The sequence below is a fragment of the Martes martes genome (assembly GCF_963455335.1).
Source record: "Martes martes genome assembly, chromosome: 2".
Taxonomy (NCBI): Eukaryota; Metazoa; Chordata; class Mammalia; order Carnivora; family Mustelidae; genus Martes; species Martes martes.
The window spans coordinates 89365068-89437156 of record NC_137889.1 but is presented as its reverse complement, the minus strand read 5'-3'; the positions used below and the strand labels follow the sequence as shown (position 1 = coordinate 89437156).

Below are 72089 nucleotides of genomic sequence, written 5' to 3'. Positions count from 1 at the left end.
TTGTAACAATGAGAGACTTAATGGCCTGAATATGAGAACAAGAACAGGCCTGGACTGAAGACAGAGCTCATAGGACTTGAGCACTCAATTAGGTGCAGAAGGCAAAAAAGAGGGAGAAGAGGGAGAAAAAATGTGATTCTAGTATTTCATCATGGGGAGTTGAGGTTAACAGTGATGGCATATATTGAAAAGGGTAATTCTTGAGAGGAAGATACATAAGACAAAACAAGAAGCCATGGGGCCCAGCAGTGAAGAAAGCCTATTTTCTGCTGTTTGCTCCTTCCTATTAAAGAAAAAAGTGAGTGAAAGTGAGTACATAGTAATAACAATAGTCATTGACAACCTATTTAGTATTTTTTTAATTTCTAGGATAAGAGTTTTATTATTATTTTATTTTTTTATTATGTTACATTAGTCACCATACAGTACTTCATTAGTTTTTGATGTAGTGTTCCATGATTCATTGTTTGCCTATAACCACCAGCGCTCCATTCAATCCATGCCCTCCTTAATACCTGTCACTGAGCTAGCCCATCCCCCCACCTCCCTCCCCTCCGACACCCTGAGTTTGTTTCCTGGAGTCCATAGTCTCTCATGGTTCATCCCCCATCTGATACCACCTCCCCTTCATTTTTCCCTTCCATCTCCTAATGAACTCCATGCTATTCCTTATGTTACACATATAAGTGAAACTGTATGATAATTGTCTTTCCCTACTTGACTTATTTCCCTTAGCATAATCCCCTCCAGTTCCATCCATGTCAATGCAAATGGTGGGATTCATCCTTTCTGGCAACTTGTTTAATATTAAGTAGGTGTTTCCACACAATCTCTTTAGTTTTCTGATAGCTTTTGCCAGAGACTGCAGTCACTTTCCCCATTTTCCTCAATAATTGAGCTCCCACAATGCTTTCAATGTAAAGGTAGAAGTAAGCCTTCTATGAGCTTAAGCATAGAACTATTGATTTTTTTCACTAATTTAGAAAATTATGATATTATAATGGTAGATATATGTTATTATACATTTTGTCAAAACTCATAGAATATATAGCACAAAGAATGAACCCAAATGTAAACTATGGACTTTGGTTGATAATGATGTGTGGATTTTGGTTCATTGACTCTAACAAATTTACCACAATGGTGCAGGGTGTTGATGATGGGGGAGGCTGCCTGTGTGCTAGGAGGAGGTATGTGAGCACTCTCTGTATTTTGTGCTCAATTTTGCTGTGAACCTAAAACTGCTCTAAAAAAATCAAGTATTAATTTTTAAAAATATATTTGTACTTTTTGTTGACAAATAGTAAACTACATTTACCTTCCTTTCTTCCTATTCTTGTTTAAGAAAATCAATTCACTTTCCTTTTAGAAAAAAATCTAATGCAAGACTTCCAGTTTCTCCATTCTTGGATATGTGGGGGTATAATAAAGATGATTTTGGAACCATTACATGCATCCACCAGGCTTTTCAGAGGTAGTGAGCTCATACAGGTTGCTGCATTTTCCATAATGGAAAACAATTTTCACTGGAAGAACAGCTTTAGTTATACAGGCAGTTTGTTTAGGAATAGAACAATCAAGCTAGCATGGTTTTTAAGTTTGCTCTGGAGTTAAAATTCTGGGTTTATTCTCTGGCTCAACCAATCATCAGACACAGATTCTTGAGCAAGTCTTTGTTACACTCTAAATTTTATTTTCTTCCTTTCTAAAATGGAGTTAATAAGAATACCCATACCTAATTGACATATTTGCAAAATTAAGTAAGAAAATGTATATAAAGCATGTAGTCGAAGTCCTGGCATAAGAAACTGCTCAATAAATATATATTTTTGTGATGGAAGATATTTTCCAGTCACCAAATAACTGTCTTGGAGAACATTCAGTCATTTGTTGAGCAAGAAATTGAACTGAGTTTTGAAGATCCCAACTTCTGTCTCTACCTAGTTGATGCAGGAAAATGGAGCCTGAACAAATAGTCATATGAAATAGCTGTCCATATGAAACAGAGTATGAAGTTTGGGACTACTAAAGCAGCTGGAATTTGCATATCGAGGTATCAGAAATAAGAGAACTTAGCAGAAAGGAAGTCCCAGAAATCTACATAGGTGTCCTCTTGAATCTTTGATATAGTACCTGTGCATGCATAGGTCAAACTCAGAGAAGCCTAGTAAGGAGCAACTACTTCAGGAATGTGAGCTGAGTGTAAGTACCAGAAATTACATAGTGCTGGGAGACAGTCCACTTCTCCAACAACCAGAAAAGTCAAGATTTAGGAGGAGGATTACTCCAGGCCTAGCTTAAAGGATACTCTGGACCCACTCTAACAAAGTTTAAAACCAAGCCTCAGGAAATACATGTGGAGCTATCAGTAAATCAATTCTCTGTCAGAATAAAGCCCAACATTCTTTATAGGAAGACAAATTCAGAATCTAAACAATAGCACTCCATTGTCCATCATAAAAATTTTAAAATTACTAGTTGGGGCGCCTGGGTGGCTCAGTGGGTTAAAGCCTCTGCCTTCAGCTCAGGTCATGATCCCAGGGTTCTGGGATCAAGCCCCACATTGGGCTCTCTGCTCTGCGGGGAGCCTGCTTCCTCCTCTCTCTCTTTGCCTGCCTCTCTGCCTGCTTGTGATCTCTGTCTGTCAAATAAATAAATAAAATCCTATAAATAAATAAATAAATAAATAAATAAATATTACTAGTCATTTGAAAAATCAGAAAAATATAACCAAAATAGGAGGGGGGAAACAACAGAAAAAGACTCAGGAGATGACAGATGTGTTGGAATTTGTAGGCAAAGACTTTAGGCAGCTATTATAAATATAGTCAAAAAAAATTTTTTTTAAAAAAAGAAAAGAAAAACCCTTTCACACTCAGAACTCCTCTTTTCCTATACATAATTTTAAAGTAATATGATTTGACAGTGTTTTAAAGTATAGGAGTAAGCTCTAACATCTGTTCCTGGTAAATTAACTCTTGAGCCAACCAACTTAATTTATCACTGCATATCCTGGTAAATTTTAAGACATTGTTATAATTCTAACTCAACCTCACAACTATGTTCGAGGGCCACATGAGCCAAAGTGCAGCAGAGCTGATCTTAAGGGCCCAGGGGACACAATGCTTAAATATGTTTTTGAGACTTAACCTATGCCTGGCATACCCTCCCCAACTACTCAGATGGCATCAAAGTGACAGGAGCAGAGGAAGGCCCACCTGGGAATGGGGGACAGTGATGACAAACACAGGAAGGATCAAATCCCCTTTTTAGCTCTAATATCTCCATGAGCCTTACTGTTGATACAGTACATCATTACCAACAGGGTAGAGAGTAATAAATTTTGGAGTCTAGACTGTGCAAGGAGAGAGTCCAATTAAGCCTATCTGTCAACAGTAAACTCACCCCATTAATCCTTTGGATGCATAAAATAAAGACCAAGAAATGTTTATCTGGCACTTCTAGCTGTGAGGTTTTACTTCTTTCTAGTGGTCTGAGGTGGGACCTGTCATGTTGTTGTCACCAGGAATCGTTTAGGAACCATTCCAGTTACTTAAACTTGAGCTATTTTCCTTTCTTTGGCTCCTTCTTATCCAAAAGTGCCCACTTTGCTTGAGTGGCTTTGAGGGTCCAATAAGCCTTCCAATTTTTCAGGAGATTTTCTGGAATTTAAGAAGTCTTTTTTCTTTGCTCTTGCTCCATCTTTCCAAAGCTGCAGATACTGCTCAAGTGCAGCCCCACCACCTGGGGCAAAGAGAACCACTTTATGTTTAGTTGACAACAGAGACATCTACTCTAACTCACGGCTGGCAACCCAGACAGCCAGTGCCCATCTAGCTATTGTGAATAGCTGAGGTCTTGCTAACGCTGATTGCTGCCAAGAGTTGCACAAAATTTCCTTTGCACTGTTTCCCTGCACTTTAGAACCATGTCATCTTCAAAACCCCACCCTCTTCATTTACAGTATGTTCATTTAATACTGGAGCCTGGGCTATAAACAAAGAAACACTTCCCACAATACACCTATATGGTGTAGAATGGCAGTTTTAAAATGCTAAGAAATAAACTGAATTTAGAATTAAAATCAAGCAAAATTTTTCTTCAAAACTTAAACCCAATAAAAATATATTCAGATGACAGAAGTGATGACTTTCACTACAAGAAATGTTAAAAAAAAAAAAACTTATTCAGGTTAAAGGGAAAAACACAAATATAAGTGAATAAAGAACACTACATATTTTTCTACTTACTTAATTTCTTTAAAAAGCAGTTGCCTGAAGGAAAAGTGACAATGTGGCTTGGAATTTATAATACGTAGAAGATATAAGACAAATAGCACAGAGAAGGTAAATGGAAGTATATTTATATATGGTTTTTATATTATATGTGAAATGTTATACTATCAATTGAAGGTATACTATGATAGGTTAAAGATATATATTATGACCACCAAAGGAATCACTAAAGAAACAGAACAATGAAATAACAAGCCAAGAGAAGAGATAACATATAATACTGAGAAATACTTAATATAAAAGGAAACACAAAAAGATGGATAAAGAAAAAGGATCGATGGGAGAAATGGAAAACCAATAGAATGATATAATAGTAGTTTTAAACTTAACCATATCAGTAATTATGTTAAATGTAAAAGTACAAGACAACCAATTAAAAGGCAGAGAAGATCCACTTACATGTTGTTTTCAAGGTACATAGACATAGCTAAGTTAAAAATGAAGGCTAGAAAAACAATATACCATGATACACTGATTATAAGAAGGCTGGAATAACTGTATTGATATTAGACAAAGTATATCATTTCCAATAGCATCAAAAAGAATAAAATACTTGAGAATAAATTTAATCAAGGAGATGAAAGATCTAAACACCAAAAACTATAAGAAACTGATGAAAACATTAAAGAAAATACAAATGGAAAGATATTCTGTCCTTACAGATTAGAATTAAGTGTCAAAAAAATATTAAGTGTCAATACTACTCAAAGAAACATGTAGACTCAATGCAATTCCTATCAAATTCAAATGGAATTTTCACAGAAATAGAACAAATAATTCTAAAATTTGTATTGAACCACAAAAGAGCCCAATTAGCCAAAGCAATCTTTGTCACAAAGAATAAAGCTGAAGGCATCATGCTTCCTGAGTTCAAACTATATTACAAAGATATAGTGATTAAAAACAGCATGGTAGGGGCGCCTGGGTGGCTCAGTGGGTTAAAGCCTCTACCTTCCGCTCAGGTCATGATCCCAGGGTCCTGGGATTGAGCCCCGCATCATCGCATCCAGCTCTCTGCTCAGTGGGGAGCCTGCTTCCTCCTCTCTCTCTGCCTGCCTCTCTGCCTACTTGTGATCTCTGTCTGTCAAATAAATAAATAAAACCTTTAAAAAAAAAACAACAAAAAACAGACAAAAAAACTAGCATGGTTTTTGGCATAAAAACAGACACACAAATGAATGAAATAGAGCAGAGAGCCCCCCACACACATATACAGTCAACTAATTTTCAAGAAAGTCACCAAGAACACACAATGGAAAAAAGATAGTCTCTTTAATAAATGGTGTTGAGAAAACTATATATCCACATAAAAAAAAAAAAGAAACTCTACCTCTATCTCACACCACTCACAAAAATGAATTTGGAATAGATTAAAAGATTTAAAGGTAAGACCTGAACATTTACGTCTCTAATCCATTCCTTTGGATCTTGTATTTTCTTTATAAATTCTCTGTGGGAACATATATATTTTCAATATATAATATATATATTCAACATCTATAATATACTGTATATATTCAAGTCATCTTCATTCATTATTCTTTTATTTATTCAATGAGTGAATATTTTCTATTATCTTAGCTTTCAGATAATATATTGAGAACAGTAGAATGAAGAAGTAATTTTATACATGGTTGATTAGCAAGTCCACATGCTGTTACTGAAATGACTAATTAAAAGAAGACTAAAGAAAAATAATCTTTATATTTTCACTTTGTTTATTATAAAAAATAGTAGTTATAAAGATAGTGCTTAAAACTTTATAAAAAATAAAACTTTTTGGCTAAAAGATATGAAACTTTGTTAAAGAAATTAAAATTCTTAAAAATCAGGGAGATATTCTGTGTTTATAGATTACAAAATACAGATGTCAAGCAGATGCACAATGTTAGTGTCAAATCTCCCCAAATGAACCTGTAGACTTAATGCACTCCCAAAGTCCCAGCTGATTCTAAACTATATAGGAAAATACAAATGATATAGAATAGTTTAAAAAATTTTCTAATAGAAGAACAAAAAATTTTTTAGAAAAACAAAATTAAGGACTTTTATTGCTTGATTTCAAGATTCATCCATCAAAAGATAATGTTAGATGAGAGAAGAAAGCAAGAAAGGAACAGAGAACTACAAAAACAACCAAAAAACAGGTAACAGAAAGGCAATATATACATATCTATCAGTAATTACTTTGAATGTAAATGGACTATACACTCACAATCAAAAGACAAAGTGTGATGGATAAAAAAATAACAAGATCCTTGGAGCACCTGGTTGGCTTAGTACGTTAAGCATCCAGCTCTTGATCTCAGCTCCGGTCTTGATCTCAGGGTTGTTTAAAAAAAAAAAAAAAACACGACCCATCTATATGCTGCCTACAAAAGACTCTTATCAAATCTAAAGATACATACACATTGAAAGTGAAGGAATGGAAAAGTATTTATCATACAAATCGAAATGAAAAGAAAGCTGGAGTAGCAATACTTACATTGAACAGAACAGACTTTAAAACGAAGATTGTAACAAGAGACAAAGAAGGAGACTAATAAAGGGAACAATCCAATAAGAAGATATAACAACTATAAATATTAATGTATCTAACATGGGAACTCCCAAATACATAAAACAGCTAATAACAAACATAAAGAAAGTAATCAATAGTAATACGATAGCAGTAGGGGACTTTCACACCCACTTACATCACTGGTTAGATCATCTAAACAGAAAACTAACAAAGGAACAGTGGCTTTGAATGACACGTTGGACCAGATGTATCTAACAGATATATTCAGAACATTCCATCCTAAAACAGTGGAATACACATTCTTTTCAAGCATATATAGAACATTCTCCAAAATAAATCACATATTAGGCCTCAAAACAAATTTAAAAAGATGTAAGTCATACCATGCATCTTTTCCAATCACAAAGCCATGAAACTAGAAATCAGTCCCAAGGAAAAAATCTGGAAAGAACACAAATACATGGAGGTTAAATAACATGCTACTAAGCAATGAATGGGTCAACCAAGAATTCAAAGAGGAAATTAAAAAAAAAAAAACGTGGAGACGAATGAAAACAAAAACACAATAGTCCAAAATTTGGGTGATACAACAAAGCTGTTCTAAGAAAGAAGTTTATAGCAATACAGGACTACCTCAAGAAGCAAGAAAAATCTCAAATAACCTAAACTTACACCGAAGGGAGCTAGAAAAAGAACAACAAACAAAACCCAAAACCAGTAGAGGGAAGGAAATCATAAAGATTAGACCAGAAATAAATGAAATAGAAACTTTAAAAAAAAGAACATATTAATGAAATCAGGAGCTGATTCTTTGGAAGGATCAACAAAATTGATAGACTTTTAGTCACACTCATCAGAAAAATAAATTAAAAAGGGAGGACTCAAATAAACAAAATCAGAAACAAAAGAGGAGAAATAACAACCAACACCACAGAAAGACAAAGGATTATAAGAGAATATTAAGAAAAAGTATGCCAACAAATTGGACAACCTAGAAGAAATGGATAAACTCCTAGAAATACACAACCTTCCAAAAGTGACGCAAGAACTAAACAATTTGAACAGACAAATTACCAGCAAAGAAATCGATTCAGTGATTAAAAGATCCCAACAAGCAAAAGTCCCAGACCAGAAAGTTTCACAGGTGAATTCTACCAAACATTTAAAGAATTAATACCTATTTTTCTCAAACTATTGCAAAAAATAGAAGAGGAAGGAAAGCTTCCAAATTCATTCTATGAGACCTGCATCATCCTGATACCAAAACCAGATAAGCATACTATAGAAAAAGAGAACTACAGGTGAGTATCTCTGTTGAACATGAAAAACCCTCAACAAAATGTGAGCAAACCAAATCCAATAATACTTCAAAAAAATTATTCATCACAATAAAGTGGGATTTATTTCTAGGATGTCAGAGTGGTTTAATCTTTGCAAATCAATGTGATACATCACATCTATAAGAGAATGAATAAAAACCATTACAGTAGATGATGAAAAAGCATTTGACAACGTTCAAATATATTCATGATAAAAATCCGCACCCACACTGGTAAGGAACAAGTAAAATTACCACTATTTGCAGGTCACATGATACTCTATATAGAAAACCTGAAATATTCCACCAAAAAACTACTACAATGTCACAAAATACAAAATCAACATACAGAATTCCGTTTCATTTCTGTACACTAATAATGAAGCAGCAGAAAGAGAAATTAAGAAGACAATCACATTCACAACTGCACCAAAGAGAATAAAATGCCTAGGAATAAACTTAACCAAGGAGGTGAAAGACGAATACTTTGAACACTATAAAACATTAGTGAAAGAAATTGAAGATGACACAAACAAATGGAAAAGTATTTCATGCTCATGGATTGGAGAACTAAGAGTGTTAAAACGTCCATGCTATCCAAAGCCATCTACAGATTTAATGCAATCCTTATCAAAATACCAGCAGCACTTTTCACAGAACAAGAACAAATAATCCTAAAATTTGTATGGAACTACAAAAAATACTAAAATGCCAAAACAATCTTAAAAGAAGAACAATGGAGGCATTACAATTCCAGATTTCAAGATATACTACAAACCTGTAGTAATCAAAACAGTGTGGTACAGGCATAAAAGCAGCCGCATAGATCAATAAAACAGAATAGAGAGCGGAGAAATAAACCCACAAATAATATGGTCAATTAATCTTCAACAAAGGAAGAAAGAATATACAATGGGAATAAGATAGTCTCTTCAACAAATGGTGTTGTGAAAACTGGTCAACTACATGCAAAAGAATGAATCTGAACCACTTTCTTACACCACACCGTACACAAAAATAAACTCCAAATGGATTAAGAACCTAACTGTGAGACTCAAAATGAAAAACATCCTACAAGAGAGCCTAGGCTGCAATATCTCTGGCTTCAGAAACATTTTTTTTTTTTTAGAAATGCCTCCTGAGGCAAGGGAAACAAAAGCAAAAATAAATAATCTGGACCAAATCAAAATAAAAGCCTTCTGTACAACAAAGGAAAAAATCAACAAAACTAAAAGGCAGCCTACTAAATGGGAGAAGATACTTGCAAATGACATATCTGATAAAGGATTAGCATCTTAAATATATAAAGAACTTACAGAACTCAACACCAAAGAACACAAACATGCAAATTTAAAAATGGGCAGGGGCACTTGGGTGACTTAGTCGGTGAAGTGTCTCACTCTTGATTTCAGTTCATGTCATGATCACAAGGCTGTGTGATAAAGTCCTGCATCAGGCTCCCTGCACAGTGATTCTGAATCCCTGCTTGTGTTTCTCTCTCTCCTTCTCCTGCCCGTCGCCACATATGCTCACTCTCTCTCTTTTTCTCTCTCACTCAAATAAATATATCTTTTAAAAAATAAAAAAGGCAAAAGACATGAACATTCTCTAAAGAAGACATACAGATGGCCAACAGACACATGAAAAGATGCTCGACATCACTCACCATCAGGGAAATGCATACCGAAGCTACAATGTAAGATCACTTTACACCTGTCAGAATGGCTAAAATCAAAAACTGAAAAAACAAGTTTTGGTAAAGATGTGCAGAAAAAGGGACTCTCATGCACTGTTGGTAAGAATGCAAACTGGTGCAGCCACTTTGGAAAAAATATTAATCAAGAAAATATTTTTTCTCAAAAACATTAATAAATTTCTCAGAAAATATTAATAAATTAAAAATATTAAAAATATTTTCCAGTTTCCATATTATCTAGGAATTCTGGTACTGGGCATTTACCCAAAGAATATGAAAACACTAATTTGAAAAAATGTATGCATTCCTATGTTCAGTGCAGCATTATTTATAATAGCCAAACTATGTAAGCAGCCCATGTGTCCAACAACAGGTGAATGGATAAAGCTGTGGGTGTGTTGTGTGTGTGTGTGTGTGTGTGTGTATAAAATGGAATAGCACTTGGTCATAAAAAAGAATGAAATCTTGCCATTTGCAACAACATGGATGGATCTAGAGAGTATAGTGCTAAGTGAAATAAGTCAGTCAAAGAAAGACAAATACCATATGATTTCATTCATCTGTGGAATTTAGAAACAAACTAACAAAGAAAAAAAGACAAACTAAAAAAAAACAGACTCTTAACTATAGAGAACAAACTGTTGATTAGGAGAGGAGGTAGGTTGGGAGATGGGGGAAATAGGTGATGGGATTAACAAGTACATTTATCATGATGAACACTGTGTAACGTATAAAATTGTTGTATCACTATATTGTATACCCAAAACTAATGTAACACTATATGTTAACTATACTGGAATTAAAATTTTTTAAAAGAATTAAATGAAAAAAAGGTAGTTTTAGAATATAAAAAAATAAGTATTCACAAAACATATACCTGATGATGATTTGTATCCAGAATATATATATCTTATAACTCAATGATACAAAACATCCAATAAAATTAATCAGTAAAGGACTTAAACAGAGAGTTGCCAAAAGGTATATGCTGGCCAATATGCACAAAAAAGTGCTCAACATAATAATAGTCATTGATAAAATGCAAATAAAACCACAGTGAGATCCCACTAAGCACCTGCTAGAATGACACTAACAAATGTTGACAATGACGTGGAACAATTATAACTCTCATACATTGTTGGAGAAAGCGCAAAATGGTATGACCACTTTAAAAAAACTATCAGCTTATACACTGGAACATAAGACTCAGTAATTCCACTCCTAGGTATCTACCCCCGGCCGGGGCGGGGTGGGGGTATATTTATAAAAATACTAGTGAATGTTTAGCCATCAGCTCTGAAAGAAATTAATTAATAAAAATTAAAAATAGGGAACCTGGGTGGCTCAGTGGGTTAAAGCCTCTGCTTTCGGCTCAGGTCATGATCCCAGGGTCCTGGAATCGAGTCCCGCGTCGGGCTCTCTGCTCAGCAGGGAGCCTGCTTCCTCCTCTCTATCTGCCTGCCTGCCTACTTGTGATCTCTGTCTGTCAAATAAATAAATAAAATCTTTTAAAAAAATTAAAAATATATAAAGCTCCATTTTATACCATATGCACTATGTACTACTTATGTATGTAAGAATACAGGTGAGTTTCAAAAACATTATACTGAGAAAAAAAGACATAAAGGAGTTTACTGTAGGATTCCACTAATTTGAAGTTCTAAATTTGGTGAAACTATTTTATGATGATAGAAATCAGAACAACAGTTACCTCTTGTGGTGGGGTCAGTGGTTGACAATTGGCTGGCAAGGAGCACAAAAGAGATTTGTGGGGTAACAAATGTTTTCTGTCTTAATAGAAGTATGGGTTATACGTGTGTATATATTTGTCAAATTTCATCAAATTGTACACTTAAGATATGTGCATTTACTGTATGTAAAGTGCACTTTAATAAAAATCATCTTAAACTTTAGTTTTGCTTTTGTTACTCTTTTTCAACCAAGATTATGCTGAGTGAAAGAAGTCAAGCAGAGAGAGTCAGTTATCATACGGTTTCACTTACTTGTGGAGCATAAGGTATAACATGGAGGGCATTAGGAGAAGGAAAAGAAAAGTGAGTTGGGGGGAAATTGGAGGGGGAGACGAACCATGAGAGACGGTGGACTCTGAAACAATCTGAGGGTTTTGGAGGAGAGGGGGATGGGGGATTAGTTGAGCCTGGTGGTGGGTATTAAGGAGGAGCACTGGGTGTGGTGCATAAACAACAAATCTTGGAACACTGAAAAAAGTAAAATAAAATTTTTTTTAAAAAAGTAAAATATGGGGGCGCCTGGGTGGCTCAGTGGGTTAAGCCTCTGCCTTCGGCTCAGGTCATGATCTCAGGGTCCTGGGATCGAGTCCCGCATCGGGCTCTCTGCTCAGTGGAGAGCCTGCTTCCTCCTCTCTCTCTCTCTGCCTGCCTCTCTGCCTACTTGTGGTCTCTCTCTGTCAAATAAATAAATGAAATCTTAAAAAAAAAAAAAAAGTAAAATATGTTGGTAAGATAATATGTGAAAATGTAAATATACTGAAAACATAAAGGACTGGCTTTGGATATGATGTTAGAAGTGGTAACTAGGCAGTTGGAATATGTGAAAATGTTAAATTGATTTGGAAATTTTAGAGTTTAGTTACTCTAAAGAAGGGGAAAAAGTGAGAATAGATTTGCCAGTTTCTAATACTACACATTTTTTAATGCTCAGTGTTTTTATTTTATGACTGGTAAGTAATTTTAAGTAATGTCACAAGTATTAAGATATTGAATGATAAAACAAAATGTAATTTATGGGTTTCCCAATTAATCTGTGCCTTTAATACACTTGATCTTAGCCAAAAGGCTGAGAAGCGATGATCTATCCCTAAAATAGACATTACTTTGTTAACAGGTAAAATTTTTATATTTATGAAGTGGAAGTACAAAGTGGAAATACACTTTCCTCATCTATCTGAAATTCTTGGCTACCCCAGATATACATTTTCTCTTTAATCTTTTCCAAATCAGTCTTTCTCTCTACCTCATCAAAATGTATCTGTCAGTCAAGGTTAAGGAAAACAGCACAAGTCTATATTTAGATGAGAGACTTAAAAGAGGTACTTGCAATGAACTATTATAATTACTATTGTTACAAGTGGTTTTGTTGGATTATAGAGGGTGAGCTTCTTGAAGTGTTTTTCAAACATGAATCAAATTCAAAACATGTTTTCTCCCAACTGATATATCTTAACTCCCTTAAACATATGAGCATTTTAAGTGCAATATGAAAGTCTTTCAAGTTGTTTTATGTTCATTTATGCTTGTCAAATGTTATTTTCAAGTAATTACTTATATGCAAATATTCTCCTAAACTTTTCCCCTTAAGGAAGTAAAAGTAAAAAGATCAAAGTTGTAGTCAGATTGTTTAATTCAGAGTTGTAATTTGATCAAATCTCATTTTAAAATAGATTTTTTCCTGGAGCTTTAGAGTATGTATTTCCTTTCCCCTACCTCTCTCTATATATTGTTCTTCAAGATTATATTAATCTATAAATATTGCAAATTTTTAATTAAAGAATTGTAATAGACTTTGATGAAAATATATCAGGTCTTGTAATTTGAGAATGTACCTAAAATGTGTTCCACATATATACTGGAAGTTTTTGCCTTAGGAAAATATTTCAAGTGGCCATATTCTCTATTTCCTCTTATCTGGAAATGGAAAAGAGATGAGTTGCCAATAATTGATAGTCTCTGCATCATCCTTGCTCAATTATCGTCTGGTTTTCACCAATGGGAAGCAGCATATCAGGGATCAGATGGTGAGAGAAGAGAGAGGTCAGGGTATTAATCTGCTTACTCAGCCTTCTTGTCTTGCTGAGGTTACCAAAACCTACCAGGCAACCCCTATCAGAGAGCCCCAGACAGTTCAATCTCTTCCCAAGCTTAGCAACCCTATTTCCTCCTCTTGACCCCTCAGGTTCATGAGTGGTAACAACTTCTCACTGTTGAAAAACCTGACTGCCTTACCATCCCTTGTGTTTTACCCATGCCCACACCTCTGTAAAAAAATCTTTTCATTAAGTTCTTTTAAAACAGTTGCATCTTTTTAAGGTTGCTGTTTCCTCCTTCACCACCAGCTGACACAGTGATTAGTACTAGGCATGACCCCAGGAAACAGACCCTCAAAGTACAATCAAGTTTTGAGGGGAGAATCAGAATGCCCCATGATGTCTTTTTTTTTTTTTTTAAATCCTTGTCTCTTGTAGCTGTAAGAAAAACATGGCTAAGGATCTACCCAAGGTCTAATTGTATAGGCTGTGGAGATGTAAAATCAGTTATATAAGCAATTTTATCAAGTTATACAAGGTAACGGCCTTGGGTGGGAAGAAATGGATCTCTGGAATAAAATGGGAACATTTAGGCAGAAACAGAGCATGCTGAGAACTCAAAAAATCCCAGATCTCTCTGAATCTTCCTTGCCAACTGAAGCAGCCTTTCACTTTCTGTGAGGGAACAGAATTCCCCATGCATAAAATAATTCAATGCATTTACATCTGGCATTTTCTTTCAAGAAGAGGTACTAATTTTCTTCAGGATCCCCCCTCTATCCCACCTGCTTCCAGATCCATAGTAGAAATCAGCATTGTCCAAAGAGAGAAGATCTGCTCCAGGAGGAGATAGCACAGACACTGAAAACATTGTAGGGTCTTCTGTAAGAAGTTTTTAGGGTCTACTAATTTATGGTGGCGGTTCTATAGACCTTGCATGGAAGTGGATTCCTAGGATGTTAGAAAAGGAGAATGAAATATACATTGGATTGGGCCAAATTTGTCAGTAGGGGCACACATCTCTTGGGATTTGGAATTTAATGTATTGCTTCAAGCATTTGGTAATGATGTCAGCAGTTTTCTGTTGTTAAGTGAAACTTTGTCTCAATGGGTATAGCTAATACGGCTGAGATGCCAGAATTTCCCTGCATACTTTAGAGAAAGGATTGCAGAGTTTAAAGAAGTGATAATATTGGAATGTACCTATTACATTCAATCTGCTCACCACTCTCTAATGATACTTTCCAGAAGGACTGGTATACCCTTCTTCACCAAGACATTCATTGGTGAAGGCAGCACTAGTGTCTTGAAGAGTAGGTCTGATTTGCCACTAGGACTGGAAGAGAGCAAATGTCTGAGCCTGGCATACCAAGCAACTATGTAACCTGATTTTCCTGTCATGAACTGATGTTAGTTTTTCCACAAATCATAAAGTTGGACTTGTAGAGCATCATTCTATTATTACATGGAAATGGTGTATGAGACCAGGTATAAGCAAATCCATAACGAACAAATAAATTGCATAACCAGGTGGCTTTGGATCTCACTGGGCTCTGGTAACAAAACTCTCTCCTTTGGAGCCTTCAGACCTAAGAGTGACAATGGTGTCCCACTGTTGCTCGTCCCTGGATACCTCACCATCCTTTTGGGATCCTTAACCCTGCCCATACCTCTGTAGGTAATTTCTTTACTACATTCTTTTCAGTTAAATTCTTTTGAGTGAGTGAACTTTCTGCTACTTGCTGGGATTCTGAGTCACTACATAAAATACATCCACACACATGAGCATGTGAGCACACACACACATACATGCACACAGAGTATTCCCATTATCCAGGATTATTCATGCCGGAAGGAGGAAAGGAGCCTGGATGAGTTGAGAGAAATAATGTGCTATTGTGGAAAGGAGATCATCTCTGGAATTACATAATCTGAAACAAATCATTATCGGATTTTGAGTAAGTTCCTTTCCTCTCTACACCTCAATTTATTAATCTGAATGAAGAAAATAACAGTATCTCATTGAATCATTGTGATAATTAATGAAAAAAGTGTGATAATGTATAAAGCACCTAGAATACCAAGTGTGTAATAAATTTTATTTCATTAGCCATAGAAGACAGGAAAGGATCATTTATCCAGGAATCTAAACACTGTAAACATTCAAACTATAGAATCTTTGTCAAAGCATTTCCTTTATGATCACTCACTTTTCAAAAAAATCACATCACTCTAATAACTGAAGAATAGGTTGCTATGTAATCTCAGATGGTTATGGTGATTTTCTGCAAGACTGCAAAGGGCCATCCAGTATTACAACTCACACTACCCTCACAGCATGGTGGAAATCACAGTGGATGAAATCAGTGACATCTTGGTTATCTGGCTGGTACAGCATGACTTATGGGAGCGTTTGTAAAGAATATGGTTGTTGTTCCTTTACATGTTTTACTATGTCATTTTATACTCATTCTTCTTGGAGGTAAAATATCAAAATTCTGACAATAACTAACTGGGAAGATGTTAGGTCCTTCACATTCCAGAAATCTTATATGCTTTGCAATTGGCTGGCTTTTGATTAAGTCCATACTCACTTTAAAGTATGTAGCAGATTATTTTCCCTCTAAAAGAACCACAAATGCCCAATAAGATAATTATACTTTTATTTAATTTGATTTAGCTTTGTCTTGATACTATAAAGGGATTTGAGACAGCTTATAAAAATATACAAATGGGAAAAAACTAAATAGAGAATGAATCTGAGTGGAGGTAGGAAAATAAAATAAAGCCAAGGAAGTGGTTAGTGCATTAAAAAATCTGTGTCATGGGACGCCCATGTGGCTCAGTCAGTTAACTGGCCAACTCTTGATTTTGGCTCGGGTCACGATCTCATGGTCTTGGGATCAAGCCCTGCGATGGTCTCTGCACTCAGCAGGGAGTCTGCTTGAGATTCTCTCTCCTTCTCCTATTGCTCCCACCCCCCCACAACATGCTCACTTTCTCTCTCTCTCTCAAATAAATCTTTTTAAAAATCTTAAGTCATAAATTACTATGCACCTATTAACATTGGGCCCTAAGTATTTCTCTAAACTTTCTAGTAGCAGTAAAGGGAGAGAAATATTAATGGTTACAGGATTCATAGAGTGGACAAGTTTAAAATATATGATTTGCTCAGGAGACAGAGAATTTCTTGGTAATGAAAACCAAGAGCAGTTTCTCTATGTATCAACATAAGGAGGACTACAGGAAATTATATCTTTCATAACATTCCTTACAATAAATATGAGTGAGTATCATTTCAAGTAATTATTTCATGTAACTTTCTTTTTTTTATTTTTTATTTTTTATTTAAAAAATTTTTTTGGTGGGGGCACCTGGGTGGCTCAGTGGGTTAAAGCGTCTGCCTTCAGCTCATGTCATGATCCCGGGATCCTGGGATGGAGCCCCGCATGGGGCTGTCTGCTCAGCAGGGAGACTTCTTCCTCCTCTTTCTCTCTGCCTGCCTCTCTGCCTACTTGTGATCTGTCAAATAAATAAGTAAAATCTTTAAAAAAAATTTTTTTTAATATTTTATTTATTTGACACAGAGAGTGATCACAAGTAGGCAGAGAGGCAGAGAGAGATGGGGAAGCAGGCTCCCTGCCAAGCAGAGAGCCCGATGCAGGACTCAATCCCAGGACCCTGAGATCATGACCTGAACTGAAGGCAGAGGCTTAACCCACTGAGCCACCCAGGCGCCCTATTTCATGTAACTTTCTTATATGTGTTCATTCAAAGTTATTCTATGAAGGTCAAATGATATAATCAACTTTCATAGGATATGTGTGGTCTTGTTTAGTAGGGGGGCAAAATTAGAACGCCTAGAGAAAATTAATATAATACATATCCACCCTTAAGAATAAGCAAAGAATTCAAGTTGATATTCTTAAGATCTAATCTCTAACAACTTACTAGGTAGACATTTGATATTGCTGAACTAAACTGTATGCTTTGATTATCAATTAAGTGGTGGCAAGTGGGTTTTCCAGCATCTGTTAATATTAAGCCCAGCCAAGACATGTGGCTGACCAATTGACCGTCCTTTTATAAGAGATAAACTGCAGATTTACAAGGAAGAGCCAAATTTAACACAAGAAACCTTGTAATGACAGAATTACTACAAATATTCTATTCCTCTTTTCCTTTATTTCCAATCTATACTCTTTTAAGAAGCTTTTTGAGTAGAGGCTGAACTGACATAATAGATTTCCAGAGTATGCTGTATTTCCTTTCTTCTTTCTTTACACTGACATTAATTAATCACCTATTATAACTTAAGCACTGTCTTGGGTAGTGGGAATATAATGTTGAGGAAGACATAATTAGTGCCCAAAGAGCCTAGATACACAGACATATATGTAAACAGTCCTTCCAGTATGGTCTATGATACTATACAAGTCAACAAAAACAATACTTTCTTGAAAACAAATTCAGGGAAAACTTCATAGAAAAAAAGATGACTAGGGGCACCTGGGGGTGGCTCAGTGGGTTAAGCATCTGCCTTCGGCTCAGGTCGTGATCTCAGGGTCCTGGGATCAAGCCCCACATCGGGCTCTCTGCTTGACGGGGGAGCCTGCTTCCCCCTCTCTCTCTGCCTGCTCTCTGCCTACTTGTGATCTCTCCCTCTCTGTCAAATAAAAAAAAAATTATTAAAAAAAAAAAGAAAAGAATAAGAGATGACTAAGATGAATTTCAAAAGATAGTTGAGACTTTGCTGAAGAAAGAGGAAGAAGTACAGAGTATAGAAAATAGCCCATGGAAAAGCACAAAGTGAGAATGCAGTGAACATAGAATATATGGCAGCAAGGCACAAATTGAGAAATGCATGGCAAATTTGGGCAATAGCTAATTAGCAAGGAGAGTGTACAAGGACAGGTAAGGAAATAATAGGGACTGGTAGTTGCCAACAGCCAGCAAGGAAGTAAACACTTTAGACCAACAACCTGTGAGGGACTGAATCCTACCCATAAGTGTATGAGTGAGCTTGGAAGCAGATCCTTCCCCAGTTCAGACCTGAGGTGACCATAGCACACCTTCATCATGGCATGTGAGAGCCCCTCAAGCAGAGAACTCAGCTAAGCCAAGCCCAGGTTCCTGACCCACAGAAACTGTGAGATTATAACTATTTTTGTTTTAAGCCTCTACATTTGGGGTGATTTGTTACTCAGCAAAAGATAACACTCAGAGGTTTTAAATTTCTGTTTCCAAAGTCTAAAGGCTCCTTCAAATAATAAAAAAAATTATTGCATGTTCCCAAATATTTTCTGTGGTGACAAAATAAATACATTGTTTGGGATGGTCAAGGGCAGGGTAGAAAATGGAAGAGTAGGTTAAAGGAAAAGTGAGTGGTATAAATCAGTAATCTCACCTCCATGGGAACCAGTATAGGATATAAAATAACCCATGGGAGTAAAAGAGAGAAAAATAGGAGGGTTTTGATCAAAAGAATTGATGGGACCAAACCCTCCCCAACTTGCTATGTACTCAGTGCTTTTTGAAAGAAGAGCTGAATAAGTAAGTAATGCTTTCCATATATCAGGCAAGATTACACAACGTATACACTATTTGATTTTACAGTCTGTGAAATAGTAAATTGTGATGTGGAAGCAAGTCAGTTGCTCAAGATCACTCGGTGCCTTCCTGTTGGAATGGAGCTCTGGATTCAGTTCTTTAGGTTTAGTGCCTTTGCTCTGCTAAACCACAAGATCTTTCAGTGCAACAGGAACAAGATCATCAATTCTTTCAACTTTAATAGAATATATAGAGCATTTAATATATCTACACATTGCATATAGTTATGATTCCTTTCTTTTATGCTTAGTCTGAGTGATATTGGTAATGTTTCTTGGTTTTCCTTTTTTCCCTTTTACTTCAGTTTTATTGATAAATAATTTATATATATCACTGTATAAGTTTAAGGTGTACAGCATGTGAGTTTGATTTACAAATATAAAATGATTACTACAGTAAGTTTCCTTAACATCCGTCATATCATATAGATGCAGTAAAAAGAAAAAAAATCTCCTTGTGATGAGAACCCTGAGCATCTACCCTCTTAACAGCTTTCCTATATGTCAAGCAGTAGTGTTAGCTGTAGCCATTATACTGCACATTGAGTACATCTCTACTACTTATTTATCTTATAACTGGAAGTTTCTGTCTTTTGACCACCTTCCTCCAGTTGCCCCCCTCCTATGTCCTGCCTCTTGCTTCTTGTAACCAGTAATCTGATCTCTTTTTCTGTGAGTTTGGTGTTTTGTTCTGTTTCTTAGATTCCAAATATAAGCAAGGTCATACAACATTCCTCTTTCTCTTATTTCACTTCACCTCATTTCCTTAAGGTCCACCAATATTGTTACAGATGGTAGGGGTTCCTTGGTTTTTATGGTTGAGTAATATTCCAGTGTATATATATACCACAACTTCTTTTTCCATTCATCTATCAAGGCAGTGTTTCTTAAATAAATACAGAGGTTCAGAGTTCAGTGGAGCCAAATTATACTTAAATCAAGAATTCCTTGATTTAGTCCTCCATGCTGTCTGTATTTATGCAAGTAAAAGGACTTACTTTGGACTGAAATCCTGACTTCATTATATTTTCAATATTTAAAGGGACCCTATTAATCTCCCTTCTGAGTGTTAATTATCTTTATGATTTATTTTATGGTTTATGACATTGGGTTTGGCGAAAATTGCCTATTAGAACTAATGCTCCTGGAAAGAAAATTGCCACTCTTGGGTTCTTTTTAAGGTTATATGATTCACTATGGTGCTTCTGCCAGAAAAAGGAAGCCATTTCGTATCTGGCTTTAAGAAAATTAAGTTTCAAAATTTAAAGCAATTTCCCAAATTATTAATCTGAGTAAAACTAAATTTAAATCCCTTCTTTACCTATATTCTAATCTGCCACAACAATCCTAGTGGACTTTCCAGGTCGGTTCAAATGGTCAGCGTCACTATCATAATCACTGTCTTCCCCCATATCTCCTACTTCTCTCTTTTCTTGTTTGGATTTATTGGAATTGGGTTTTGTTCTGTTTTGTTGGGTTTTTTTGTTTTTGTTTTTTTGTTTTTGTTTTTTATGCTTTTACCTTCTACCTAATCATTTACCTTGTCTTTAATCATTCTCCATGTCCTACAGATTATTCCTTATCCATTCCCTTTTCATTATTCCCTCAACATTACCATGGTCACATTCCGCCATTACCTTATGCATAGGCCTCACTATATACTAGATGTGTTATTAGGTCAGTGCATTCCAACCCCCATCCTCCAGAAAATGACCTGCTTCTCCTGTCTGCATGGCTGGGGCACATCTATTTTATACAATTTGATCCTATTCTACTGGGCACAGGTACTTGGTCTAGACTAGGCCAATAAATCTTTCCCTATGGCTGACAAAAAATCTGTTTCTATGGTGGTAGAAATGTAGGATCAGGCTATGCTTCTCCCACATATACCAAAGAAAGAGAGAGACATAGAATCAAATACACAGGCAGGAGCAGAGACAAAAGTCAGAAGCAGAAGTCTGGGAGTGGCCACCTTCCTGGTTTACATAGTTCTTTAGGCCTGCTACATCGCAGTCCTTTGACTTCCTTATAGGGAATTCCTTTTAAAATTTCTTCAATAGTTTAGGGGTGCCTGGGTGGCTCAGTGGGTTAAGCCTCTGCCTTCAGCTCAGGTCATGATCTCAGGGTCCTGGGATGGAGCCCTGCATCTGCATGGGCTCTCTGCTCAGCAGGGAGCCTGTTCCCCCCGCCCCTCTGCCCCCCCCCCCCCGCCCCGCCATGCCTCCTCTCTGCCTACTTGTGATCTCTGTCTGTCAAATAAATAAATAAAATCTTTTAAAAAAAATTCTTCAATAATTTAAATAGTCCTAACTAAAAACTGTGGGAGTCCCTTAATTATTTTCTCTGTGTCCTGTCTCTCCCTGTTCTTATCCATCCCACATACCGGGGACAGACAAAGGGAACCATTGTGCAGTTGCAGGAGAGAGGTGACAGGGGTGGGAGGAGTTACATTTTTCAGAAGTAAAGCTAACTGCAGTATAAGAAATACTTTGGAAAGTTATTAGTGGGAAACAAGGGAGTACGTCTCTGTAATGCAAGAACTGCCCACATTTCTGTCTGAGGTTGACCTATGTTCTGAATTCCACTCTTCCAGCTATGCAGGGACCACAACAACAAGCAACATTGCCACCTGCTGGAAGTTAGAGAAATTACAGAGCTGGGTTATCTCTTCAAAGACACTTCAACTCCAGGCCTTGAAACTATCTTACAGAGCCCTGGGGGTTTGGGGTTGTTGTTGTTGTTGTTGTTGTTTTAAAGAAATGTAAACATAAATTCCAGTTGTGTTTAATTATAATTCTTATCTTCTAGGTCATAAAGCTGTTGTCCAGTTATGACTCTCAGATCGGAACTCTGAAAAGGCTGCAATTCAGGAATTGTTCTTGTTGAGTAATTTACATTTTTACTCTAGTTGATTCTATTAAATTACAAACATTAAATCAAGCAGCTTGTAGCCTAGTTATATGTATTTTGCAATTGAAGGTGGTTAAAAAGACACATGCGATTTTCCATTCAGGCAGGTGGAAGAATATATGAAGTTAAATGAAAAGGCATCTAGCCAAAAAGAAAGATTTTTCTGTAGCAGATAGAGAGTGGGTAATCTAAGGTTGAGAAGTAGCAAAATGATATTTGTGTAAACTTGTTCAGTCCTTCATTTCCATTAGTAAAAGGCAAAAAGTATAAAGGAAGATGTATAAGTAACTTAGGTAATTTATGATAACTTGAAAACTGTAAAACATTAAAAATATGTAAGTTAAGTAAGAAGATTAAAATTCACTGTAATTGTGGGACCCCTGGGTGGCTCAGTCAGTTGAGTGGCTGCCTTCGGCTCGGGTCATGATCCTGGGGTCCTGGGATCAACCCCCACCTCGGGCTCCTTGCTCAGTGGGGAACCTGCTTCACCCTCTCCTTCTGCCTGACACTCTGCCAGTTTACGCACTCTCTCTCTCTCTCTGTCAAATAAATAAAATCTTTTTAAAAATTCACTGTAATTGTAACCATGGAAAAATATGCATGCTTACAGAGTGGTGACCAGGAGGTCAGACTATGTACCCACTGATCATGTTAAGTCATATTAAGGTGAATTTCTAGAGCTAGTAAACGTTTGCATTTTCTCTGTGGTACTGCTATTCTGTATCAGATTCTGAACTACATGAATATAGTTTTGGCCAAGGTGTGAAGCATTCTGTCCCACTTGCTTGAATACAACATTTCCTTGGCCTGTGACCTTATATGGATTGGACTTTAGTTTGCCATAATCCCTCAGATTTGCTGCAGTTTCCTTACTCCTCTCCTTAATATTTGAAAAGTCAGGAAGGTAAACAGTCTACTCCCAGAAAGAAAACCTTAATATTGACCCTTCAAGTACACAAACAGTTTCTAGGCGATGGTAAAAACAGTTCTTTACTTTGCCCTGGACAATAATCAACCCATATGGAATCCAATTCTGGTCTCCTTTCTCCGTCCTCCTCTTTCTTCTCTTCTCTCCTTTTATCCCCTCCATTATTTTGCCATTTTTTATCACTTGGGGTCATTTGATTCCTTCAAGCTTTTCCTTTAGTGAAGCTGGAGCTAAGATAAGTGGAGATTACTTTCTTTTTATTTTCTTTTTCATATTCTTAAAGTCCTGTGTAGGGCAGAATAAAAGGCAAATGATATTTTGAGGTTCATCCTTAGAGTGAAACATCTAAAGGCAAACAAAACATCTTTTACTAATATTGTCACCATTTTAAAGCACAGCAAAGTTTATCCTTTACCTATGTGAACTCCTTATTTATTACCCTAGCCCTGGTATCAACCTGGGGAGGGAGAGGATGGGGTGGGAAACAACCACTCCAGGAAGGAGATGAATGAGCCTTGAAGTTGTTTGAGGTGGACGTGGATAAGGACCTAACAATATCCCAGTCAGACTTCCTGCACCCTTCCTTCTGCTAGTTCTCTTCTTCCCCCATGGGGGGCTTCCAGACAGTCTGCTACACCTATAATTTATAAAGGATGGCTTGTGTTACAGAAAAAAAGAGTAATGGTCTCTTTCATAGTAGTTACAAAGTAAAGTCTTTGACCAAACACTACATTTATATTCAGTTGCTTAAAATAATAGTTATAATCTGTGCCAAAAAGGGAAAGCCAGGATTTCTGTTTTGTGTGTCTCACCATGAGATCTACAGTCTGTAGATATTTCTCCTGCTGTAATTTCTTCCATCTGTTATATCTGTTATATTGCAGTGCAAGCACAGACGGAAACTGTTCATGAGCTTAAGCAAGATTTATTTTAATGACAAGACACATGCTGATAGAAAGCCAGTGAGAGTAAAACTCAAGAGATATTATGTTCTGACTGACCTTGGGCTGGGCAGTTGCCCAAAAAGCAAAAATTTCCTTACATATTTTATGATAACTTGTTGTCTTAACTAGGCACCATCCGAGCGGGGGTTGATGATAACTACGTGCTCCAGTTACTCGAATGTGGGGCCTATTTATGTGTTGACAGAGGAAGCAGAGAAGCCTGTGTAACTGATGAAAGAATTCAACTCATTATATGAAATGGGGTTGAAGTTTATTTAGTGTTTTATTTCAAAAATTAGACTACACCTGGGACCCAAGAATGACCCAAAGTTTCCAGAATTAACTATTGTATTATTGTAGGAGTTCTCAATGTTGGCTATACTTCAGAATTACTTTGGACTTTAGAAACCTACCAGTCCCAAAGCTCAAAAATAGACCAGTTAAGTCAGAATAGATAATAGACTAGGATAGAGCTTGGACAAAGAATTTTTTTTTTTAACTCCTCAGGTGATGTGCAACCAGGGCTGAGAACCAGTACTGTTAGACAGTTTACAGTGGAATAGAAACAGGCCTACATCCTTACCTCATTTTCATTACATTCACCCATAATGAAATTGAAAATTGTAATTGAATAATCAATATCTCGAAATGAAATTTTGACCAATAGTTTTAGTTCTTGTTGTAAACCAAATGTGTTGCAGTTTCATGAAACATTGGTATAACTACCATTTATTCACAAGGAATAGTTATATGCTGGAGCATTTTCTTCATTACCCATAATAGCAAAGACTAAATATTTCATTTATTTTAACTGACTCCATTGTGTATTTTTTCTATACCACATTAATAATTTATAGTCTAAAAATTAATTTCATCTAAATAATACTAAAGCCTGTGGAATATACATAAAAATATTATGAGAGCACAACTGAAGAACACTTTTTTTTTTTTTAGTTATTAAGAAAAAGGGAAGGTTACCCAATGTTTCTGGCAAGAAATCTAAAATATTATGCAATTAAAACTATTTTACATTGTGTGAATATACATATATATATACATGTATTGGAATATGGATTAAGCTGCTGTAATAGGGAGACCTCCAAATATGGTGGATTGAGTAAGATTAAACTTTATTTCTATCTCATGAAACAACCAAGATGAGGGCTCCTTTTGTTACAAGGAGGCTATTTCAGTAGTTGCCAGTTTCCAGCCAATGGGGAGAGAGGAAAGGAAAGAGGCAGAACATACCACTTCTGTTTATTTTCCACTGGCCAGAACTTAGCCACATGCACTTGCCTAGCTGCAAGGAGGCTGAGAAGGCAATGGAGTCTTCTGAGTGGCTACGTAACCAAATGAAAGCCAAGGATTTATGTTACTAACAGAAAGAAGAGGAGAATGGACACTGGTATAATTCTCAATCTCTGTAATATCTACATATAACACAGAATCTAAATATACTTGGAATACCAAGGAACCTTATGATTTAAAATTTTATTTTGAGTTTATTTCATTATATATCCTATTAACATTTGAGAAATTTAGAATTTGTATTCCTTTGAGGGAAGGCAGCCCAAGATGGTGGCATAGGAAGATCCTGAAACACTTCTCACAGACACACCAAATTTACAGCTATATATGGAACAGTTCCCTCTGAAAAAGACCTGAAAAGTAGCTGGAAGCTCCTTCACAACAAACAATAAAAGGATCATTTTGAGATAGGTAGGAGAGACAAAGGTGCGGTCTCACCAAAAATCCTATCTCTGATCACGATTAGGAGGGATTGCACAAACCCAGAGCTTCTTGCTCAGGAATGTGGGGTTCATGCTTCACATCAGTCACCCCAGTCCTTGAGACCTGCACCAGAAAGACACATGGGTTTGAAAAGCAATGAAGCTTATGTCCAAGAGAGCCAGAGCGCTCTAGGGCACTGAGATATTGTTCTTGAAGAAGATTCATTTGCCCTGGGGTCCAGTGCAAAAGCAGCAATTTGAAATTACCTAGACGAAGGAGCTTTGAAGTTCTATTTGAAAAGCACCTAGACTATATATGAAGGAGATTCATTTGCTAATCTTAAAGTGTCTATGGACAGGCAGGGGCCTGTTGGGACTTTTCCAGGGACAGAGGTGCTGGTTTTTGCACTGTTCTTCTACCTTATTGACACTTGTGGACATGCACAGTCACTGCATTCTCTTGCTACTCTGCTAAAGTAGAGGGAGAGCACCCCAGCCTTTGCTCTTCCACTTCCCCACTAAAGCTGGCAGACACACACATTCCACACAGAGGACGATCTTTAATCATCTGGCTCTGGTTGCCCAGTTAGTGGAAGGAAGGAAATAATAAAGATCAGAGTGGAAATATGGACTAAAAAGATAGTAGAAAAGATCAATGAGCTGGTTATTTGAAAAATTGATGAAACTTCAGCTAGACTCATCAAGAAAAAAAAAAGAAAGAAAACCAAAGACTCAAAATTAGAAATCAAAGAGAAGTTATAACATACCACAGAAATACAAAGGATCACAAGAGACTATTATGGCTAATTAGACACCAACAAACTGGACAACCTAGAAGAAATGGATAAATCTATAGAAACATACAATCTTCTAAGATTTAATCACGAAGAAGCTGAAAATCTGAATATATTGATTACTAGTAATCAATCAAAAACCTAATCAAAAACCTCTCATTAAACAAAAGTCCAGGACCAGACGGCTTCACTGGTAAATTCTACTAACCACTCAAAGAAGCTATAATACCTATCCTTCTCAAACTTCAAATAATTGAAGAGAGGAGAATATTTCCAAACTCATTTCATGAGGCCAGCATTGTCCTAATAACAAAACCAGACAAGGGCACCATAAAAAAAGAAAATTATATACCAGTGTCCCTGATGAACATAGATGCAAAAATCCTCAACAAAGTATTAGCAAACCAAATTCAACAGTACACTGAAAGGATCATACACTATAATAAAATGGGATTTATTCCAAAGATGTGAGGATGGTTCAACATCTGCAAATCAACATGATACACCACATTAACCAAATGAAAGATAAAAATCATATAGTCATTCCAATGGATACAGAAAAAGCATTTGTCAAAATTCAACATCCATTTATGATAAAAACCCTCAACAAAGCAGGTATAGAGGGAATGCACTGCAACATAATAAAGGCCATATATGACAAGCCCACAGCTAACGTCATACTCAATGGTGAAAAGCCAAAAGCTTTTCCTCTAAGATCAGGAACTAGACAAGGATGTCCACTCATACCACTTTTATTAAGCATAGAATTGGAAGTCCTAGCCAGAGAAATTGGCATGAAAAAGAAATAAAAATCACACAAATTAAGAAGGAATTAAACTCTTACTATTTGTAGATGACATAATTTTATGTACAGAAAACCCTAAAGACTCCACCAAAAAAACTGTTAGAACTAATAAATGAATTTAGTCAAATTTCAAGGCGCAAAATCACTATACAAAAATCTGTTGTGTTTTTATATGCTAACAGCAAACTATCAGAGAAATTAAGAAAACAATTTTTCATTTATATTTGCATCAAAAAGAATAAAATACCTAGGAATAAATTTAATCAGAGAGGTGAAAGACCTGTACTCTGAAAACTATAAGACACTGATAAAAGAAATTTAAAAATATAAATAAATGGAAAGACAGTCTGTATTCATGGATTGAAGAATTAATGTTAAGATGTCCATAGTACCCCAAGCAATCTATAGATTCAGATAATCTCTATTCAAATATCAGTGGCATTTTTCAGAGAAATAGAGCATAAAAATCCTGAAATTTGTATGGAACCATGCTTGAGAAATGCATACTGGTGCATCATGCATCCTGATTTCAAACTACATTACAAAGCTATAGCTATCAAAACAGTATGGTATTGGCATAAAAAATAGACACATAGGTCAGTGAAACAGAATAGAGAGCCTGGAAATAAATCCAGGCATAGATGGTCAGTTAATTTATGACAGAAAATCTAAAATATACAGTGGGGAAAGGAGAGTCTGTTCAAAAAATGGTGTTGGGAAACTAGACAGCCACATGCAAAAGAATAAAAGTAGGCTACTATGTTATACCTTACACAAAATTAACTCAAAATGAATTAAAGACTTGAAGGTAGAACCTAATACCATAAAACTCCTAAAAGAAAACATCCGAGTAAGCTCCTTGACATGGTTCTTGACAATGAGCTTTATAATCTGGCTCCAAAAGCAAAGCCAACAAAAGCAAAAATAAACAGGTGGTACTACATCAAACTAAAAAAGTTCCTGCACAGCAAAGGAAACCAACAAGAAGATGAAAAGGCAACTTAATGGGAGAAAATACTTCCAAGTGATATATTTAGTAAGGGTTAATATCTAAAATACATAAAGAACCCTTCAACTCAATAGCAAACAAATAATTTGATTAATGGGCAGAGGATCTGAACAGATACTCTTGCCAAGGAAGACATACATATGGCCAGCAGTCACATGAAAACACAAATCAAAACCACAGTAAGATATCATCTTATATCAGTTTAGAATGACTGTTATCAATAAGATAAGAAATTACAGGTGTCAACAAGGATATGGGAAAAGGCAACCATCATACACTGCTTGTGGAAATGTAAATTAGTATAACCACTATGGAAAACAGTATAGAGTTTCTTCAAAAAATTAAAAATATAACTGCCATATCATCCAGAAATTCCACTTCTGGTTATTTATTTGAAGAAAATTAAAACACTAATACAAAAAGATATATGCATCCCTATGCTCATCACGGCATTATTGATATTAGCCATGGTTTTGAAACAAGTCTCCGTCAATGGATTTGTGGATTAAGAAGATATGGTGTGTGTATATATACAATGGAATACTATTTAGATGTAAAGAAAAGAATGAAATCTTGCCATTTGCAACAACATAGATGGACCTAGAGGATTAAGTTAAATGAAGTAAGTCAGGAAGGGGAAGACAAATACCATATGATTCTACCTATATGTGGACTCTAAACAAAATAAAACAAAATGCATAGATACAGAGAATAGAATGGTGGTTACCAGAGTGGGGTGGATTTGTGGAGTGGGCAAAATAGGTGAAGGGGGTCAAGAGGTACAGACTTTTAGTTTTAAAACAAATAAATCCTGTGATGTAATAAATAGCAAGGTGACTAGGCAGTAGTATTGTAGTGCACATTTGAAAGTTACCAAATTTTCAGTGGCCTATCATTGAACAGAAATGGAATCAGACTGTGCTAATTCTTGGATTACGAGTAGGGTGCTTAACTTAGCTTTTCTGTGTTTCATTTGCTAATCTTTATTTGTTATATGTTTTTAAAGGGGGTAGAGAATCTATAATACCTGTGTCAAAAGGTGTTTATGATATGTATATCATATATGAAAACCTGGCTCCAGAAAGGTACTCATTAACAGTGAAGGCTGTTCTCCTTAATCTGGCATTCAGAAACCTTCACATATCACTTCCTCTTTCTCTTCCTCTCTTCCCAGTGCTTTGGTAACACCAGATTTTTTTTTTTATCATACATTAACATGCCATAAATAATTTTGTACATTTACTTCTCTGTTCCCTGTGCTTGGAGTTGCTTCTCGCCTGTTTTTTATAAACTTCCCAAGGTTTACATTAGTTGTCCCAATACCTCTTCAGCTCTCCAAACAGGTTAATCACTCCCTTCCATGAACACCCATGGAAATTTAATGAGAGCCCTATAACTGCTCTAACCATCTATCACCATGCATACACTTTTGTCTCTGCCATAGACTATGAGCTTTTTAAAGGCAGAAATCAGGTCTCATTCATCATTCTATAGATCATAAGATGTGTTCCATAAATGTTTGAATGAGTCAGTGGGTAAATGGGAAAGATTAGAAACCATCAATTTGTATATATTTTGGAGTCACAGAGAGTGCCCACATCACATCAGGATCTAGGAGCAGTAAATTAAGATTGTAGTTTAGGAACTAAATTTTTAGATCTACATAAATACACAAAATCATCTGGAGAAGACAGAATGGCTCCAGGCCAACAGGACTCCACAGAAACCAACTCGACTGTACTAATAATTTATGTAAAGAAACAATGGGCCATTTAAAGAAGAGTGGGTTAACCCTAGTAATCTTAGAAAATCAGGGTCACTGTGGCAAGACTTGATGATGGCTCTTTGGAGTACTTTTCAGGAAAGAGTCAGCTTTCTAGAGTTTGAGTCCCAACTGTAACGTTTTTCATGGAACACCATAGATAGATCATCTTATTTTAGCCCAGTGCTATTAAGCATGCATGCCACATAGCTTTCATTTGTGTTCTCATTTGTGCTCATCTCATAACCTTTAATTCTTATTCTCCCCATTATAAATTAAAAATTGATTTCTGATTGTGATTTGGCTACTCAAGTAGACTCATCCATTATAGACTTCAGTGAGCAACTCCATGAGAAAATTTATACACCTTCAAAGCTAACGCCCCTGTCCAGTCAGCTTTCCTTTGGATAATATTTTTATACTTTTGATTATAAAATAGACCAGTGTCTATACCTAGTACGTAAAATGAGTGATGAGAACTTAAATCTCTCCCACATCTGTCTAAGATGATTTCTAACATCAACATAGATACAATTCTTCTCATTATTCTTCCTTCAAAAAGTCCTGTTAGTTAACTTGGTAAAAGGATTATATGACCTGGGAGCGCTGCTAAACTTAATGCCTAAGGTTATGAGTCTGAGTTGATTAGGCATTTTGTTCTCAAGTCACAAAGACTGACTCAGTTTGTCTCAAGAAAGGAGAATGTATTGTAAGGGTACAAGTGGCACTTAAAAGGAAGGAACATTATAGGAACCCAAGAAGGCCTAGAGGACAATAGGAGAGTCAAGATCCAAGCATGAGAGCAAGAGAATTATGATTTTGCCTCTTCACATTGAGAGCTCAATAGTTTTCAGTTTTGTGCTTCACTATTAACGAACTCTCTCTACTGGCTATTTCTGGCTCTCTGTTTTTGTTTTGATTACTTGTTGACATCTGTCTTCATAAATATTCAAATATCCACAGAGGGAAATTCATATTAGACCTCAAGCTACTGTCATTTATGTTCAGGCAGAGCCTTTGCAACATGTCTCATCTGAGGCTGCTGACCAGTCTATAGGCAAGTCCCCTGGGTTCAGGTTCTCATCAGAAAAATCGCCCGTGGTGAGGCCGGGCAGTTGAATGGTTAGAACCTGATCTACTATGCCTCAGGCACCCAGGAGGTCCAAACATGGGACAGTTCTCCTTATAAGAAGCTGTGGGTTGGCAGGAACTTATAGGTTAATAAAGTCAGTAATTAATCCATTGAAACAAGGCAAATGTAAGTATATGGATGGGCTACATCAGAATCTCCTGGGATCCTTCTAAAAATAGAGAATTCTGGGTTTCACTTTAGACCTACTAAATTAAAATCTCAAGGAGTAGGATTAGAGAATATACATTTATTCTCCAAGTGACAACAGCTCTGACATAGTGATGGAATGGAATTATGGGAAGGATGGGAAGGATCAGACTGAAGGTTAGAAAGTCTTCATTGGGGCACCTGGGTGGCTCAGTTGGTTAAGTGTCTGACTCTTGATTTCAGTTCAGGTCATGATCTCAGGTTTGTGATACAGAGCTCTACACTGGGGTCTGCACTGGGCATGGAGCATGCTTGGGATTCTCTCTCTCCCTCTACTCCTTCCCCATCTCACACACACACACACACACACACACACACGCACACTCTCTCAAAAAAAATTAAATGAATGAATGAATGAATGAATGAAAGTCTTCCTGATTCTCTTAATAAATTTGTAGGGGAATTCTGATGTATTCTAGTGGAATTGTGGCTAAAAACACAAAGTAAAAGTGCCAAGGTACAATAGTTTCTTACAAAGAATTTAAAAATGTGAAGAATATGTTTCCCTGTAGATTCCAGAGTTTATACAAATGACAGTCTAAGAGACCAGGAGGAACTAATGTTAAACTCAACCACCATGAACTTTTGAGATTGCCTTAAGCAATGTTGAGAGCTTGCTTCATTTTCTTTTTTCCTTATATATAACAGGTATATTTGGTAAAATATCACGATGTATAAAGTAATTTTTTCAAAATGCTACCTAAATTATAAAATTTTCATGAAATAATTTAAGAAAATCTTTTATTTTAATGGAAGAAAGGAAACTATTCTTTAATGCTTTAAAGGAAGAGTTATTTAATACAGATATTCCCTAATAATATTACTATAAAAATAAACACATACTACTTCTAGATATTATTTTCTTTATTATAAAATATATTTTATGTTGAGGTAACATTTCAAAGGATATTTGGCAAAAATCAGTTGAATTCTATATACACAATTTCATTATGTGCAATATATGTAAAGGACTCAGAATAATTTTTCTAGCATTGCACATAAACTGATTTCAGAAAAAAAATAGAGCTAAAAGTTATCTATTTAAAGAGGGATTTCTTTCTACTACTCTCCCCCACCCAGTCTTCCATATCGTATCACCAGTGGTGGGTGAGGCAGTGTTCATGGGAATTCCACAAAAAGCATCAAAAAGGGTAAATTAGTTGAAAACAATGTTTCCTTTATCCAGAATACCTCACTGTGCCGTAATTTGAAAGGGCTTTCAAAAACTAAATATTTAATCATATAGGATTCACTATTGTTTATCCCAAGAATGAATAGAATTCTCTTGTCTTCAACAAAGAAATCTTATGCAGTGCTCCAGCACTAGTCTTTTCTGCTGTGATGACCTCCCTGATTTTCCAAGGCAAAATTGGTCCCATCTTCTGTGCTTCCATATATTTTGTTCATACCTCTTACAGCACTTACCACACTGCATTGTAATAATTCTTGTTTCCCCCATATGTATCCCTGTTTAGCTTTTTTAAGTTTATTTATCCCTCTATAAGCTCCTCAGGAGCAAGAAACAAGCCTTAAGCTTCTTTATATCCCAGCACCTAGCACAGTGCCTGGTACATAATAGAACCTCAGTAACTGTTATGTTAATGAGTTAGTAACTATTTCAGTTATGAAGCTATAATGTACATCTTTCCTTGCTTCCAGTCTCATTGAGTGTGTTCTGGTGTCATCTGAGAGTATTTAAACCCCTATAAGTTGGTGACACCCTAGAACATTTAGGTGACACCCTACAGCATTTCCTTTCAGAAAGAAATGGCCTCTGGTTGTCCTTCTGATTTAAAAAATCAATAAATTATAGTTATAATGATTTCCCTATTCTCCAACTCCCAAGACCCCTGTAGGTGAGAGCCACTTCTTGGAAAGTTGATGCTAGTAGCCGTCTTGGCAGTCATTGTCATCTTGATCCCCAATGGGTTTGTTGTGATAAGTATCAACTGTTAATTTTCTGCTTTCTATCTCAGTGTTTTTTGACTGGCCATCTTCCTCACTGCTTGATTTGCTCTCAGTAGAGTTGCTGTCTTCTTTTGATTTGCTGCTGTCCTGAGAATCACTGGCATCATCTTCCTCAGACTGGCTGTTTTGCTCAGACTGGCTTTCTTCGCTCTGGCTCTCTGCTGAGGCACTGTGAGACTGGCTCTCCTGGCTAGAACTATTCTCCTCCTCAGTGGACTCTGGGCTTTCCTCTGAGTCTTTGAGGCTTTCATTGGATTCACTGTCAGCTTGCTCCTCTGTGGATTCACTTTCTGAACTGGAGGGTTTATTCAAGCTGTTCTCTTCACTGGAATCACTATCTTCCTGATCTTCTGAGTGACTGGTGGTATTATCTGGGTTGTCACCCCTGGACTCACTCACTACCTCTTCCTGAGATTCACTACTGTTTTCCTGAGATGGCAGATCACCCTCTTGACTAGACTCACTACTGCGGTCTTGTACATCTTGACTGTCTTCTTGGGACTGATTTTCCTCACTCTCTTCTAGAGAGTCACTCTCGCTGTTTTCCCTGTATTGGCTGAGACCAGCTTCTTTAGAGTTGGTGTTTTCTGTTGAGTCACTCTGGATTTCTTCCATTGTGTTGCTATCATCAAACTCACCTACATCATCTTCCTCAGAAATGCGGGACTTCCTGAAAATTTTCCTCCTGGAATATTCTACTGATTGGCTATCACCTGAATCCTGAGTGCTTGCTTGCTCATCACTGTTTCCTTTTGATTCTTCTGATTTGACACTAGCACTGTTCATTCTGGAGTTACTTCTATCACTCCTGATAACGTCTGGATCATCATTCTGCATTTCTTCATCACCAAACTCGGAGCCATCCCCATGGCTACTATCCCCTTCACTGTCACTTCCCACCCAGTGCTCCTCACTCTCACTCTCTCGAGCAGAGTCACCTCTCTCAGACCTGCTGTTCACCTCATCCTCATTGTCAAGGTCCCTGCTCTCACTGGTTGTATCTTGGCCACTGTCTTCCCCTTGCAGGGCACTGTCTTCCCTAGATTGTGTGGTGTCAGCTGAGTCCTCATTACTTTTGAGTCTGGAGTTTCCTCCTTGTCTCTCTTCAGGTCCTGGGCCATTGTCATCATCACCAAAAGTGTCATCACCACTGTCATCTTCATCATCATCAGCTCCTTCTTTTCCTCCATTCCTAGAAAGGCCACCAGCTGGTCTATGTGTATATTGATGATCATCAAAGCCCTCCTCTGATTCACCGCTGTCACTGGAGTCTTCATTTTCCTGGAGTTTGGGGTTAACAAACATGGTCAGTACTCCAGGAGCTGATATAGAGGTTGTTACCTAGGCTCTTCCTACTTTCTTCTTTTGTCCCTCCTAAACCATGGTCAGTTTTACTTCTCAATAATATGTCTACTAAAGATTAAAAAGGAAAGAAGAGGAGTTGAAACTCAAGTCATTCCATTTTATATAGGCACAATTCACTCAGAGCTACAAAAACTTTCTTAAAAAGCTCTGTAGAAATCACATTCATGAAACTCAAATCATATTGTTAAGTCTGATTCCTAGAAGAAACTCTCAGAGAATTTTTCATTCTTGGCACATTAAAGAGATGTTTGAAACACTCATCAAATTTTGTGGCTTAAAACACTTTTCAAAAATATTGGGTGATTTTAAAATGACCCAATTTTTTTTTTCTAACCAACTCTGGGTGGGTGGCAGGGGGGCAGAGGGGAGAATGTACTAGGGCAGTAGAATGAAACTTTTAGCTAAAATGAAAGTAAAATGTTATGGTAAGATATACATCTCACCCATACTATATTTATACTTCATTCACACAGGCAGAGGGTTGCCTGTAGAAGGCTTAGCTAAAAGAGTGCAACTAGTGGGACCACCAGGGAGTCTTAGTTCTAAGTGTGAGCTCAGAGAGATTATCCCATAAGTCAAACAATTGGAAGCTCTATACAGATAAAGAAGGATAGGGGGTCTTTATTCATTATGCTTTGGAAAAATCTGCTCTCTTTACCATATCCCATAGCAGAGCATTCTTGCTGACTTTGTTTTTATTTTTCCACTTGTCCCTACTGATCAATGTCTGATTTTGCAGTTGGGAGTACAGAATGATGACATCTCTTCCCATTGTTAGAGTTCACACTGGTATGCTGGACTAAGCATCTTTTTAGCTCCCCATACCTCAATAGGTACATACTGCACCCTTCTCAAACAAATACTATTACTCTTATTTGAGAGTTCAGAGAATATTGAGGCAATAAATCATAACATCTCCAGAAAACATCCCCAATTATGTGCTTATAAATTTCTAGAATGTTCCTCAGACTACCTTTAGTAATAGTGGTAAAAAAAACTAATAATTAATCTTCTAACTGGTTGAGTATAAAATGCAACATGGATCAAAGCCTCAGGGAGAAACCTGGTTCCTGGAATCTCTGGAACCCCACAGGTTTGAGTTTGGTCAAATGGTAGGACAACCAAGAAAGTAATGACATTTAGTCTTAAGAAAATGAAGAAGGAAAAAAAAAAAAAAAAGAGTGCACACATAAGAGAAAAAAAATCAGTTTTTTCTTAAAGGGTTATAATTACAAGCTAAGTCAGCTTTTCTCATTACCGGGGTCACCACTGAGACTGTTTTGAAGACAAATCATTACCAAAGAAGCTGTTTCAGTAAAGTTTCTTCAGGGCTTTCCTGTTCTCTCCTCCAATAAGATCCTTGACATGGAGGAGATGTCTAGGCCCAGCAGGTACTTGATGTTAGCCAGAAAGCTTTCTCTGGCTGATCTGAACTGCTCCAATTGTAAAAGCAACACTTTAAAGTGATAAATGAGCTATTACTTGTCTAACATAGTTTAGGACCATTTGTGTGTGTGTGTGTGTGTGTGTGTTCTTTTTAATTAGAGAACATCTGGGGCCACAGTGTCTACAATCTGGCCCCAGTGATAAATACGGAATGAACATCATGTCCACATGTGAATTCTCCCACTCATTTTTCTCTTCTTACTTTATGGGATGATTTAGCTAGCATAACCAATGGTTAGAAAATATTACATTTAGAATGGTTGCAGGTAATTTAATCTAACATCATTTCCTTCAATTCCTAAGTAGCCTGAAAAGTTAGGAAAGGTCTGTTTAATTACCTGTTCCTCTGAGCTAACTTTACTTTCTTCTGATGACTCACTGCTTTCCTAAAAGGAAAAGAAAAAGTTGTTTATTTTCCTTTTATAATTTCCAAGGAAAAAAACATATGATACATATAAATTGCTTGCAGTTTGGATTTACTGCTGTCCAAATGGCTTAAGGTGATAAGAAGAGTATTAAAGTAAATTGACTATATGAGATGTTTATGGAAAAAAAAATGAATGAGATAGTTACCAAAGGTGGTATTGGTGTCTGAGCCAACTGTCCCTGTAAAAACAGGAAGGAAAACAAGTTACTCCTTTACAGATGGATCATGTCTCGCAGATATTTAAAATAATATTAGTTGAGGGGCGCCTGGTTGGCTCAGTGGGTTAAGCCACTGCCTTCAGCTCAGGTCATGGTCCCAGGGTCCTGGGATCGAGCCCCGCATCGGGCTCTCTGCTCCACGGGGAGCCTGCTTTCCCCTCTCTCTCTGCCTGCCTCTCTGCCTACTTGAGATCTCTGTCTGTCAAATAAATAAATAAAATCTTTAAAAATAAATAAATAAAATAAAATAATTTTAGTTGATTTTTTTCATTTCTTGATATATAGTTTACATTTACATGAGTAATAATGACATTTTATGGTGAAATGGCTAAAAAGAGAATGTGAGATGGCCTGATGGCCTGGAAAGTTCTTGTGAGCTAAAAGACCTAGAAGATTTTTGTGTTTCTGATACTTCACTTAGAGAAAAATATACTTTATTTGAAGGTGGTTGTTTGTACAACCTAGATGAAATCTAACATAGGGAGGGAAAAAAAAACCAGCACTGGAGCTTAGAACCTAGATTTAAGTCTCAATTAGCTTCTTGGTTTTTGGTTATAGCCCTGAAAACCAACTGTCTTGGCTTTAGTGCTGAAATTCACATGTTCCAGGAAGCCCCTAAGTCTTGGGTAAACTGTGATATTTAGTCACTCTGTGTGAGTCTGGGCAATTCAATTCACCTTTTCAATGTCAATTTCTTATTCATAAATTAAGAATATTAGCAACCACTGTGCACACTCCACAGAGTTGTTATGAGGAAGAAATTGGAAGCATCTTGAGAACTGTTCAATATGATATAAACTAAAGAAATAATCCATTTTGAGAATATCACTTTATAAAGTTCAGTGATAGATAAAACTGAATTGAGAAAGCCATTAAACCTTTCTTGAATTACATAAGATCACACATACACAAAAAACTAAGTCCGAAACTTAATTAGACATAGTTCTGATGTATTTCACTTTTTTTGATCTTACAAGAACTCTAAGATTGCCTGAGGCACCTCTTGTGCCTTCTCTGCATCTCCACTCCCCCTTCCCCTTAAGCACACCAGGATCGCAAAATCCCTTGTGGTGCAAAGCTGCTGAGCCATGAGTGTGAAGACTTGAGGTGCAGAGAAAAGCAGGGAGGAGCTGCTATCAGCATGTCTTCAGCAATCCTTTCAGTGTGCTAAGCAGGGGTATCTCCCCAGAGGAAGGAGCTATAATCACTTGGAGTCTTTGCCCTGTGACCCCACAGGCAGGCACAATGCTAGATTCTCAGAAATAACTGTCGGTTATCATTTAGAATTAAAGGATAGAAGGGAGCAAGACATTGGTATTTTTCTAATGCCAAAGCTAAACTTGAGAACCTAACACGTTTATGGTACTCTTAGAGTCTTTGGTTGAATGAGAGAGAAGATCTATAGTGGCTGCATTTCAATTAACCAGCCAAAGGACATCTCTGATGAAAGTTCATATGAGAAATCCTGCAATGCCAATTCCATTCTCAGGCAGGGGCAGAATCCCCATCCCAAGCCTCTGACATTATGTGGCAACCACTAATAATGTGCCCAAGCTGCATTATATGCAAAAGCCAGCAGGTAACAAGGCCATGAGCAGAATACTCTGACTTAGCATAAGATTTCAAGCCTTACTTGTAGTTTCAGTCTTGAGAACCTGTTGCCCTCCTAGACTTGGCCCCTTCCTGAAAGGGATACAGTACCCTAATAGAGAATGTGGATTCTGGAGCCAGAGTGACCTAGGTTTAAAGTCTGGCTCTAACACTTAATAACCATGTAACCGAGACAAACTAGGCTACTCTCTGTGTCTCAGTGTTCTCTTGTAAAGCACATAGAAGAGCCTAGCAATGGTTCTTGAGTTCTTGAGAATTAGTAACTGTTAGGTTATTCAGAGTTAACACTCAGTCAACATAAGCTATTACTCCAGAGACTCTAGTATTCTCTCATCGTTAGTCTCTTCTCACTTTCTAAGACTTGACCTCCTGCCTGCCAGACATCTCCTGGTAAAACAGATTTCTAGTCCTAATCCTTTAAGAGCAGTTTGGTTCACTGTCATCCATTCCCTTCCACTACTGTGGACATCCATTATGAAAATAAAGCTAAAGGAAAAAAGTATCTCCTCACTGAATTACATTACTAAGTTTAAGTTGAAACATTATATGAACTAAATGTTTTCACATGAACTAGAAATTATAGCTCTTACTGCCTATACCTTAGGTTATTAAGGTGTTCCTTAAATCATTAACAGTTTCAACATCTGTGGTGGAGCTAATATATTTAATAATATATTAAATTAATAATATTTTTAAAAACCTTATTTCTACTCACCTTCCATTCTTCAGAGCTCTCAGATTCAGTATTTTGATACCTGGCTACCTAGAAAATTTAGTGCACATGGTTAACCCACAGAAACTTTTCCAAGGCAGTAGCTATTAACACTTTGCATATGTAGGAGGTAATAGTCAAATTTTGTATGAATCAGAATCAGCTGGAGGCCTTTTAAACCACAGATTGCCCCATCCTTAGAGAGTCTGGCTCAGTAGGTCTGAGGTAGGATCCAAGAATTTTCCTTTCTAACAAAATCCTAGTTGATGCTGATGCTGTTGGTTGGGGGACAGCACTTTGAGAACCACTGATGATGAAGAAAAATGAGAGTCATAGCTATATGACTGAACAGAATAAGGACTAACTCAGATAATCTTTTAAAGAAAACAGCTTCCTAAGAAACTACTATTTTCATCTGACTGGAAGATATACAGCCACCTTGCTTATAGCCAATGAACATTGTGGAATTTTAGGTATAAAAGGTTTATTTTCATATATCCCTACCCTGATACTTACCGGGACTGGAAGAGCACAGGACAATCCCCAAAGTAACATAAGCAGAATACTGGTCTTCATAGCTGGGTGTGACACCTCTACCTGTGATGAAGGACAGAAGATGTTTTCTCTATGCTAAAGAAATATAGAAGTTTTAATTTTTTTTAACAGTTTCTTCCTATTAAGAAACACAACTTGTCCAAATGTCTGTCAGCTGATGAACAAATAAAAGGTACTGTATTCACACAATGGAATATTATTTAGTCATAAAAAGGAATGAAGTACTGATACATGCTATAGAGTAGAGGAACCTTGAAAACATTATACTGAGGGAAAGAAGCCAGACACAAAAGACCACATACTGTATGACTCCATTTATATAAATTGTCCAAAATAGGCAAATCTATAGAGACAGAAAGTAGATCGGTGTTTGCCCAAGGCTGGAAGACATGGGAGTTTGAGACAGTTAAGGAGTGAATTTTGGAGGTGAGGAAAGTTTTCCAAATTTGATTTCAGTGAAGGTTGCACAATTCTGTGCAATGGCTAAAAAATTACTGAACTGTATACTTCAAGTGTGTAAAGTATATATTGAATTTTATCTCAATAAACAGGTTAAAAAGAAACCTTACTTCTAAGAGATAAATTGAAAATATTTCAATGGAGAGGTCTATAAACACTTCTCCTCTAACCCATAAAATTTGATAAATGGAGGAACAAGTAAAGAAAGAGGAATAGAGAGATTTCTGACCAATCACTTTTATGATAATTATGCACCTTAGTGTGGTACAGCAACCTGTCAAATATACACATAACACAAAATTTAGGGATACCGTTGATGGGTCATCTACATTTGTCTACACACACACACACACACAAATTGTTTCTCAGTCACATTTATAACTTCATAATAATATTTAGACAAAATAGGTTGGTTTTGCACTTTTTTCCTTGATCTGAAGAAGTATACTTGGCAGCCTTCATATTACAACTTCAGAAAGCTCTTAATAATCTGCTGTGCTACAATTGATCATATCTGAAACATAGATTGTGCTAAATTCTTTAAAATGTCACTCATGTTACTGAAGGATTTCGGGAAGTTGAGAGGTTTGGAATATTCTTATGAATCACACTGAGTGAAACATATCAAATCAAACTATATTTTCCTGGATGGTAGCTTCATTTCACACTTCAAGAACTGGTGATTTGGGAAATGGCCTGTTCTATATCTAAAAATAGGTGTACTACATGCTAATACAAAAAGTTACTGAAATGACTTAAAGGGAAAATAATTTGCCCTGCACTTGTAAGCCCTGTGGCTGCCCTAACCAATTTGTCAGATGGACTGCCAGACATTTTGTGAAAAATCCTGCAAGTTTATTTCAGACTTCACTTTTGTTTTTAAGGTGCTGCAAATAATTTTAACCTCTGATCTAGAAAATAAGAATACATTGCTCACTAATGTCTGAATATGCTGAACAGCACCTGTAACACGTCTCCAGAAATCATTTAATCTGTTTTTAAATTTATTCAAGAAAATAGTAGAAATCCTAAGAAGACTGAGAATGTTCCTCATTTCTACTTTCATACAGCTCAAATAGCCCAATAGACATTCTCATTTTATGTATGAATGTTATCCCACTTCAACATAGTTATTCTTCATTTGTAATATTTTCTTTATTCTGATTCAGCATCGTTCATATTAGTCCTTGTATTTTGATATTTTTGTTTCTTTTCAAATCTTCTGCCTAATATTAATAGAGAAAACATGAAAATGCTCAACTGCATCTAAAAAAGCCTGATTTTAAAAGATACTACTTCTGAAAGAAACCAGAATATCTTATATCCCCAAATATGCCTCTTTGACATAAAAATTATTTTTATGAGAAACAGCAGATGTAAGAAAGATGCTGTGATCCTCCTTTTTCTTCCTGAAAGCAGGATACTCCCATGTTAACGGTGGCTTCCCTGTACCCAGAGGGAAGATGTACTCATCCTCAGAGAAGAGAGCTCAGGGCTGAGAGAAGTCTGTACAAACAAACCTTGTTAAACTAATCCTGTCTTCCCAGTCACTTCCCTACAATTTACTGCTCCAGTCCAAACACTTTTGTCTTGTCAGTTCATCACATAAGTATTGTTTCTTTATCTAAAAGTTAGAAAAGTGGGACGCCTGGGTGGCTCAGTCAGTTATGTGTCTGCCTTCAGCTCAGGTCATGATCTCAAGGTCCTGGATAGAGTCCAGCATCCGGCTCTTTGCTCAGTGGGGAGCCTGCTTCTCCCTCTGCCTGCAGTTCTCCCTGCTTCTCTCTCTCTCTCTCTCTCTCTCTGACAAATAAATAGAAATCTTTTAAAAATAAAAATAAGTTAAAAAAATAAAAGGTAGAAAAGCTTTCTGCTCTGGTCACTCCTTCAGGTCTTCATTCTCTTATGAAGGTTACCATATAAATGTAAAAATTTCAATAAAACTTACGTGCTTTTCTCCTGTTAATCTCACTTATGTCAGTTTGAGTCTTAGGCCCAGTGAAGACCCTACAAGAGTAGAGGAAAATTTTTCTTCTCTATTTCCCCTTAGCTCCCACAATCAAAACATTTTGTTTTTTTAAGTTCTTAAGTTCATTTTTTAAGCAAAGGAAAGTTTCCCCTAAATATGATACTCTCAACTGCATGCCAAGTGGTTTTGGCATCACAAGTCAAATGAAAATTAGGCTGTTCACCATTTTAATTTTCAAGCTGAAATTTTAATAGGGTGATAATCTCATGATGTTCTGAAAGCTAGCAATATTCCAGACTTGATATAAGGCCAGTAAATACTGAGTTCTCGTTTTTGTTTTGTTTTGTTTTGTTTTTGTTTGTTTTGCTTCTCTTAAAAAAAAAAAAAAGATTAGGTGATACACTACACTAATGAATGTTTGACTTTTTACAAACAAAGTGTGTGCTTCCAGCATTCTTGTTTCTTATGGTTGGAATATTATGAAACACAAGAAAGATGCAGTAACTTGCTTGTGCTTCTCCAAATACCATTTGCACCCTGACCTACAACAATAATTTCCCAAACTAAAATAAAATGCACCCAGGAGTCCTGAGAGCGGAAGGTGCCTCTCATAGAGTATAGTCTGCCATCAAGCATTAAAGGAAGTCAGATCTTAAACCCTATATTAGGCTTTCAATTAGTATTTTTATAAGAATAATTATGCTTTTGTGAAGTATATTCCAAATGAGAGCTGCAAAAGTTTATACACTTTTCAGCTACCATTCTAAAAAGGGCAGAAGCAGATATGTGGTCACCCTATTTTGAGTAATTATTTGGCAAAATAGCTACAAGCCCTCTTGAAAGAGATGAGTCCAGAATCCCAAGTTCTTTTTTGGTGATTGGTAAATATGATTTCTACATTGAATATGCTATCATTCTACAGTGAAAGCATGTGACAAAAAAAAAAAAAAAACAATAACCTCAACATGTGTTCCACCTGCTTGAAGGGCAGTGGATATAAAAGATTTTCAAACTTTCTCATTTTTTCCCCAGAGTTGAAAAGACTCAAAATGTTTAAGATCAGGAGTAGGGAACTTCAGTCTCTCTCTGGATACTCTCAAATATAACCAGAAATTCTCTGTGCTTCCAAGAAGGGAAATTTGTTCTGAAACTTCCTCCAAGTTAAGATTCACTGTAAAGTATATATCTTCTTTTATGTAAACTGAAATGAAAGCAATAAGCCAAAAGAAGGAAATAAAGAATTGAAAAATCATAGGCTCAATTTATTATGTTTGATGAGCTTATTTTTTTACTTAGTGTTGTTAATCTTCAATAATACAATGAACAATATATCCATCCATTAGCAGTTAACAAATACTTTTTAAGAATATCCTATGAGGGGCACTTGGGTGGCTCAGTGGGTTAAAGCCTCTGCCTTCCGCTCAGGTCATGATCGCAGGGTCCCCGCATCAGGGTCTCTGCTCAGCAGGGAGCCTGCTTCCTCCTCTCTCTCTGCCTGCCTCTCTGCCTACTTGTGATCTCTGTCTGCCAAATAAATAAAATCTTAAAAAACAAAACAAAAAAAAGGAATATCCTATGAACGAGGCACTGTTCTAGGTGCTGAGTATACAGTAGTATGTAATAATGATACAGTAATAACTGTAATAACAATACGGTAGTATATAATTAGCTGGTCCTACAAAAGTAAAGTTATCCAAATCCAACTAACCAGAATCTCCATTAGCTACAACTTGTTTCATTACTACTCTTTAAAAATAAAATAGAATTTGACCAGGATATGAATTCTATCAGGAATTCAGAACACCAAACAAATAAGGCAATAAAAATATCCAGTCCTTCCAACTGTAATTGCCTTAAGTCAGTTATAATCGATCCCACATCATATGCCTTCAACCATAGTAAAGTAAGTCCAAGATGCCCTAAAATTAAACATAGATTTGGAAGGCCTCTAAGCATCTGAGGCACATTGGTCCACATTACCATTCTGGCATAGCTAAGTGGACTGATGCCTTTAGAATATTGTTTGTTCACACATTTTAACCAACTATATCAAAGTAGGATAGTCTATTTGACCCTCAGGTACACAGAGAGTATGGTTCACTAGAAGTTACTGCTCCTAAAGAAGACTGGTTGCTTCAAGTATTACTATTACACTGGGGATTTTCTAGATGTCATAGAGATTGCATTACACGACCACAATTCCCATTTTCTGTAATGGAAGACAGACACTTATGATACAGATGAAGTGAAATAAATGCAGCAAATAAAAATAAGGATTGGAATATATATATTCTTAAGTCTTCTACACCGGAAAGTGTTTTTAAAAGACAGTTATATTTTTTTAAAAAGACTGTTATATTCAACACTTTATTGAATTCTCTTTACAAGGCATCATGCTAACAACAATACCTACATAACCAATACAAAAGCACTGTAATTATCCATCCTTGGTTTATTTCAGTAGTCTTAGCATCTTCTTTTAGTTACTCAGTTCATAATGAATATTATTGGATACTACCTAGATAAATAGCATAACGTTTTTAATTTGAAAGACCATGTTTTGGAAGTCCTGCCAGTCTAGTTTAAATTCTTTCATAACGTTTTGTAGGCCATGAACATCACTATATCCACGAAACCTAAATTTAAAAGTTTTATTTGTTTTGCTAATTAAAGCTAACCTTCAAAATTACTTTCCATTTGCCTCCTGTTCAGTAAACTTTCCCTTTTAGAACTACTGTGCAGAGATCTAATTAAAGTAGTACAGAGAAAAACATCTGGCTCTGTTGACTTAATATGTCATTTTCATATCATTATTTGCTGTGGCATAACAACAGGCACAAAAATGGAAATCATTTTAAACCAAGGCTCAGCTCTCTCCATCTTTCTCTGCATGGCATAATGCCCTTCAACATTTGCACACATTTAATATTTTCCAAACATAGCAGAAGTCATTTTAAAAATTTTCATAAAAAAGAAAATTTCTTACCCTTTTTAGTTCATAAAGATTTTTCCCCAAAAGTCTCAACAATGAGGCTGAAGTTCTCAAAGAGGAAATTTATGCCCAATGAAGCCGCTCTTGTGTTGATGTTCTGCTGTTCACTTCTCTGATGGTGCAAGAATTTAAACTCTACTTCAGCTCTTCATAGCCAATCAACCTCAGGCTGGGGGTGACTGACATCACAAGGTGTCACCGGGACTCCAGTACACCCACACTTCCTCCAACTTGCAGAGGCAGATTTTCCCTAAAAAGCTCTTGTGGTTCTCAAATGACTAGACTAGTTTCCATTAAATTGAAGATCTTCCTAAAGCTTTATTTTGATTTCTAAATATATGTCATTCACATCCATGCAGGCTTATGAGCATTATAAACAATGACAGTGTCTTCCACCCCACCCACTGATAGATCCCAGCAGACACATGGATGGGAAAAGGAGAGTCAAGGAGTGGGTAGCAAGTTTCCTGTTAATGTACATTTCCAGGTTGTACATGAAGAACTTCCTAAAATACAGATTTGCCTAAATTGTTGGTGTTGAGAATATGTTTATCCTTTCCCTTCCCATCTTTTAACAACCACTACTTCTCTTCTTTACCTTGCATCTCCCTACCCCCCATATACACAAAAAGGTCCAAAATTCTTAGTAACCTAGTGAAGTATTACAGAATTCTGTGGTGATTAGAAATATTAAAGCAACACCCCAAGCTACTTTTGTTTTTAACCAAAAATAATTTAAATCTAACACCTCATTATTCCTCCAACTGCTTGCCATGATTTGATTTAACTCTTCTCTTTGAAATCAGAATTGGTTTATGAGGAAGCCTAGTTGGGTGACATACAGAGAAACCAATTTCCAAGAAACTCTCTGCCGTCACTGAAAATGTAATGAAACAGATAAAATAATATTTACCAGGGCTCTTCAGGGTGTGTGCTGAAGATTGTTGTAGGGAGCTGGAAGTGAGTTGGCACCTTCCAAGGAGCTTACTCAAGTAACAATAGAATGGCCACTGAATATGTTACCAGGGGCATTGGGTGGCTCAGTTGGTTAAGTATCCAACTCTTGATTTTGGCTCAGATCATGATCTCAGCGTCATGAAATCAAGCCCCCTGTTGGGCTTCACACTGAGCATGGAACCATGCTGAAGATTCTCTCTCTCTCCCTCTCCCTTCACGACTTCCCACTCTGAAAAAATAAAAAAATAAAAAGAAAGAAAAAATATGTTACCAGAACTTAACTTCCTCAAGAATGGGGATGTTTGCTTTGTTTACTAGTGTATACCCAGGGCCCTGGTACCCCGTCTTCTGGGTCATGAAGAGCACTCAGTAAATGCTTTTATGAATGACTGAATAGAATGGTTTCAAAATGGGCCAATTTATTCGTTTTTGCAGAACCTGTATGACTCACTCTAATTTTTCTGAACATGTTAATAATTGTTGGAATTTTTAACTGATACTCCTACCAACCTCGTTCCAGAAGATTGGGATATCCAATTTTATCCAGAAAACAAATATCAAATATATGGATTTTTAACTTATTCAGTGTGAACTTCAATGAGGTGGGAAGGGGCAAAATATGAGAGGAAAGGAGTCTACTTTTATATAAGCTTGATTAGAAGACCAGAGTTCATATGAGGAAACTAGAAATTCCCAATATTCTGCTCTGGTTCTCAATTACACTGCCAGGTGGTTTTATAGGTCTTGACTGAAGTGTATCATAAAGAACCTTTTAATCTTATGTCATAGTGGATTCTGGGAAGATTTTAGTGGGGGATATTACAGGACATTATTTTAGAATCTCTCTAAATCCCTTCATAAAAATAGTGCAACTTTGTGTGCCTGGGTGTCTCAGTCGTTTAAGCATCCAACTCTTGATTTCAGCTCAGGTCATGATCTTAGGGTCCTGAGGTGGAGCCCTCATAGGGTAGTCTGCTTGAGACTCTCTCTCTCTCTCTCTCTTTGTCCCTCCCCCCGCTATAGCACATGAACTGTGCTCTCTCTCTCTCTCTCTCAAGTAAATAAATCTTTTTAAAAAATAGTGCAACTAGATAATACAACAAAAAACAATGAACAACATTTACAGCAAATATAAATGTTGTAGTTACCCACTGTTCTGTTAAAAACCATTACAATACTTTGTGTCTTAAAAAAACAACCATTTTATTATGGTTGTTGGGGCTGCAGTAATCTGGGGACTTAACTGTAATAGAATATTCAGGATAGCTCTCTTATGTGGTTGTTGTCTAGGAGTTCAACTGATACTGTTATTCTGAAAACTTCAGTACTATGGCCTCTTTTTTTTTTAAGATTTTATTTTTTTTTAAGATTTTATTTACATATTTGATAGAGGGAGACAGTCAGAGAGGGAACACAAACAGGGGCAGTGGGAGAGGGAGAAGAAGGCTTCCTGCTGAGGAGGGAGCCCGATGGGCTCAATCCCAGAACTCTGGGATCATGACCTGAGCCAAAGGCAGACCCCTAACAACTGAGCTACCCAGGTGCCCCTATATGGCCTCTTTTTGTGGCTTGGCCTTCTCACGTGTTGGCTGGGGTCCAAGAACTGCCCCAAATGTCACTGTCTACATTCTATGTTCAGATCAGTCACAGGGCCATCCCAGACTCAGAAGGAGAAAAAAAAAAAGTCTCCGCCTATTGATGTGAGGATCAGAGTGAATACAGGAAACACAGGAAATGTGAGGCCATTTTGGAGACTGGTTACAAGACTACATGACAGGTTATACCCACAAACTCCAAACAAAGTGGCTGAAGACAAACAGCCAAATGCCACAAGAGCTACATAATACTGTGCAAGAGTAAGCAGATGGAAGCATTTATAATAATACCAAAATCAAAACAATATCAAAAGAATCCCTAATTACCCAATATTGGAAGATGATAACAATTCATTATTTTTTTAACTGAAGTATAGTTGACATACAATATTATATTAGTGTACAAACATAGTGTGTACGAACATTAAGTATACAAACATAGGTGTACAACATAGTAATTCAGCATTTATATACATTATGAAGTCATCAGCATAGTTTAGCTACCATTGGTCCCCATACAAAATTATTACATATTATTAACCATATTCCCTATCCTGTACATTGTATCTCCATGTCTTATTTACTTTATTTTATAACTGGAAGTGTGTACCTTTTAATCTCCTTCCTCTATTTTGTCCCTAAAACCCATTCCCCCAACAACCTCTAGATTGTTCTCTGTATCTATTTCTGTTTTGTTTTGTTTGCTTTGTTTTTTAGATTCCATGTATAAGTGAAATCACATATTTATCTTTCCTTGATTTATTTTACTTAGCATAATAATGTCTAGGTGCATCCATTTTATTGAAAATGGCAAGACTTCATGGGTGAGTAATATTCCCTTGTGTATATACACCACATCTTAATCCATTCATGTATTGATGGACACTAAGTTTGCTTCCATACTTGGCTATTGTAAATAATGCTGCACTGAACATAATGGTGCATATATGTTTTCAAATCAGTGCTTTCATTTTCTTTCAGTAAATACCTCGAAGTGGATTGCTGGATCATATGACATTTCTATTTTTAATTTTTTGAAGAACCTCCATACTTTTTCCATAGTGGCTGCATTGTTTTGTTCCCACCAACAGTGCACTAGTGCTCTTTCTTCTCCACATTCTTGCCAACACTTGCTGTTTCTTAGGTTTATGTTTTGGGTTGGCTTTTTTTTTTTCTTTTTCTTTTTTTTTTTTTTTTTTGGTATTAGCCATTCTGACAGGTTTATGAGATGACATCTCATTGTGGTTTTGATGTGCATTTCCCCAATGATGAATGATGTTGAGCATCTTTTTATATATCTGTTGGCCGTTTGTATATCTTCTTTGGAGAAATGTCTATTTAGGACATCTGCCCATTTTTTTTATTGAGTTATGTGAGTTCTTTACATATTTTGGATATTAACTCCTTAATAGATATTTTCTTTGCCCATATCTTCTCCCATTCAGTAGTTAGCTTTTTGTTATATTGGTTTCCTTCTCTGTGCAAAAGCTTTTTTAGTTTGATGTAGTCTCACTTGTTTATTTTTTATTTTGTTGTGTTTGCCTAGGGAGATAGATCAAAAAAATATTTCTAAGACTAATGTCTAAGAGCCTACTATCTATGTTTTCTAGGATTTTTATGATTTCTAGGCTTACATTTAAGTATTTAATCCACTTTGAGTTTATTTTTTAATACAGTATAAGAAAGTTTCATTCTTTTGTATTTTAGATGTCCAATTGAAGATTAATTGACCACATAAGTATGAGGTTTATTTCTAGACTCTGTTTTGTTCCATTGATCTGTGTGTCTGGTTTCATGTAAGTACCACAATGTTTTGATTGCTGTAGCTTTGTAATATAGTTTGAAATCAGGGAACATGGTAACTCCAGCTTTGTTCTTCTTTTTCAAGATTGCTTTAGCTATTCAAGGTATTTTTTGGTTCCACACAAATTTTAGGATTATGTGTGCTAGTTCTGTGAAAAATGCCATTGGTATTTTGATAGGGTTTGCACTGACTCTGTAGGTCGCTTTGAGCACCATGGACCTCTTAGCAGTATTAATTATTCCATTTCATCCCATGAGCATAGTGTATCTTTCCATTTATTTGTGTCATCTTCAATTTCTTTTATCAATGTTCTGTAGTTTTCAGAGTACAGTTCTTTTGCCTTTTTGCTTTAATTTATTCCTTGGTATTTTATTCTCTTTGATGCAGTTGGGAGTGGCATTGTTTTCTTAATTTCTCTTCCTAATAGTTTACTGTAAAACTCATTATTTTAAAACTTTATATAAAGTAAAATAATTAAGCACTTACCCTCTTTCCTTATAATCTGTACCACTAACAGATGAGGAGGTTTCTCTTTATAGACATGAATAGCAGAAATGACATAATTAGAATACCATTATTTTGCAAACCCAAATCAAACTGCAAACTCAACAGAACCCAGCCTTGAAAAATGTATAGAACAAACAACCTGGTTTCATCAAGAAGTAAGTTGTAAGTAAGATAGTAAGAGAAACCTATTGATTCAAATAGACTTCTAAGAGACATAACAACCACCATGTGTAGTATTATGTGAATTTTATTTGTATCCTAATTCCAAAAAACATGCTGAAAAATATGACATTTATTAAACAATTGGAGATGTGAATACTGAATTGAAATTTTATGATTTTAAAGAATTATTATTATAAGCATGATAATGGGATTGTAGTTATTTATATAAACATTCTTAACTTAAAGTGACTAAAAAACTATAATGTCTAGAATCTGCTTCAAAGTAAATGGGAAAGGATAAATAGGTAGGGAAAGAGATGAAACCAATTTTGTGATGAGTTAATCACTGCTGAAGCTATGGATAATAATTGGATTATACTATTTTCTCTAATTTTATATATTTTTAAATTTTCCATTATAAAAAGTTATAAAAATATTATGTCTGATAATTACCTAGGCCTTCCGTATGCATAGGGTCATAAAATGTTATATTGTCTAGAGAATCTACTTCTTTATTTCATATTAATATGAAATTCAGATTCTTTAAAATTAAAGGGTAACTTTATAAAAATTATAAAATTGTGATCATTAGAAGAACTATTTAAGATTTTAAAATAGAATCTATACAACTTAAGTATATGAAATACAGATAAGTAATTCACTTTATTGAATATGAATTATATTTATTAAAATGCAAATAGGGAGAGGAGTCAAGATGGCGGAGAAGTAGCAGGCTGAGACAACATCGGGTAGCAGGAGATCAGCTAGATAGCTTATCTAACCATTGTGAACACCTACAAATCCAACGGGAAATCGAAGAGAAGAAGAGCAACAATTCTAGAAACAGAAAATCGATCACTTTCTCAAAGGTAGGACTTGCGGAGAAGTGAATCCAAAGCGATGGGAAGATAGACCCCAGGGGGAGGGGCCGGCTTCCGGCAAGCGGCGGAGCAATGGAGCACAAAATCCGGACTTTTAAAAGTCTGCTCCACTGGGAGACATCGCTCCAGAGGCTAAACCGGGGGGAAACCCAGGCGGGGTCAGCATAACCCCAGGTCCCGCGGGGTCACAGAAGGACCGGGGGTGTCTGAGTGCCGCAGAGCTCGCAGGTATTAGAGCGGGGAAGCCGGCTCCAGCGACAGAGCCGAGGAACGAGCTCTCAGCCCGGGGTTACCTTGTGCCGGTAGCAGGCTGGGTGGGCTCAGAGCGCGGCCAGAGGCCACGGAGATGGAAGCGACCGGCTGCTTTTCTCCAGGTTCCAGCAATTGACTGCTTTCCTCAAGGTGCGACTGCAGGCCAGGGAGGTGGGGCGGTGGGGCGCTTTTCTGTGAGGGCGCACTGAGGAGCGGAACCCCAAGCTCTCGGCTCCTCCGGGCCGAGAGATTGGGAGGCCGCCATCTTCATTCCCGTCCTCCGGAACTCTACGGAAAGCGCTCAGGGAACAAAAGCTCCCGAAAGCAAACCAGAGCGGATTACTTAGCCCAGCCCCTGGCAAGGGCGGTGCAATTCTGCCTGCGGCAAAGACACTTGAGAATCACTACAACAGGCCCCTCCCCCAGAAGATCAACAACAAACCCATCCAAAACCAACTTCAGTCACCAAGAACAGCGGAATTCCACAGCAGGAGAAAGCAAATCTTATCTGGACAAAATGACAAGGCAGAAAAACTCACCTCAAAAAAAAAAACAAGAGGTCGTACCGAAGGCTGGAGACCTAATCAATACGGACATTGGTAACATGACAGATCTAGAGTTCAGAATGACAATTCTCAAGGTTCTAGCCGGGCTCGAAAAAGGCATAGAAGATATTAGAGAAACCCTCTCCGGAGAGATAAAAGCCCTTTCTGGAGCAATAAAAGAACTAAAATCTAACCAAGTTGAGATCAAAAAAGCTATTAATGAGGTGCAATCAAAAATGGAAGCTCTCAATGCTAGGATAAATGAGGCAGAAGAAAGAATTAGTGACATAGAAGACCAAATGACAGAGAATAAAGAAGCTGAGCAAAAGAGAGACAAACAAATACTGGACCACGAGGAGAGAATTCGAGAGATAAGCGACACCATAAGATGACACAACATTAGAATAATTGGGATTCCAGAAGAAGAAGAAAGAGAGAGGAGAGCAGAAGGTATATTGGAGGCAATTATTGGAGAGAATTTCCCTAATATGGCAAAGGGAACAAACATCAAAATCCAGGAGATGCTAAGAGCACCCCTCAAAATCAATAAAAATAGGTCCACACCCCATCACCTGATAGTAAAATTTATAAGTCTTAGTGACAAAGAGAAAATCCTGAAAGCAGCCCGGGAAAAGAAGTCAGTAACATACAAGGGTAAAAACATTAGATTGGCAGAGGACCTAGCCAGAGACCTGGCAGGCCAGAAAGAACTGGCATGATATATTCAGAGCACTAAACGAGAAAAACATGCAGCCAAGAATACTATATCTGGCTAGGCTGTCATTGAAAATAGAAGGAGAGATAAAGAGCTTCCAGGACAAACAAAAGCTGAAAGAATTTGCAAACACCAAACCAGCTCTACAGGAAATATTGAAAGGGGTCCTCTAAGCAAAGAGAGACCCTAAAAGTAGTAGATCAGAAAGAAACAGAAACAATATACAGTAACAGTCACCTTACAGGCAATACAGTGGCACTAAATTCATATCTCTCAATAGTTACCCTGAATGTTAATGGGCTAAATGCCCCAATCAAAAGACACAGGGTATCAGAATGGATAAAAAAACAAAACCCATCAATATGCTGCCTACAAGAAACTCATTTTAGACCCGAAGACACCTCCAGATTTGAAGTGAGGGGGTGGAAAACAATGTACCATGCTAATGGACATCAGAAGAAAGCTGGGGTGGCAATCCTTAGATCAATTAGATTTTAAGCCAAAGACTATAATAAGAGATGAGGAAGGACACTATATCATACTCAAAGGGTCTGTCCAACAAGAAGACCTAACAGTCTTAAATATCTATGCCCCTAACATGGGAGCAGCCAACTATATAAACCAATTAATAACAAAATCAAAGCAATACATCGACAGTAATACAATAATAGCAGGGGACTTTTAACACTCCCCTCACTGAAATGGACAGATCATCTAAGCAAAAGATCAACAAGGAAATAAAGGCCTTAAATGACACACTGGACCAGATGGACATCACAGATATCTTCAGAACATTCCATCCCAAGGCAACAGAATATACATTCTTCTCTAGTGCACATGGAACATTCTCCAGAATAGTCCACATCCTGGGTCATAAATCAGGTCTCGATCGGTACCAAAAGATTGAGATCATTCCCTGCATATTTTCAGACCACAATGCTCTGAAGCTAGAACTCAATCACAAGAGGAAATTTGGAGAGAACGCAAATACATGGAGACTAAACAGCATCCTTCTAAAAAATGAATGGGTCAACCAGGAAATTAAAGAAGAATTGAAAAAAAATCATGGAAACAAATGATAATGAAAACACAACGGTTCAAAATCTGTGGGACACAACGAAGGCAGTCCTGAGAGGAAAATATATAGCGGTGCAAGCCTTTCTCAAGAAACAAGAAAGGTCTCAAATACACAACCTAACCCTACACCTAAAGGAGCTGGAGAGAGAACAACAAAGAAAGCCTAAACCCAGCAGGAGAAGAGAAATCATAAAGATCAGAGCAGAAATCAATGAAATAGAAACTAAAAACACAATAGAACAAATCAACAAAACTAGGAGCTGGTTCTTTGAAAGAATTAATAAGATTGACAAACCCCTGGCCAGACTTATCAAAAAGAAAAGAGAAAGGACGCAAATAAATAAAATCATGAATGAAAGCGGAGAGATCACAACCATCACCAAAGAAATACAAACAGTTATAAGAACATACTACGAGCAACTCTACGCCAACAAATTTGACAATCTGGAAGAAATGGATACATTTCTAGAGACGTATAAACTACCACAACTGAACCAGGAAGAAATAGATAACCTGAACAGACCCATAACCAGTAAGGAGATTGAAACAGTCATCAAAAATCTCCAAACAAACAAAAGTCCAGGACCAGACGGCTTCCCAGGGGAATTCTACCAAACATTTAAAGAAGAATTAATTCCTATTCTCCTGAAACGGTTCCAAAAAATAGAAATGGAAGGAAAACTTCCAAACTCATTCTATGAGGCCAGCATCACCTTGATCCCAAAACCAGACAAGGATCCCACCAAAAAAGAGAATTACAGACCAATATCCCTGATGAACACAGATGCGAAAATTCTCACCAAAATACTGGCCAATAGGATCCAACAGTACATTAAAAGTATTATTCACCATGACCAAGTGGGATTTATTCCAGGGCTGCAAGGTTGGTTCAACATCCGCAAATCCATCAATGTGATACAATACATTAATAAAAGAAAGAGTAAGAACCATATGATACTCTCAATAGATGCTGAAAAAGCATTTGACAAAGTGCAGCATCCCTTCCTGATTAAAACTCTTCAAAGTGTAGGGATAGACGGCACATACCTCAATATTATCAAAGCCATCTATGAAAAACCCACCACAAATATCATTCTCAATGGAGAAAAACTGAAGCTTTTCCGCTAAGGTCAGGAACACGGCAGGGATGTCCGTTATCACCACTACTGTTCAACATAGTACTAGAAGTCCTAGCCTCAGCAATCAGACAACAAAAAGAAATTAAAGGCATCCAAATCGGCAAAGAAGAAGTCAAACTATCACTCTTTGCAGATGATATGATACTATATGTGGAAAACCCAAAAGGCTCCACTCCAAAACTGCTAGAACTTTTACAGGAATTCAGTAAAGTGTCAGGATATAAAGTCAATGCACAGAAATCAGTCGCATTTCTTTACACTAACAACAAGACAGAAGAAGGAGAAATTGAGGAGTCAGTCCCATTTACAATCGCACCCAAAACCATAAGATACCTAGGAATAAATCTAACCAAAGAGGCAAAGAATCTATACTCAGAAAACTATAAAATCCTCCATGAAAGAAATTGAGGAAGACACAAAGAAATGGAAAAATATTCCATGCTCATGGATTGGAAGAACAAATATTGTGAAAATGTCTATTCTACCTAAAGCAATCTACACATTTAATGCAATCCCTATCAAAATCCCATCCATTTCTTTTAAAGAAATAGAACAAATAATCCTAAAATTCATATGGAACCAGAAAAGACCTCGAATAGCCAAAGGAATATTGAAAAAGAAAGCCAGAGTCGGTGGCATCACAATTCCAGACTTCAAGCTCTGTTACAAAGCTGTCATCATCAAGACAGTATGGTACTGGCACAAAAACAGACATATAGATCGATGGAACAGAATAGAGAGCCCAGAAATAGACCCTCAACTGTATGGTCAACTAATCTTCGACAAAGCAGGAAAGAATATCCAATGGAAAAAAGACAGCCTCTTCAACAAATGGTGCTGGGAAAATTGGACAGCCACATGCAGAAAAATGAAATTGGACTATTTCCTTACACCACACATGAAAATAGACTCAAAATGGATGAAGGACCTCAATGTGAGAAAGGAATCTATCAAAATCCTTGAGGAGAATGAAGGCAGCAACCTCTTTGACCTCAACCGCAGCAACTTCTTCCTAGGAACATCGCCAAAGGCAACAGAAGCAAGGGCAAAAATGAACTATTGGGATTTCATCAAGATCAAAAGCTTTTGCACAGCAAAAGAAACAGTTAACAAAACCAAAAGACAACTGACAGAATGGGAGAAGATATTTGCAAACGACATATCAGATAAAGAGCTAGTATCCAAAATCTATATAGAGCTTATCAAACTCAATACCCAAAGAACAAATAATCCAGTCAAGAAATGGGCAGAGAGGGGCGCCTGGGTGGTTCAGTGGGTTAAGCCTCTGCCTTCGGCTCAGGTCGTGATCCCAGGGTCTTGGGATCGAGCCCCACATTGGGCTCTCTGCTCAGCGGGGAGCCTGCTTCCTCCTCTCTGCCTACCTGTGATCTCTTTCTCTCTGTCAAATAAATAAAAAAAAAAAATTAAAAAAAAAAAAAGAAATGGGCAGAGGACATGAACAGACATTTCTGCAAAGAAGACATCCAGATGGCCAACAGACACATGAAAAAATGCTCCATGTCACTCAGCATCAGGGAAATACAAATCAAAACCACAATGAGATACCACCTCACACCAGTCAGAATGGCTAAAATTAACAAGTCAAGAAATGACAGGTGCTGGCGAGGATGAGGAGAGAGGGGAACCCTCCTACACTGCTGGTAGGAATGCAAGCTGGTGCAACCACTCTGGAAAACAGTGTGGAGGTTCCTCAAAAAACTGAAAATAGAGCTACCCTACGACCCAGCAATTGCACTACTGGGTATATATCCTAAAGATACAAACGTGGTGCTCCGAAGGGGCACGTGCACCCGAATGTTTATAGCAGCAATGTCCACAATAGCCAAACTGTGGAAAGAGCCTAGATGTCCATCAACAGATGAATGGATAAAGAAGAGGTGGTATATATACACAATGGAATACTATGCAGCCATCAAAAGACATGAAATCTTGCCATTTGCAACGACGTGGATGGAACTAGAGGGTATCATGCTTAGCGAAATAAGTCAATCGGAGAAAGACAACTATCATATGATCTCTTTGATATGAGGAAGTGGAGATGCAATGCGGGGGGGTTTGGAGGGAGGTAGGAAAAGAAAAAATGAAAAGATGGGATCGGGAGGGAGACAAACCATAAAAGACTCAATCTCAAGAAACAGACTGAGGGTTGCTGGGGGGAGGGGGGACGGGAGAGTGTGGTGGGGAAATGGACATTGGGGAGGGTATGTGCTATGATGAGTGCTGTGAAATGTGTAAACCTGGCAATTCACAGACCTGTACCCCTGGGGATAAAAATACATTATATGTTTATTAAAATAAAAAAAATTTTAAGAAAAATAAAAAAATAAAATGCAAATAATACAATAATAAGCATCAATAATAAGCTAAAGCAATCTTGAATTGATAAGATACATATATTAAAGGTTAATTACAATTATAATTTCTTCCTTATTCCTGTGATATTATAGTTTTGAACTTAAGTAGGCGAAATAAAACACATCAAATAGTGTGGTATCTTTCTTCAGGCAATATTCTTATGAATTAGTGTCTTAATTTCATTTTAAAACATGTAATTTAGACAAAGTAAGGTTAGTTTCTGAAAAAAAATGAAACGAGTTTTTTTTTCTAATTCCACTATAGTTAACATTAGTGTTACATTAGTTTTAGGTGTACAATATAGTGATTCGACAGTTCTATGCATTACTCAGTGCTCGTCATGATAAGTATACTCTTAATCCCCTTTACCTATTTCATGTATCCCTCCACCCACCTCCCCTGTGGTGCATCAATTTTTTCTCTATAGTTAAGAGTCTCATTTTTGGTTTGTCTCTTTTTTTTCCTTCATTCATTTTTTTTTGTTTCCTAATTTCCACATATGAGTGAAATCATACAGTATTTGTCTTTCTCTGACTGACTTATTTCACTCAGCATTATTTCTCTATATCTATCCATCTTGTTACAAATGGCAAGATCTCATTATTTTTTATGGTTGAATAATATTCCATTATGTGTATATATGCATGTGTGTGTGCATGTGTGTATGTATATGTATACCACAGCTTCTTTATCCATTCATCTATCAACGGACACTTGAGCTGCTTCCATAATTTGCTATCGTAAATAATGCTCCAGTAAACATAGGAGTGCGTGTATCTTTTCAAATTAGTGTTTTTGTATTCTTTGAAACAATTTTTTTTTAAGTTTGTGTTTACATATTTATCAAACATTTACTCAGCTGTTGATTTTTGTTATCTTCCTTGTGTTAGAAACTGTTCTAGGCACTAGCGACAGACACAGCCTCTCTACTTACAATAAAAAAACACATACAAAGTATTAGTATAGTATAACATCACATCTTAAAAGATTAATAGTCTATGGTAGGTAATACAGTGGCCTAATATTTAATTATATTATATATATATATTTAATTATATTATATTATATTTAATAAGCCCTATAGCACCATATTATTTGTATGAATTCAAGACACATGCCCAAAACAATGCAGTGGCGTTTTCTAAGTTATATGTAAAGCATACACCAAAACACAAGATTCCCGCTGCGGAATATGGGGAATAGAGACGAGGAAGAGCATGGGAATTGAAGCTAAAAGGAGAAAATAAAATAATTGCATGTCATGGACTGAAAATAGTTAATAACTCAGTTATCTGCTACCTAAAACAAAACAGCAGTGGATAAGGTAGAATATGTGAAGGAAGAAAAAAGGAAAATTCTGCTAGAATTATTACATATCATTTTTACTAATATTCCATTTATGATAATTTGTGATATGGCCATGTGCGAATGAAAAGGGAAGGGGATGTCGTCTTGAACTGGGCAAGAGCCGCCCAGAGACAACTCTCCACACTGAAGAGGAAACAACACACATGTTTAGTAGATAGCTAGATTTTCTGCTTGCCTGGTAAAGCCTGCTGAGCTTAAGAAAATACACAAAAATATACAGCATACAAAAATATACATATATAATGTTCAAATATATACAGTAAAGGGGTGCCTGGGTGGCTCAGTGGGTTAAGCCTCTGCCTTCAGCTCAGGTCATAATCTCAGGGTCCTGGGATCGAGCCCTGCATCAGGCTCTCTGCTCAGCAGGGAGCCTGCTTCCTCCTCCCCCTCTGGCTGCCTCTCTGCCTACTTGTGATCTCTGCCTGTCAAATAAATAAAATCTTTAAGAAAAAAAAAAGATATACAATAAAAAGGCATTTGCCAAAGCACATCCACATCAAATAAAATTAGATAAATTGCTATTATGAGTACCTTGCATTGGTTTACTCATTTAATTCTTACATTAACCCTAGGAGAGAAGTACTCTCGTTACTCACAACTACAAATGAAGAAACTGAAGTTTCGAGAGGTTATGTAACTTGCCCATTGTCCCATAGCCAGAAAATGACAGAGCAGGAATTTTATATACTTTTGAAGTCTTTAGGTTCCCCCACAAGTTGTTTGAATGGTCTTAATACCTTTCTCATTTGGCTGTGTTGAGGAGAAAGCAGCTGTCTCCTTATCACACACGCCCCCTCCTTTACAATGTGAATAGGGAGTGGGGTGACACAAGTGTATTGCAACTCTCTCCAGAGAAATCTTTCTTCTCTCCTCTATCTCTCCCCCATCTTCTCTCCTTTATAAGCTGGAAGTGGGTCATCTTGTTTCACAGTCTCTAGATCTGTCTGCCTTGCATAGATGAACTACCCCCTCACATCTTAGGATATTAGGGAACTATTGTATCAGTCCCTATTGTAGTGTTCTCAGTCTTTGGAGCTTCATTTAATATTCTGTTGTGTTTTCTGCTTTTACCACCTGACTGTAAACCTTGAGAGCAGTCTAGTTCAATAAACATTTGTCAAAAGCCTGGTGTGTCCAGCACTGTAGTGGACATGAGATATAAGATGAATAAGTTATAGCCTGGACCCTGGAGGAACTAGCATTCTAGAACAACATATTTAATAGAACTTTCTGGGATAATGGAAATGTTCTACATTTGGATGGTTCAGTGTGGTACCCAGAAGCCATACATGGCTATTGAGCTTAAAATATGGCCAAGGGAACTGTGGAACTGAGTGTTTAATCATATTTAATTTTAATTAATTTGACCTTAAATGGTAACATATGGCTAGTGGCTACCATATGGGACAACACAGATTTGAGCAAGAGTTGGCAATTCTTTGAGTCTCTGAGAAGAGCAGTGATACAGATATGCATAGATGCCTCAGGAGCACAGAGAGGCATTTAGCTCAGCTTGGATACAGAAAAAAGTAGGACCAAAGAAGCTTTCCAAAAAGAAATGGTGGTCAGACAGAATGCTAAATGTATGCAAATGTGTAACTCAGCAATTTAATTTCTAGGCACACCCCCTTGAGAAATTTATGCTTCTGTGCAAAGACATATACATAAATGTTCATAACAGCATTTTTCGTAATAATCAAAAAATGGGAAAAACGTAATGTCTATCAGCAGTAGAATGGATAAAAAAATTGTCATATATTTAATATAATAGAAAGTATACATTAATGAAAATTAAAAAAACAAGAACAAGATATATAGCAACAGCTATGATGAAAAACATAAATGTTGAGTTAATAGAAAAACAGAAGTAACCATATTGTATGATATCATTTATATAAAATTCAAATGTAGGTAAACTAAAATGATAATATTTTAGAATGATATTTAAGTGGTAAAAGCAAAAAGAAAAACAAGAAAGCAATTACAGGGGCGCCTGGGTGGCTCAGTGGGTTAAAGCCTCTGCCTTCAGCTCAGGTCATGATCTCAGGGTCCTGGGATCGAGCCCCGCATCGGGCTCTCTGCTCAGCGGGGAGCCTGCTTCCTCCTCTCTCTCTGCCTGCCTCTCTGCCTACTTGTGATCTCTGTCTGTCAAATAAATAAATAAAATCTTTAAAAAAAAAAAAAAAAGAAAGAAAGCAATTACATAGGCTGAGAGCTAACCTTTGGGAGCACGGAGGGGATAAAGGTGAGGAAGAGGTGTAGGAGTGGAGCCAGGTGAGCTAAGCAGTATTGTTTTGTAACTTGGTAGCTACATGTAAATTTTGTTAAAGTTGTACATTTGTTTTATATCTTAAGGTTTAAAAAAAACCATACACACACACACACACATACATACATATACATATATATATGTGTGTGTGTATATATACAATAGTAAAGTATGTGATAGTCAATAGTAAATAGTAGTGTGTATATATGTGTGTGTGTATATATATATATATATATATATATATAAAAGATAGTAAAAAGTCTTTAAATAAATACTGTTTTTAGAAAATTAACATTGAGTGTGATCATTAAGATCAGCTCCTCTGTGAGCTCATGATGTAATTTCACCCTTCTTATCTACAAGGGCTTGTAATTTTTTTACACCAGAATTTTGAGTTTTTAAAAATATTCTTCTCTCTCGTCTCTGTAATGGTAGTTAAATTAATTCTTTGTTTTGAGGTTTGAGAATGGATAATTTTTTTTAAATTTTCCTGTTTATGAGAACATTTGAAAATTGTATCTTACTATTTGGAGACTGTTTGGGAATTTACAATACCACAGCTTAGTTATTTGAAAAAGGTTGATTTTAGTCTGCCACAGAAATTGATTCTTTTCCAATCTGGAGACCTCAAGATACTCTGATCTTAGAGAAAATTGCTAGTAGAATAAAAATGGATGGCACTGAGTACATCATGTCCTTCCTTTTTCTTTGCCAATCTTAAATAATGCTTAGAATAGACCACAGCATCAGTTCTCCAAGTTGTCCTACTTGGGACTTCTTTTACAACTCTCTATGAGCCAATGAAAGAATTACAAAAGAGTCAACTCTTAATGTGCAAAAGGAAAAAGGTTGGCCTGGAAAAGAGTAGCTGAATCTGAAAGTGAGTCTTTTAAAGTACATCTTATTATCAGTGACAGACCAGGGGCAATCATGACAGAAATGTGTAAAAACCTTCATTGACACCATCTAATAAGACAAGAAACAACAGATGCTGTCAAGAAAGTGGTGAAAAGGGAACTCTTATACATTGTTTGTGAGAATATAAACTGGTCCAACCACTATAAGAAACAATGTGGAGGTTCCTCAAAAAATTAAAAATAGACCTACTATACTATCCAGCAATTCCACTTCTGGGCATATACCCAGAGGAAATCAAAACAGGATTTTGAAAAGATACATGCATTTCCATGTTTATCACAGCATTATTCATGATTAGCTAGATATGGAAACAACCCAAATGCCCATCAGTGGATAAATGGGTAAAAAAGATGTGGAAAAGATTCCATATATACAATGGAATATTTTTTCTGCCATGAAAAGGAAAGTATCCTCCCATTTGTGACAACGTGGCTAGACTTGGAGCACATTATGCCAAATTAGATAAATCAGACAGAGAAAGAAAGATTCAGTACTTGTCATTTGTAGTCCTGTCTTGATTGGGTGGTTCTAGTTTTCCACTGACTTTAATCACAGATTTCCTATATTCCAAACATAGTCTTCCATATTTCCATTGTGGAGTAATAGTTCAGTTTCCCCTTGGTGATCATGATTAGTCACCTTAGCCAACACCATAACTCTTCTTAACTGCTGTTTCAAAGGCTTGAGGAGCTCCAAGTAGCCAGGCAGCAGTATTAACTTCTAGTTCAATGGAATAATTGTGTCTCCTTGGTGAAAACATTCTTCCCTCTAAGACACTAAGATCTGTAGGCCAGCAAAGCATAGAGTCACAGGAATAAGAAGGAAAAGTTTTGCCAGAAGGTAGCTAGGAATAATATCGAATGGTGCCACTCTACTTTCCATTTGAATTATTTCTAGACTCATGAATCCTACAATAGAAATAGCACCATATACTGGACACTGATTGAGATCACATGCAGCTTTCTGTGGAACCTTGCCCCAGTGCAAAGTATTGCCACTTGGCTGGCATTGTACTGAGACTTCAAAAGGCCATTTCACCATTCTATCAAACAATCACATATACACCACTTCCACTGATAATGGAGTATCACTGTGCATGCCTAACTTTATGGCTTCATGGGTTAGATAACACCCAGTTCATGATAGGAAGACAATGGCACATGGTAACACGGTAACCCATAGGCAAGTGCTCAGTCTCTACAAAGGCCCAGTAGCAGGCCAAGAGCTGTTTCTCAACAGGGGTAGTTCCTGCAGATGATGTCAGGGCTTTGCTCTCAAATCCTAAAGTCCTGTGCTGCAGTTCACCTATAGAGGCCTCCCAAAGGCTCCAAACAGCATCCCTGCCAGTGATATTTCAAGTACCATTGGATCTGCCAGATCATATGGACCTTGTAGCAAAGCATCTTACACACCAGCCTGGACCTGTTGCAGAGCCTTCTCTTCTTTTGGCCCCCACTCAAAACTAGTAGCTTCTTGGGTCACTCAGTAAAATGAGTTAGAATAACACACCCAAAACGAGAAATATATTGTCTTCAAAATACAAAGAGGTCCACTAGCCTTGTGCCTCTTTCTTGGTTGTAGGAAGGGCCAGATGCAGAAGGGATATCTCAACATGCCCCATATCGCTGAAAGGCTAGAAATATCATGGAAGTAAAACGCCTCCAAATTTTAGTAAGATTTATTTCCCACCTTTTGACATGCAAATATCCACCAATAAATCTAGCATAGTTTCTACTTCCTGGGTCCAGTCAGCATATTGTCATCAGTACATCAATGTAATGGACCAGTGTGAAATCTTCCAGAAGGGACAAGCAATCAAAATTCCTGCAAAGTAAGTTATGACATAGGGCTAGAGAGTTGATAGGTAGAGTGAAAGTAAAAAATGAAGGCATATTGCTGCTTTGCCAGCTGAAAGTAAACTGCTTCTGGTGGTTTTCTTGGACAGAGATGGAGAAAAGGGCATTTGCCAAATCAGTTCTGCATACCAAGTACCAGTGGATGTGTAATTTGTTCAAGCAATGAAACCACATCTTGTATAGCAGCTGCAGTTAGAGTCACCACCTGGTCAAGTTACAGTAACCCATTGTCATTTTCCAAGATCCATCTGTCTTTTGCATAGGCCAAATAAGGAGAGTTGAATGGGAATGTAGTGGGAATCCCTACCCTTGGCGTCTTTCAAGTTTGTGATGGTGGTCCTAACCTCTGTAAACCCTCCAGGAATGCAGTATCACTTTTGATTTACCAGTTTCCTGGGAAGAGTCAGTTCTAATGCTTCCACTGACCTTTCTTACTACAAAAGCCCTCACTCCACAGGACAGGAAACCAGTGTGCAAATTCTCATCTGCTAGTATGTTCACTCCAATTATGTATTTTGCAACTGAGAAAATAACCACGGGATGAGTTTGAGGACCCACTGGACCCACCGTGAGATGGACCTGAGCTAAAACTTAATTATTCACCTGACTTCTATTAGCTCCTGCTCTGTTAGGCCACAGAGACATTTTGGGTCTCCTAGAATTTGTGTCATTTCGGAGTCAGTGTCCAGTGGTCCCCATAATGTCTCATTGTTTTATTTTTCACAGTGATGTAGAGTTACGCTAGTAAAAGACCATAGATCCCTTTGGAGAAGGCTAGGGAATAAGTTTTGAATAGTATCCTTCCTCAAGGGCTTTTGGGTCTGTAAACTGTTTCAGATCTGGGAATTGACTGAGGGACTGTTCATCTCTGTTTTTATTATTTGAATTAGACTTTTGACATAGAACTTTTGTGATTATACAAATAAAGAATTTACTAGGTTTACCATCAATTTCACTTCTAAGAGCACCATGATTAACCAGTCAATGAAGGGGCGCCTGGGTGGCTCAGAGGGTTAAGCCTCTGCCTTCAGCTCAGGTCATGATCTCAGGGTCCTGGGATCGAGTCCCCCATTGGGCTCTCTGCTCAGCGGGGAGCCTGCTTCCCCCACCTCTCTCTGCCTGCCTCTCTGCCTACTTGTGATCTCTCTCTGTGTGTCAAATAAATAAATAAAATCTTAAAAAAAAAAAAAAAAAGAAACAGTCAATGCCATAGGTCTGTACAAATCAGACTATTTCAATTGTTATTTTGACTTGCTATCCAATACAATAACCATGCCTTTGGCAGTTGAATGCTACCACTTGGCCCCTGCCACCTTGGGTATCCTGTAATTATCTTCATTGCGTTTAGGCTTCAAATTGAATGGCTGGGATTCCCACTATAAGGTCTGGCCTACAGAGAAGAATGATCATGGAGCTTTTCAGTGATGCTGGGGCTCCCCTCTCAAATTTATTTCTTAAAGTATTGATGAAAGGTATGTCTTCTAGACCCTCTCAGTATAGATGAGTGGGTCTTAAATGACAAATCCACTCCAAAATTCCAATCTCTCTGAATTTCTGAATCTCTCCCTCTACATCAAATCAAAGAAGGTCATTTATTTCCATTTCACGCACTGTGAGCCAGTTTTTGGTCCATGTTTCAGTCAGTCAGCCAGCCAAACTCTTAGAGCCCTTTCTGACTCCTTGAAGTACAACATTAAATGCAGAATCTCTGCTTAGTGAGCCCATATCAATAACTTCAGCCTGATCCAACTTTATATTCCTTCCACCATTATTTTCCCCCATCCTTAGTATCCATTCCCACATGTTTTCTGGATTTATGCTTATATAAATACAATGAAAATTATCAGAAAAATGATCACACTCAGATTTCATGGCAATGTCAAGTTGCTGTAAAGGTGATAAATGTTTGTTCTCAATTCCTGTACTTCTGAACTCCAACAGTTTGCAGGCTGTCAGTACACCCCTGGCCACATTTTGATTAGCATTGCCGTGTATACTGTAAACACCTATAAATGGATTAAGATTATCTCAAAGTTCTAAAAAGTTAGAATTGCCAGTAGTGTTGCCAAAGTTCTAGCCATAGTCCTGGATTGGGACATTTTTCCCTCAGATAAGGGGTTTCTGAATACAGTAGTCCACATCCATCTTAACTTTGCACTTTCCAAGAACACTGGAACCTGGGTCCACTTCACAGTCCAAACCTGATGATGAGTCCATTAGCCACAGTCCTGCCTTGCTTTGAGCCTTTTGAAAACTGCTTCATTTAAATATTACCTAAATTTCACCCTTTCCCAAAATCCTGTAATAGTTCTTTTTCTTTGTTTGCTGAGATACCTGAGGCTGCTCTTATATACAGTCTCCTTCTTTCATTGGGTCAGGAAGCCTAATTGTGACAGACAGTATGTTTCCTGGTGATCTTAGGCTGATTGGGCTGGAACAGTTCTAATCAGTATACTAGAACGTGAGGAGAAATTTTTTTTTTTAAAGATTTATTTATTTATTTATTTGAGAGAGAGAGAGAGAAAGATCACAAGTAGGCAGAGAGGCAGGGAGAGGGGGTGGGGGGGAAGCAGGCTCCCTGCCAAGCAGGGAGCCCGATGTGGGACTCGATCCCAGGACCTTGGGATCATAACCTGAGCCGAAGGCAGAGGCTTTAACCCACTGAGCCACCCAGGCGCCCCATGTGAGGAGAAATTTTGTGCAGAAGCCCAACTAGAAAGATCAATGCTGTCATTTGGGGACAGCATAAAGTTCTACTGACTGGAATCAGGATAAGACAAAAAGTAAATGTGCCACATCTGTTACAACCTAAGCATCTTCTGCCTTCAGTTCAGATTGGTCTGAAGATTGGGAGATGGAGTTGGATAGCAAGGAAAGATTCCATGGATTCAACTAAGGAAAGTACTAAGAGTTGGGTCCCAGGTGGTTTTGACTGAAATCTGGGAGCAGGAGAAAGGGCCAGTGATGATACAAGCTCAACTCTAGCAGTTCCTGACTATAGAGTTTGCCTGGGGCCTCACACAGGGAGATACCCAGGAATTAAGTTCTGCAAAGCACAAAGCATTGCCTCACCACAGTTCATCTCTTTGAAGGGAAAAATACTAGGGAGGAAAAGAAAGAAAGCATACAGGAGGGGAGGGCTATAGCCAGGGGCAAAGGCCAAAAGAACAGACTTGGGAGGAAAAGAAGCATCTTCTGATAAAGCTATCAGTAAAATACAGTGTCTCAGCAGAGTTGGGACTATGCAAACTAATAGAAAACACACAACGTCTAACATATTCACGATGTTTAGACTTTATACCATTTTTTAAAGCTACATGAGAACCCTGTAGGAATTGACTTTTATTTTTTACCATATGAACCCAAAAGCCGTATTGGGAACATTGTGTTGTTGACTTGTTTCATTCTCTAGAGGATTTGCTTGCTAGCAGCAGTGAATGGACTACTGTGAGAACACAATGATATTTTCATCTATGACTGAACTATTCTATTCTGTTCCTGCTCCTTTTAGGGAGAGGAAAATTGTTCCTAGCTATTTTGGTCTAAAATTTTTCAAAACTTCCATTACCAACCATAAAGCAATCTTGACTTCTGGGAAATCCCATTTCAGTTAATAATACAAAATGTATTTATATGGTTAGGTATAACTCTCTAAAGGTTATCTTTTTATAACCTCTTTTTTAGAAATATATTTTGTAAACAAACAAACAAACCCCTTACTACATTTCCTGATTTGTGGTATGAGCAAGTGGAGAAGGAATTCCTGGGTTACGTGGAAAGGGTAAGACAGCTGATGAGAGTCAGTTTAAACAGCCAGATGTGGAGTAACCCATGCAACCAAAAAGAAATCCTGAACCCCCAGCACAGTCACCAGCACCACCACGATAGCCTCTTGTTTAAGAGTGACAGTGTTACCTAGGCTCTTTTACTGTAGCACAAATAAATCCAGAAACCCATCCCCCAGCACCACTCTTTTCTCCCTAACTCCACATATACACCACTCTTTCTTTCTTTTTTTCTTTAAACTACCTCTTCAAAAGTGGAAAAGAAACTTAAAGGTTTGTAAAGAGAAAAGGGAATGTGAAAATGAATATGAAATGACTACTAGCAGGAATGTTTTATAATGCTTTCTAAACCAATGGCTTTCAAATCTTTTTTTACTACAATGAATCAGAACAATATTTTACATATTTTAGAATATGCATACTAAGACATTGTGTATGTATGTATGCATGCATCATGTAGAAGTAAATATTGTCAGGTTTCATAAAATGCTACATATGATGCACTAAGATTTTTCCTTTTTATTCTGTGATTTTACAAAATGTAGGGCATGAGTCACTAAACTGATCTCATGACCTATTAAATGAGTGGCAACCTACAATTTAAAAAATACTGCTCCCATGGGAAATATTATCAGATAGTTTACTAATCTTTTCCAGAAAATAACAAAACAGAATTTGTTTTCTAATACCAGATTTCTTGTATTTGAAGGATCTACTCTTGAGATGTCCTTTTAAAGGGTCATCTTTATTTTTCCTTCAATTATCCAGAGGTCAGTGTAGATATTATATAAGAAAATCAGGATCATAGTCTTCCTCCATTATTTCTGACATCAGCCCTAGATTCTGAGCATCTCCTTTTATCCTCCCAAATACTTCCTAAGGTGAAGACTTTTTAAGTACTGGTTGGGAATTTATCCGGTTTGGGTTATCGACTCATGCTATTTACCTGCAGAGACTCATTGGACCAGAAATGGCTTAGGAAGTGATAGAAAAAAGGGACAAATTAAATATCAATGGCAGTTCATAAAATGAAAATACAACACAACTGTGGGGGGGGTGGAAGGGCAGAATGTCAATCTGTGTGCTATGAACCAGTATTCAAGGTATATTCTTATGTTAAAAAGAGTAAGAAAAACACATAGTGTATAGTAGACTTCCATGTGTTTTTAAAAGGGGAACATATATGCTTATATGTGCATAGACTATTTCTGGAAAGTTTCACAAGATGTTAGTAATTGGAACCGCCTCTAAAGTAGAGAAGTAGAGGACTAGGTATCTGGGATGATGAAGATTTAATATTTTTTGAACTTTTTCACAGTGTTTGAAATTTTTTTGTGTATATACATATGTTACTTTTTCAGTTAAAAGCAGCTAAATTTTAAAAATGTGGTGGAAGGAATACGTACTTGCAAACCCATTAAGATTAAGGGAGTTTTCCTTGTGAATAGTCACATAAGTAGATGTTTATTACAACACCAAAATTCATTATCTCTTTAATTTACATATCTTGTACAATTTACAAAGAGTTGCACATCCATTGCCTGGTTTAAACTCATAACAACCTTTTAAAATAGGTGAGAAAGGTCCTAGAAGCCACACTTTACAAATTAAAAAAAGACCAGAAAAAATCCTGAAGCCTAAAGGAGTTAAAAATCTAGAGCATATTTTAAGAAAAGAACTTTGGAGTCATTTACATGATTATGATATAGTAGAAACCTGAAATGTTACAGTATTATGAGTTATCATATAGTTTATAAATAGCAGTATTTTTAAAGCTTTCAGCAATATTTCTTGTAATGTTGATCTCAACTAAGAAACTTGCATGAAACAAGAAAGAAGGTAGGAAAAAAAACCTACTCAAACTCCATATAAAATATGCTTAATATTAGAAAATAAATGGTCAACTGATGACTAGTTGAAAATTAACATCAAAGAAGTTGCATTCAGAACTTCACTATATAGATTTTTACCTTTGAATTAGAACAAATCTAAAATAACTGCCTAAATGGAAAAAGAGGGAAATGACAAATCACCTCTACTAAATCTTGAAAAATACCTTAAAGACTTATGGTGATATCTGTTGTTATCTCCCGAAATCCCTGAACAATCCCAATTTACACTTCCTGTCTCCAAGTAATTATTGATAGTACCCTCTTCACTCTTAAAAGTATATTAGTTTGGATAATAAATTTTACCTCCATCCTATTAATTATCACACTCTAGTTGCACATGCCTTTAAAATCCCCATGTTCTAGGGTTTGAGCTTCATCTCAAAACTAAGAATTACCCTCATTCATACAAAGGCAGAACAATCTATGCTCAGATTTTAGTTGCATTATATGACTCTCAAAAAAGAGTAATTTCCAAATCATCACCTACCAGCAGCTGTTGGCTTTATGAAACAGATTAACAGTGAGAAGGGTGTCTCAGGGTCTGGTTTGGAAGTTTTGGCATGTGAGGGTTTAAAAGGGAAATGCGAACAAAATTTGACAGAAGATGGGAAACAAATACTGATTCCATTTAACAGAGCTCTGAACATAGAGCTCAAAATGTAAACCCTCCTTTAGAGTCCTTCATTCATGTATCATTTATTCATTAATATTTAAAAAGTGGCTGCTGGAGGCAAGACACTGTTCTAAGCACTACATCAGATTTGTCAATAGTTTTAGGGACATTATGCTGAATTTCCAGTGCTTTGTAGGAATGTATACTGTATATGAGATTTTGTTATTTAAATTAGCATCTGTATTATATTCTGACTAGCACTCTTTAAATTTTTTCTAATTTGTAATTACTCTATTCAATAATTACAAAGATTATTCCCATGGTCCCAATAGGTTCAATTGTTGCTGTGTTTCTTTTTCATGTTACAAGTTTATTTCTTCCTTAGACTAAGCAAATTAATTAGTAGCTAACCTGGATATCATGGTAACAACATCTTTTACTCAGCAGTAAGCAGACCATCTATCCAGAATGTGTAATTACTGAAAGATTAAGGCAATGCCACAGGTTGTTTACAAGATGTGTTTACTTGCTACATTCCCTAAAGCACTCAGAATTTAAATCAGAGTTATCATATAGTACATTATTACTTGAGGTTTCTGTGTAAAGTATTAAAGAATATTTTAATTGTCCCTTTTTATGTTTAGATGTACACATTTTAAACATCTTTTCAGAATGTGTTTTAATATGCACATACCAAAGGTCCTGCATTCAGATTATCTCCTGAGAGTGTGGGGGCTTGGTTCCAAATCTGGCAATTTGACTGTTCCTCTCATTGTTTCTATGAATGTAGGCATCTTCTGTTAATGTCTCCTCTTTCTTTCCTTCCTTGAAAATCTTCATTTTCTATCAATTACTCACTAGACTTTTCAAAAAAAAAATCTTGTGGGTTTTTCTTTTCTAATCATCACTGGTTGAGTGATTGCTGTCACTGCCTTCACTGTCACTCTCACTGTCACTTCCATTGTTGCCATTACTGGACTTGATCTTGCTGTGACTCTTATTACTGTCAGATGTACTGGTACTACTGCCATTGCTGTCACTGTTGCTGCTGTCACTGCTATTGCTGCTGTCACTGCTGTCACTGTTGCTGCTGTCGCTGCTGTCACTGCTGTCGCTGTCGCTGCTGTCACTGCTGTCACTGTTGCTGTCGCTGCTGTCACTGCTGTCGCTGTCGCTGCTGTCACTGCTGTCGCTGCTGTCACTGCTGTCGCTGTCGCTGCTGTCACTGCTATCACTGCTGTCACTACTGTCACTGTCGCTGCTGTCACTGCTATCACTGCTATCACTATCACTGCTGTCACTTTCACTGCTGTCACTGCTGTCACTGTCACTGCTGTCACTATCTGATTTGCTATTGCTGCTGTCACTGCTGTCTGATTTACTGTCACTGTCACTACTGTCACTGCTATCACTGCTGTCACTATCTGATTTGCTATCGCTGCTGTCACTGCTTTCTGATTTACTGTCGCTGCTATCACTGCTGTCACTATCACTGCTGTCACTACTATCTGATTTGCTGTTGCTGCTATCACTGCTATCTGATTTACTATCACTGTCACTACTGTCACTGCTATCACTACTGTCACTACTGTCACTGCTATCACTACTGTCACTACTGTCTGATTTACTGTCGCTGCTATCACTGCTGTCACTGCTATCATTGCTTTCACTACTGTCTGACTTGCTGTCACTGCTGTCACTACTGTTGCTGCTATCACTACTGTCACTACTGTCTGATTTACTGTCACTGCTATCACTGCTGTCACTGCTGTCATTGCTTTCACTACTGTCTGACTTGCTGTCACTGCTGTCACTGCTGTCACTGCTATCACTGTTCTCTGACTTGCTGTCACTGCTGTTACTACTGTCACTACTGTCTGACTTGCTGTTGCTGCTGTCACTGCTGTCGCTACTGTCACTGCTATCACTGCTATCACTGCTATCGCTGTCGCTGCTGTCACTATCACTGCTATCACTACTGTCACTGCTGTCGCTATCACTGCTGTCACTGCTATCACTGCTGTTGCTACTGTCACTACTGTCACTATCACTGCTGTCACTACTGTCACTGCTGTCACTGCTATCACTGCTGTCACTGCTATCACTGCTGTCACTGCTGTCACTGCTATCGCTGCTGTCACTGCTATCACTACTGTCACTGCTGTCGCTGCTATCACTGCTGTCACTGCTATCACTGCTGTCACTGCTGTCG

The 72089-nt window shown here is 37.0% G+C and overlaps 2 protein-coding genes across 3 annotated transcripts in view; both read right to left on the bottom strand.

The window, feature by feature from the left end:
- Positions 1-33328: 33328 nt before the first annotated feature.
- DMP1 (dentin matrix acidic phosphoprotein 1) lies at positions 33329-39767 on the bottom strand (the record flags this gene model as incomplete). Of its 2 annotated transcripts, XM_080797441.1 has the most annotated exons (5): positions 33329-34693; positions 36562-36609; positions 36797-36829; positions 39195-39242; positions 39714-39767. In XM_080797441.1, the coding sequence occupies 5 exons, from the start codon at positions 39765-39767 to the stop codon at positions 33329-33331; spliced, it is 1548 nt and encodes a 515-aa protein (XP_080653567.1). The 2 variants fall into 2 exon arrangements, with proteins under 2 accessions (XP_080653567.1, XP_080653568.1); XM_080797442.1 differs by lacking the exon at positions 36562-36609.
- Positions 39768-70774: 31007 nt separating this feature from the next.
- The window catches only part of DSPP (dentin sialophosphoprotein), a gene marked incomplete at both ends in the record, with an annotated part of 5918 nt that continues 4603 nt past the window's right edge, over positions 70775-72089 (bottom strand). The window contains 3 exons of the mRNA XM_080796332.1: positions 70775-71301; positions 71410-71496; positions 71917-72089. The exon at positions 71917-72089 is cut by the window's right edge and continues 876 nt beyond it. Of these exons, the coding sequence (XP_080652458.1) occupies positions 70775-71301; positions 71410-71496; positions 71917-72089 (787 nt within the window). The remainder of the gene's footprint in view (positions 71302-71409; positions 71497-71916) is intronic.